At 44.5% G+C, this 72,089-nt stretch overlaps 1 protein-coding gene across 1 annotated transcript; it reads left to right on the top strand.

The window, feature by feature from the left end:
- Positions 1-35,336: 35,336 nt before the first annotated feature.
- Positions 35,337-58,377, top strand: LOC144892753 (uncharacterized). Its single transcript, XM_078781097.1, has 6 exons — positions 35,337-35,457; positions 35,563-35,845; positions 35,968-36,087; positions 36,435-36,522; positions 57,440-58,145; positions 58,235-58,377. The coding sequence occupies exons 1-6, from the start codon at positions 35,337-35,339 to the stop codon at positions 58,273-58,275; spliced, it is 1,359 nt and encodes a 452-aa protein (XP_078637223.1). The 3' UTR covers positions 58,276-58,377.
- The last annotated feature ends 13,712 nt before the right edge of the window (positions 58,378-72,089 follow it).

Genomic DNA, 72,089 nt, shown 5'->3' with positions numbered 1-72,089 from the left:
CTCAATATATTAATACATTCACACACCCAGGTAAACAGCTGTCTTCAGGTTCAAATGACAAATCATAATGAGGGTTCACATTAAGTATTTGAATTCACAGTCAATTTGAAAAAGTAAGCTCAGTGAGACGTATGGCAAAGGGACTAGGAGCCACTTAAGCCCCCAGAAGCTTCACAATAGTCAATGACTTTTCATGCATCTTCTGCCATTTTAGGCAACAAAAAGTAGTTCCAAAAACACAAACACTAGACCTAGGACAGAAAAAGGTTAAAAAAAGAAAAAAGGTTCTTTCAAGTGACAGGCGAACCAACAACATCATATATCTGCTCTTGGTGGAATAATATAAAATAAAATAAAATAGTACATATATAATAAAGGGAGCGGGAGAAAAGATGGGGAGAGAGAGGGAAGCACAACAACAGTAGGGAACAGGGACATCGGTTGAAGAGAGTTGGGTGGGTTACACAGCAGAAACAAGATAGACACTACATGGACTTTCAGGAAAGAAAACAGGGAATTTGAAAGAGGTGGATGTGGGGTGGATTACGTGGGTGGAAAAGATCAAGGTTTTGGATGGGGGAAGATAAGATATGGTGGTGAACAGCTGTTCTGAAGACCAGGAGGGAGGAGTGTGATTGAGGAGAGTGTCGGAGTTTGTTCCAGACACAACACAGGTGAACAGGCATTTTAAGGCTATTTTCCCTGGTAGAGCGGGGGGGTTAGCCTTTTTGTTCCAGAGATGGGGAAAAAGAGGATTGAAAGATTGAAGGTGAGCAGAGAGTCTTGATTTTGGTTGTTTCACTAGAAGAGGGTTGCTGACAGATCTTGTGCGTCCCGCAGTTATATTAGGGGGACAGAGCACAGACAGAGCTGGGGGAGTGAGGCTAGAGAGGCGTTTATAGAAGACAGAGAGACCACCATCTTGTCTGCAGTGAGAGAGTGAAAGGCCCTCAGAATCGGCTTCATCGCAGGAGATACCAAGGCAGGTACACCAGCCCAGAGGGGAGAGCAGTCCTCCATCAAGCTGCGGATGAAAGCTTTGTATGTGGTGATTAGCTCAGCTGTGCCAAGGAAGGACTTTACACGATGGAGGATGCCCAGTCGGCGACTGGCTTTGGAGGCCAGTTTGGAAATGTGTTTTTCCCAGAAAAGATCATGGCTGATAGTGAGACCCAAAATCTTGAGTGACAGAACTTCTTGGAGAGGATCGTTGAGAAATTGGATGGGAGGGTTTTCCAGACGGTCTTTTCGGAGAGACATCGTGAGAGTGTGAGATTTGTCAGGATTAAAAGACATGTTCCACTTGTTTGGCCAGTTTGTGATTTTAACCAGGTCTGCAGACAGTGAGGGGGCTGCAGACTGCCGATCTGAGGGATGAGGAATGGAGCGGCAGATATGTACATCATTTAATTATTTCAAATAATATGTGAAGAAAAATCCATGGGGAAATTAAATATTGAGTAAAACCAAACATGAGTAATAAATATTATATTCCATAGTTAGTCTACATATACACAATTTATTACATACAAAGTTTTTCGATCGAAGTATTGTTTAACTACATAGTTGGAGATGAATAAAGTTTCCTTAAATAAACTTTGTATACATCCCAAAAATAGGAAAAAATATAATTAGACCACGGTTCAATCCCTAACTTCAGTTTTCAGTTGCTGTACTTTCACGAGGTAATATTATAAGTAACTAATTCCCTAGTAGGAAACCCTACCCTTCCTCCTCTCCACCCTCTCTCATTTCCCTGTCCCCACATCGCATCCGACCAGATTCATTCAAAACGGCTATTGGAATGCATTTTCGCCGATTTTCTCACCTTTTGCTGAAACCAAGACTCAAACAATCCTAGTGACGATGAAAAATTAAATCAGATGATCAATTAAAGTCGAGATAAAGTCATGAGGGAGTCTCAGTGGACTTTATTTTGCAGGCCTTAATTTCATTAAAAATGCATTTTGGTCTAAAAACAGCAACTTTCATCCAATTTTCTTCCCATTCCTTGCAACTGAGACTTAAACCATCTTAGTGACTGGAAAATTAAAACAGATATCGAATTAGAGTTTGGATAAAACTGTGATAGATTCAGAAAGCACGAGCCGAACAAAAGTGGCCTCAGAGCGATGCGGTTCAAACAAAATGGTGGTGATTTGATGTTGAAGCCCCTCCCAGAACGGGTGTTACCACTCCCTCAACGGGGAAGCCCCACCCATGAATGGACAGACGCTGGAAGGACAGACTGGAAGAGAGTATTATCATGGTAGATATAGAAAACAATCCTGTATTCACTCGTAAAAAAAATGTATGTAAAAATGGCTAAAATTCCAAATTCGCTCTGGTCCCAAATTGCATTTCCCATTGCCTTACGGCCGGTCCATATTTGCTGAATATGAAAGAAAGGCATCTTGTCATTTTTGAGTAAGGGCTGTGGACGAATGCACAGACACAGTGGACGAATGCACAGTGGACAGAAGAACAGAATGGACGGACAGGACCCAAAATAAAACCCCACCAGCCGGGCCAATGCCTGGTTGTGTGGTAAAAGTACAAAGAGAACAGAAAAAGCTTGCATGAAGGCCTTCTAAAGCATGGAACTGCAGCAGTGAAAGCATGAAATAAACTTTTATGTGTAATTTTCAGCATCTCAAAAGATTTTCAAGGAAATGATGATAAGGAGTTAACTCTGCTTTGATTTTCTGTAATTCTGACACAATTTTGAAGACTTATTTCCTTACTTTGTGTTCACTTCAAAAGACATTAGAACTTTGATGATCACAAAAGCGAACATGAAAGTGACTTTCTCACTTAATTTATCGTATCCGTCCGTCATTGGATAAATGGTTGCACGAATGTGTTCCTCAGCATTTACTTTTGCACACAAATTTCGATGATGATCTCTAAAGCAGTGACATTTTCCAGAAGACTGCTGCCTCGGAGCTTAAATTTGAAGCCCTTTATTTCAGATAGAGATAATAAAAAACCCGGAAATGCTTCAAACCGAAATCTCAATTGCTACAGACCGACAAAATGTCATTGCATAATACCCTTATTACAAATTGTGCATTCATCACGTTGACACCAATAAGCTGAATATGAAATTTATTTTGTGGGAAAAAAAGTTTTGTACAATAATAATGAGGTAATATATTAAATGGAAATCGATCATCTGCTACTTTTATTTAAATGAGCACAGTGTAAATTACTGATTCAAAAGCTTAAATCTAGATAGTTAAGTACAGTAGTAAGTCTGTATATGTGAAAATATACTGAAAGTATCTTATAATCAGAACAAATGTAATATAATATTATATGTAAATGTAAATATTATATATAATATTGTTACGGTTTTTAGAACCTTCACTTTGTAAATATTTGTAATACTTCCCTTATAAATAATCCCCTGTAAATATCCCCATTTCTCTGTAAAGATCAAAGGTCGCACCCTAGCTAGTCCATGTTACAACACGTAGGACACCATAGGACCTCTCTGCAGTTATTCCATTAGAATGTGTTTTAGTTAAGGATCTGTTCCCAATAGTTGAATCTACGTTGCATTAATCAAATAAGAATAGGCCCTACAGCTCCCCCAATGGCAGTAAGAGTGCTTTTCTATCCTGTGCAAGACGCCATAACGCACGAGGTCAGAGCAGAGGAAAAGGGGGAGGAGTTGTCAGAGCGAGGCGTGCCCGTCAATGTCCCATCAAGGGGCGGACCAGTAAACCGGCACCAGCCAATCAGGGCCGAGGCCAGCTCCCAGGTGGGTGTGGCCTATGAGCCGGCGGTTTGATTCGCGGGCGGCCAATAAAAGCGATCGCGGGGGACTGCTTAGGCAGATGAGTCGTGAGGCACCAGGCGAGTTGCGTGAGAGGAGATGAGTCGTGAGGCACCAGGCGAGTTGCGTGAGAAGGAGCGAGTTGAGAGGTCTTGGAGAGAGAGAGAGAGAGAGAGAGAGAGAGAGAGAGGTGGCAGGTGCACCTATTACGTACGCCGCAGTCCCGCCTTCGCGTATGTAACAGCCCGGTCGTGCGCCAACGACACGCGAAGCTGCCGGCCGTTCTTCGCCATGAACCCGGAGCCGGACTCGAGTGGACCTGGAGCGGACCTCGACGCTGTGCCATCTGCCCGGACCTTCCTGCCTGTACCATCTGCCCAGACCCTTCTCTTCCTGCTCATCCTTCCTGCCATTTCCCTATTCGTGTAAGTGTGTTTGTTCTGTCCTGGGCGTGATATTTAAGCCTGTTTAAGCTTGCCCTGTGTCCTTTTGTTTCCTCTACTTGTATATTCTTGCCTTTCGTTTCCTCTTTTAGTATAGTTAATAAACCTGTGTTCTTTCATTACTCTGGCTTCTCTCTCATCCGATCGCTTTCGTCCTGTCCCCTATTGAATACCTGTGGCGCGATTTTTGCAGAACCGCCTATAATCGGGTTTAGTCTTTTTGTTAACGGCCCGAGTCGCAGCTCGCTTCGCTCGGCGTATCCATTAACGCTGCGGCTCGGGTGGGAGTATCTCCTCGCTTACGGCCGGTCCTAGTAAGCAGGTATTTGGGACTTCATTGACCAATGACCCTGGCTACGACCGACCGGAAGTGACGTCATACTTCCAAGGATCGGAGACGGCCAGCTTAACAGGACAAGGGGATTAACTCCCCCCCCCCCCCCTTGATAACGGGAGTGCTGTACTCCGAATCCGCAACAATTGGTGTCAGGAGTGAGATTGGACCCGAACAAAATTTTAACATCGGAAAATTTGGTCAAAATTACGAGCGGCCAAAATTTTTATTTTAAAACCCAAATTAAGGTCGTGCCATGGATAATCAAGGCGATCGGATGCCGGTGGGGGAGGTAGAAGAAGAGTTAGAGGCAACCCAGGACCCCAGGGAAGAAGTGGGAGTAATGGTGGAGGAGAGCAATGAGGATGCGGTAGAGGGGGTTGCAGACATACAAAATGGCGGTGCCTCGCACATGGCAGTGAGGGCCGCGCCTGCCGCGCAAATGGGGATTATGGATGTGCAATCCTATCTGGACACCTTCATGGAAATTGTTATGGACCGCGGATAAGATGTTGGTTTGCCGAGCGGATGGCGCCGCGGCCCTAACAGTTACCCCGACTAACCCGATTCCTGAACGTTGGCCGAATCGCGCCACAGATATTCAATGGGGAAAAGACTAAAGCGAAGGATGTGAAGAAGAAGAAAGACAAAGGGTAAGGAATACAAATATAATTTATTTACTATTTACAAGACCAAAATAACCAAGGAGAAGGAAGGATAATAAAATAATTTACAGAAGAGGCAAGGCGACACAGCGAAACTTAGCTTAACTATACAGGCTTAATTAATACCCAGGGACAGAACAAACAAAGACAGACTCACGCGGGGAATGATGATAGGAATGGCAGGAGGTGGATGGCTGGAGGGAGAGGAAGGTCCACTGGAACTGGGTCACGGTCGGTCGGGCCGGGAGCGGCAGCTCCGTTCCTCCGCGGCCACGGTCGGCACCGCCGTCAACGCCCAAGCTGCGGTCGTGCGAGCTGCCGCGGGACGAGCTCCGCCGGTCGAGTTAAAGCTGCCTGGTGGAGCCAACGCTGCTTGGTGGAGTTTAAAGCTGCTGGTACTGCTCGTGGTACTCCTCTTGCTTGCTCTCAGAACTCCTTCTCTCAATGCTTGCTTGTGTACTGCCAACTCTCTGACGCACCTCTCTTTGCACATCTCTCTTCAAAGGCTTCCGCGCGTGCTCTTTATAGCGCCTCAGGCGATCAAGCCGCTGGTGTCCAGGACACGCCCATCGGTGAGCTCACCTCGGCCCTGGTTGGTCGCGCGACCTCCCGACCCCACCCTTAGAGGAAGCGTTGGCAAGGCCACGCCTTGTTCCCGGCGCTGGGCCGACTCCTCCCACCTTCGGCTCCGAGATCACCTCATGGCTAATGGAGTCTTGGGGTGAAATCAACAACCCACAGCTGTAGCAAACCTGACAAACTGCTCAGTGCAGTTGGCAATTGAGGCTTGGAGGGGATGTAGTTGGCAATTGACTATAGGGGAATGTGAACGGAATCTACTCTTATTTCACCTGGTGCAATGGAGTGTCATCTTAATGGAAGACAAGGCCTTACCCTAATACACATAATAAGGAAATAACTACTGAACAGGGATATTATGGTGTCCTTCATGTATGCTTTATGGAACTAACTACGGGAACGCCCTTTGACCTTTATACAACACTGGAGTAAGGAGGGCGATATTTTAACAACAATTTACACAATAACAACAACAACAACAAAAAACATTCTCATATCCACAACAGATGTGCAATCCTATCTGGACACCTTCATGGCACAAATGAGGGCCTATATAGTAGAATCGGGGAGTAAGATGGATGCAATGAGGGACGAAGCAAGGGGTACCAGTGACCAAATTGGGGGGTTGAGGAATGCATTGCAAAGCCAAATTAGGGGGCTAGAAAGCAAATTGGGAGGATTAGAGGGCAAATTAGGGGGCCAATTGGAGGACGTGGGTAGCCAAATTGGGGAAGTAAATGAGGGACTGGCGAGGGACAAAGCCACGTATGAGGAGAAGGAACTGGAGAGGGAGGTTAACCGCAGGTTGAGCGAGGAGGTCGCGGGGGTACGTGACGAGGTAACGCGGTGTGAGGAGCGCGGGTTGAGCGAGTTGGAGCAAGGCAATGGTGGGTGGACCGGGATAGAAATCGCGACTCAGGGTATGGGAAAGCCGGCGGCCGCCGAAGTAGAAAAAATTGTAAGCGCGCCAGCGGTCGTCGAGAAAAAAGAATTAATTCAAACCGAATCAATAGGAGCAATAATGGAAATTGTAGAGACGCCCGACTTAGAAAAGCACTCGCGGGAGGAAAAGATGGAATGCACCCAAAGTCTGGACTTGCATCATGATGCCGTGCTTATTAATCACCCCAATAAATATTTGCAGCTGCAGGTGTTGGAGCAGCGAAGAAGAGGAAGTGCCCATGTGAGCCGGGTAGTGTATGGTGCGAAAAGGTTTTTCGGGAGAGTGATTGGCGCGAGAGGGTTTTTCGCTCGCTTGGGATCGAGACGGCACCCGGGCGTTTGTGGAAGGTCCGTGGTGAGAGGTGTGAGTGAGAATGGCACGCGTGTGAGGAAGAAAAAGTGTGCGCCGAGGAGTGAGTGTGTTGTCGAGAGTGAGGGAGAATGCACGACGGAGTGTATGTGTGAAACCGAGTGTACAGAGAGTGAGTTGGTTGTGGCGAGTGAGAAGGAAAGCACACCTGAGTTGGTTGTGGAGCACGTGATTGGGTGTGCGACGAGGAATTGCACACCCATGGGTAGGTGTGCGCTGAGCGGGTGTGCAAGAGAGCGCACACCCGTGAGTGATACGGAGTACGTACCGGGGGTGAGTGCACGCGAGGAGTGCAGGGAAGAAAGGTGTGTAACAGAGTGTGCGAATGGTGGAATGGATGCGCGAGAATGTGCGCGAGTAGAATGCGTGAGCTGCATGAGAGGCGCTGAGACGCCGGGATGGGTGAGTGGAAAACAGAATGCGTGGTGTGAGCATGCTAGAAAGGGAGCAGCAACGATGACCGGGGCAGCGTTCAGGCCGACGTTTAGCCGACGCGAGCGCTCGGTGCTCGGTGCTCTTTGTGCTCGGCGGGGACCGGCCGGGACCTTCATCGCATCGCTCCTGCAGGGAGCGTCGTGCACGGTTCGGGCCGGACTCCGCCCTGTATGGTCAGGGCCGCGTCACAGCGGCAAGCGGCACGGTTTCGGGGGAGAAGGGCCGGGTCGGACCTTCGCCCCCTAGCGGGGGCGGTGTTCCCGCCGGGTGAGGTTGAGCCATCGGGCCGGAGACCGAAAGGCCCCGCGCCGGGATGGTGCTTGGAATCTCGGCCCGAGTATGCCTCCTCCCCAGAATCGGATGCCGGACAGACCCAACCACAGGAGTAGACCAACCACCAGGATACATGGCTCGGTTTTTCGAAGCCGAGCTGTGAAAATGTAATGACGCACCGAGGCTCGAGATTAATGGACGATGGTAGTGATAGCAATGATGATTGGCAATTGTTTGAAACCTGAAATTTGATTGGCAAATTTGATTGGGAAGATGATTGGCAAATGGTATACGGTGTAGAGGGATGGTAGATCTACCATCCCTCACATCGTATAGCCCGGGCACATGAGCAATAGTTTATGGGGTTATGGCGGTGAAAACCAAGCCAGGGAGGGTTTGGGTAATTGTTAGGGGGATCGAGCAAAATGACTTTAGGTAACATTAGATTTAAGTAGTGACTTTTGTACAGGTAGGAGGGGACGTAGAGTAGGTTAGAATGGATGATAATGATGTGGGATGTGCCATAGTATAAGGGATGACTGGGGGATGCACTAAGTTAGAAGGGCACCAGGTAGTTTAGATGATGCTGTGTGTGTGAAATTATGGGAACCACCGTGTGAATGATCTCGTTTTTGAAATGAGGAATTGGTATGAAAGTGCACGGTAGTGCTGGTTATGAAATGAGGCAATGCTCGTGAATGATGTGTGTGTGTGTGTAGAAAGTGAATGAGCAGAGCATTGTGGACAGGTGTGATTGAGTAATTGTGCATTGTATGGAGTGAATGGTCCTGGAGGAAAGGAGGGTGCAGGATGCAGGTGGCACCAGGTGTGTGGGCACAAGGTGTGCAAGAGGAGACGTACAGGTGAATGGAATAAATGGAGTATGGAATAAATGGTCTGGAGTGAATGGAGCATGGAACGGATGGTGTGGAGTGAGTTTGATGGAATATGTGGAGTGGAGTGGAGTGCATGGTGCGGAGGAGTGGATGGGGGAAAGATGGACCCCCTTCACGAATACCCGGGGAGAGTAGTTTAAGAGTTAGGTAGAGGGTATAGGTAAATTGTGGTGGATATTGACATCTGTGGTGCGTGTGGCAGAATGAAGTGCTTGGATGGGTGCATTAGTGGAGTAAATTGGCTGGGCGTGTGGCCTGTTAGCGTGTGTGATTGGTTGAGCACTCCGCCACTGTTAGTCTGTCAGCTAGGTGAGGCCCCAGGTAGGCTCTGGGAGCCAGTAGTGTTCAGTGGGACCCGTGGATCCAGGGAAGGACCCGGGTAGCCGAGGGCCAGAGAGGGCACCGAGGGGGTAAGTGCCAGGGAGGGCCTTCCCCAGTTAGATAGGTTAGGGTGAGGAGCTGGGCAAGCTCGGGAGGCAACTGCAGTGGCGGATGTGTGCAGGTGAGCGGACCTGCTGGGTGCGCCACACGACCCAGCCCTGAAATTGTGCGAGGGCACAGGGTGTAGAATCGGGGGAGTGAGACCCCAAATTGGTGAGCACCACAGTATGTGCAATGGGAGTTTGGTTTTTAGAACCGCATAGTTTAAAGATGGCCAATGGTTTTGCAGGAAGACCCCGGGTAGTTTTTTTTTGTTTTTTTTGTATACTGAATCGAGGCTCGTGAAAGAGCTGACATTTACTTCACAAACAAATCAACCAGACAAACAAAATATATAAAAAGAGGGAGCAGAAGACAAGAGAAGGGGAAGCACACCAACACTTGAGAGCACACAACATTTAAGAGCAGGGAGATGTGTCAAAAAGTGTCAAAAAAAGTGTCAAAAAGTGTTAAAGTCATTTAGAAGTTACATAGGATTGGAAGTCTCTTCGCAACATCTGCATCCACTCACCAAGGTGACAGGACTCCACACCATGTTTTTTTTGTAAATGTGTGGATGTAAGACGCATCATGACGTAGGTGAGACATTGTGTTTATATTCCATCTCTTCCTCCTTAGGAGGGATTGATGACAAATATGGTTTAGATTGGAGTAATAAGAAATTGGGATTGGTGACGAATTTGGCATTAAGAGATATGGGGAAGACAGGACGTTAGAGACGAATTTGTAAATTTTGTAAATACGGGGTAGGGGGCAAGGGCAGAGTAGGTGACAGGGGGGGGGGGTGACGTACGGTAGGGACGGGCTTTCTCGGCTCGCTCCCATGCGCACCTCACCTTGCATTACCTTGTTTTGATGTGTACCCTTGCGATCCTGCCTCGATGCTTGCTTGTCCTTCTTTCCCCACTCACGGACTTTTCTTTTGGGCCCGGGGGGAATGCGCAGGTAGCCGCAGTTGTGTGCCTGAACCGCCGCTGCCTGCTACCGACCTACCGACCGGTACACCGCCTTATGGACCGCACGACTTGTGGCCTAGCACCGCCATATGGACCACCTTTCTGTGGCAGAGCACCACACTGATGGAACCCGCGTTTCGGGGCTTGGCACCTCTGCTGGGACCGGCCATTGTGGCCAGAGAAAATCTTGCGTGCGGACCACGGTGAGGTGGCCCCTAAGCCACGCAGGTGGACCACCCTTAGTTGGCCCCTGCTGGCCGTAAATAAAAAGTGGACGCGTTGTGTGCCCTTTTTTATTATTTCCAAATAGGCAGCAAGCAAGAGCAGAAGATCAGAAACATCGGCCCAGCAGCCAAGAACATCGGGCCAGCAGAGAAGACATCAGACACCATTGCTTTATTATTGACATGTGATGACTGTGCACTGGATGGTGTGAACTGTGGTACTTTTTGGTATTTTGGTACTTATTGGTGCTTTTGTTAATTGGTGCTTATGGTGTATCGGTGAGGTGCAGTGCATGCTCTTCCTCTTTTCAAAAGTACTGCTTTTGTCTCCCAAACGACAGGTCCTGGGTTCGCGTTGTAAATACCAAATAGTGTCTCTGTAAATAACATGCTCCCCACCGTAAATGTTTAGTTTCAGAATTAATTCCGCAATTTGGTTATCCTGTGGGCGTGAGTCAGTTAGGTAGGATGCAACGTAGCAGGCGGGACATACATACCTGTTTTAAAAATGTCGCACTCAGGGTGAAGTTAATAGTAGAGGGTTACCACACCTAAGTGTCACGCTAAAGTAAAGTTATCGGGCCGGGACGGCCCGAGGGGAATGAGGGTGCTGTGTTACGGTTTTTAGAACCTTCACTTTGTAAATATTTGTAATAATAATAATAATAATAATAATAATACATTTATTTTATATAGCGCTTTTCAAGAAGCCCAAAGGCGCTTTGACAGAGTACAAAAAACAAGTGCAAAAAGACAAAAATCTTTTTGGTAAATAGGTAAATAGGTAATAATTCCCTTATAAATAATCCCCTGTAAATATCCCCATTTCTCTGTAAAGGTCAAAGGTCGCACCCTAGCTAGTCCATGTTACAACACGTAGGACACCATAGGACCTCTCTGCAGTTATTCCATTAGTATGTGTTTTAGTTAAGGATCTGTTCCCAATAGTTGAATCTACGTTGCATTAATCAAATAAGAATAGGCCCTACAGCTCCCCCAATGGCAGTAAGAGTGCTTTTCTATCCCGTGCAAGACGCCATAACGCACGAGGTCAGAGCAGAGGAAGGGGGGGAGGAGTTGTCGGAGCGAGGCGTGCCCGTCAATGTCCCATCAAGGGGCGGACCAGTAAACCGGCACCGGCCAATCAGGGCCGAGGCCAGCTCCCAGGTGGGTGTGGCCTATGAGCCGGCGGTTTGATTCGCGGGCGGCCAATAAAAGCGATCGCGGGGGACTGCTTAGGCAGATGAGTCGTGAGGCACCAGGCGAGTTGCGTGAGAGGAGATGAGTCGTGAGGCACCAGGCGAGTTGCGTGAGAAGGAGGGAGTTGAGAGGTCTTGGAGAGAGAGAGAGAGAGAGAGAGAGAGGTGGCAGGTGCACCTATTACGTACGCCGCAGTCCTGCCCTCGCGTATGTAACGGCCCGGTCGTGCGCCAACGACACGCGAAGCTGCCGGCCGTTCTTCGCCGCGAACCCGAAGCCGGACTCCAGTGGACCTGGAGCGAACCTCGACGCTGTGCCATCTGCCTGGACCTTCCTGCCTGTACCATCTGCCCGGACCCTTCTCTTCCTGCTCATCCTTCCTGCCATTTCCCTATTCGTGTAAGTGTGTTTGTCCTGTCCTGGGCGTGATATTTAAGCCTGTTTAACCTTGCCCTGTGTCCTTTTGTTTCCTCTACTTGTATATTCTTGACTTTCGTTTCCTCTTTTAGTATAGTTAATAAACCTGTGTTCTTTCGTTACTCTGGCTCCTCTCTCATCCGATCGCTTTCGTCCTGTCCCCTATTGAATACCTGTGGCGCGATTTTGGCAAAACCGCATATAATCGGGTTTAGTCTTTTTGTTAACGGCCCGAGTCGCAGCTCGCTTCGCTCGGCGTATCCATTAACGCTGCGGCTCGGGTGGGAGTATCTCCTCGCTTACGGCCGGTCCTAGTAAGCAAGTATTTGGGACTTCATTGACCAATGACCCTGGCTACGACAGACCGGAAGTGACGTCATACTTCCAAGGATCGGAGATGGCCAGCTTAACAGGACAAGGGGATTAACCCCCCCTTGATAACGGGAGTGCCGTACTCCGAATCCGCAACAATATTGTAACGAATGTGGAAACGTTACAATGTGAACGTTACAAAAGTATGGTAACACCCTGTTAATGTAAATAATGGTCGCAGCCGTCCTCCTAGTTAATTCCATGAAACTTACACGCAGGTCACGATATATCTTTTAAATAGTGTATTTCCTTATTCCATGTAGGCTAAATATGTGTTTCCCACTAGATTGACTTTGCATTGTATCAAACAAAATAAGCGTAGGCCCTTCCAATTTCTCCAAACATCTCCGCTCTCCAAAGTTCCTTTCAAAAGGGGAGTTGTTTTCAATCCCGCAGGCCGCCATTGCCCATGTGCTAATCTCGGAGAAGAAAGGCGTGTCTCCACCTCGTCATAAGAGGGGAGGAGTGAGCCAGCCCTAACAGCCAATCAGCACCGCGGTGAGCGACCCGTTAGGCGTGCCCTCGGAGCCGGCGGCTTAATTCCGCCCGAGGTGATAAAAGCGACTGTAAGGGACTGCTTTACCAGATGACTTGGGAGATGACCTGGGAGATGAGCAAAGAGGCGGCACCAAGAGGAGCGGTGAGATGCAAAACGCTCCAAGCCAAAGAGGAGAGGTACTCGGCAAGGAAACCAGCTTTGGAGAGACGCGCTGAAAGGAGGGAGACGGCTCCACCACAAGAAGAGGAGCAGGTGTGCCGAACCAGCGCGTGACGTCTACCGCAGCGGATACGCGACGGAGGGTTTTCCCGCCAAAACCGCGAGGAATTGAGAGCTGCTGCCTCCGACTTTGCCTCCCTCTCAAGCAATCCACCTCAAGCCCTACCTGCCTGCAATATCCCCTGTGTAAGTGTGAACGTCCTGTCCTGCTCGTTGTCTTGGGGTTAAGTAAAAATGAATAGTGTAAGTTAACGATTCGCTGTGTTACTGCTTCTTCCATCCATTGCTTGTGTGTGTATAATAAATCTGTTCTTCCTCCGTATTCTTCTTCTTCTTCTTTTTCATTCTCTTTCGGTCGCTTTAGAGGTTTCCCGATTGAATATCTGTGGGGCGATCTGGTCAACGTCGGGTGGAATCGGGTTCTAATCGGGGAGTAACTGTTCGGACGCGGTTAAATACACCACCGCTCGGTCAATATAACATCTAAAACCGCGTCTGTAACAATATAATATGTAAATAAATAATAAATAATAAATAAATTATATGTAAATATTATATATAATACAATATTATATGTAAATATTATCTTGTTATGGCCTGAAGCACACCAAGCCAAGCATTCAATCAAACTGGCTTTATTTATAGGTTATAACGATCGAAAATCTATTCCTATACATAAAGATGAAACAAAGAAGGAAGAAGAGAGGGAAAACCAGATTAGGCCAGCACGAAGGTGAAGGAGTAGGCAGCCAGGGCTGGAGGGTGCTGCTCGTGTAAAGGACCGAGGTGACCTGAGGGAACCCCTGGAAATCCGGTCAGTCCCAATGGAGGACCTACAGTCCGGTGGTCCTGAAGATGTCAGAAGAGGAGAGACCCAGACGATGAGGATGTGAGCAGTACTGTATCCTCCCGTATCAACTCAAGGCCAGGTCGGGGATCTGAACTGGAGGAGCCGCAGCGAGAGTTCGAATAAGCACGGCATTCAAGGGTTGTTACATACACGTCAGGTGGGTCGACGACAACCGTTGACTACCTGATGGTGCGTAGGTGAGATAGGGGGCACCTCCGGGACACAAAGGTGATCCCGGGGGAGGAAGCTGTTTCACAGCACCACTTGGTTTTCTGCGACATAAGGGTGAAAGGTGCGAGGAGAGCTCGGCGGGTGAAGTACCAACCGAGAATGGAGGTGTGGAGGTTGAAAGAGGTGACAGTAAGGGAGGCATTAAAAGAGAGGCTGAGTAGGGTAGAGGATGATGTGGTTGAGCTTGAAAGTGATTGGATGTCAATGATAGTGTGTAGGGAGCCGTTGGTGAGGTATGTGGATGGACAAAAGGAACACCAAGGCACTCGGAAACATGGTGGTGGGATGATGAAGTTGGAAAGAGGATTGACGAGAAGAGGAAGAAGTTCAAGGAGTGGCAGAAGGCGAAGGGTACAGGAGCAGAAAAAGCAGAGCATGAAATTTATAAGGCAGCCAAGAAGGCTGCAACGAAAGAGGTAGCAAAGGCGCAGGAGGCATATAGGAAAATGTTCGGAGAACGCTTGGATTCGGAAGAGGGTCAGAGAGCAGTATTCAGGATTGCAAAGCAGATAGCGAAAGAGAGGTGTGATGTGATGGGGGTGAGTCAACCATCGGCGTTTATACCTGTGGGCCGAATCACTTGGTCTAACTCAGGGGAGAGAGGAGGAAGAAGCCGCATCAGAGAGAAAAGAAAGGTCACAGACTGTACCAATATGTAGATAAATAATAAATAATAAATAAATGAATAATAATAAATTATCGATATAATAATAGCGTAAGGACTCGACTTTGTTATCCCTTTTACGCCGCACCCAGTGACCCGATGCCCACGGTACTAATGGATTTACGATCTACGAACCGCGCTCTTTGTTTATCACCTACAGCCATACTCGAAAAATCTGAATTAGCCGACGTTGGGGCCCAAAAGCATCCGATTAACCGCCGACACGACGCCATCTTACGACGCCATCGTATTGGCGTCTGCTGGGCGAAGGCGAAGCAAGCCGTCCGCTGATTGGACAGTCGAAGGCGACAGCAAGCCGTCCACTGAGTGGACAATCCCAGAGTGCTATGCCGATTCCTATTACGAATCTATTCATTTTTCAAAAGTATATCGTAGCATTGTCATTTAAGTAGATTGCAATAAATACGTTGTTCATATATGCACTATTCATTCGCATCTTTCTTCCTAACTCTTACTCGGACAAGCAAATCCCCTATGCCATCCATAATGGTACACTCTATCCATACACCACATCCTCCCTTCCATGGATGTTCCATGGGTTTCGGCTAGTATGTAAATATTACATGTAAATAAATAATAAATAAATAATAAATGATATGCAAATATTATATATAATATAATTATGTGTAAATATTATATGTAAATAAATAATAAATAAATAATAAATAAATAATAAATAATTAATTAATAAATAATAAATAAATAATAAATTATATGTAAATACAACAACAACAGGCATTTTAAAGGCCATTTTCCCTGCAAGAGCGGGGGTTAGCCTTGCGGTCCCCATGACAATCTTCTCCATTTTGCCCTATTTTCTGCATCTCCCCTTGTTAACCCCCTTGCCCGCATTTCTTCTTCGACCATCTTTAGCCAAGTCTTTCTCGGTCTTCCCCGTCCTCTACTTCCTTCCACATTCATTTCCATCACTCTTCTCAACCAGTCACTTTCATCCTTCCTCAACACATGACCAGACCATCTCAAACTGTTTCTCTTCACAGCATCCATCACAGGCTCTATTCCCATCATCTTTCACAATTCATCATTTGGCTTCCTCTCTCTCAACGATACTCCCCACATCCACCGAACCATTCGCATTTCCACCCTTCGTTGCTGCTCTACGTTCATTACCCATTTCTCGCTCCCATAAATCATAACACTTCTCACACATGCAGCATACACCTTTCCCTTCAGCTTCAACGACACTCCCCTCCTCGTCAGCACGCCACTCAGTTCCCGAAACTTCTTCCATGCACATCTCACTCTAGCAAACGTTGCCGAGTCTGATCCACCTTCTCCATTCAGCATGTCTCCTAGGTAACAAAATGTTTCACACCTTCCAGCTTCATGCCGTCTCCAAGATCCAACTCAACATTTCCTCCATTTGCAGCTCCCTCTGTGCACACCTTACACTTGAATGTAGCTGCCACAGTGGTTAATGGCCCTCTCAAACCACTACATTTTTGTCCTTCCTTCGTCCTTACAGCTGTGCACGCTCTTTTGTACATTGCCATCACTACTCTGATCAACCATTCCTCCACTCCATTCCTCAAACAACCATTCCTCAAAAATATGTAAATATTATATATAATAGAGAGCTTCGTAAGCGAACCTCTATGCCAATTGCATGTATATGTAAATCGATTCAATATTTCATTTTCATTTCAAATTTCACAAAAAAAAAAATTCAAATTTTTTCCCATTCCCTTGGCAACAAAATTTCATGTTGTCATTTGAAATGGCCCTTCCATGATCCGCCATTTTGTCCCTTCCATGATCCGCCATCTTGTCCCTTCCATGATCCGCCATCTTGCTCACGTGATCTTGCTTTGGTCTGGCGCGACCGATAAATTATTTTCACCTGTTGATTAAAATTATTTTCACCTGGTGATTAAAATCAATAAATTACAATACAGTACTGTACAGAATGGATTTTGAATTTGAAACCGCTCATCATTTATGCCAGCTACACCGACTTCTTTTTTCCACCAGCTACACCGGCTTCAGTTTTCCGCCAGCTACACTGACTTCATTTAAGCCAGGTACACCGATTTCAATACGTACCTGCCAGTCGGACCTACGTACCTGGTCCAGTCGACTAGAAGTCTAGACTATATAGCCTACAGTAGGTAAGTCCTGCATTCAATCCCAATCTATCCATTCAATAAAATTAATTTGAATTTTAATTCTAAGCCCAAGATCAAACAACCTAGCCTAGCTAGGCCTAGGCCTACAGATGTTTGTGAGGGCTGCGTACTCGATTTTTGTATACTGAATCGAGGCTCGTGAAAGAGCTACCATTTATTTCACAAACAAATCAACCAGACAAGCAAAATATACAAAAAGAGGGAGCGGAAGACAAGATGGGGAGAGAAGGGGAAGCACACAACCACAACATTTGAGAGCAGGGAGAAGTGTGGGAGGGAGAGGGCTTGGGGGCAGGAGGCGTGGGAATGGGAGGGGGGGGGGGGGGGGGGAGAGGTATAAAACACAAGGAGACCGAAATTAGCGGGGGTAGAAAAGATCAAGGTTTTGGATGGGGGAGGATAAGAGATGGTGGTGAACAGCTGTTTTAAAGACCTGGAGGGTGGAGTGGGATTGAAGAGAGTGAGGGAGTTTGTTCCAGAGGCGGGAGAAAAGAGGAATGAAGGAGTGAAGGTGAGCAGAAAGTCTTGATTTTGGCAGTTTAACCATAAGAGGGTTGCAGGCAGATCTTGTGCGACCTGTAGGAATATTTGGGGGACAGAGCCCAGAGAGGAGTCGGTAGAAGACAGAAAGACCACCAACCTGCCTGCGGTGAGTGAGTGAAAGGCCCTTGGAGTTAGCTTCATCGTGGGAGATTCCAATGATTCTGAACGCTTTGGTTTCAACAGCGTGAAGACGGGCTAGGTGTGAGGCAGGAGCACCAGACCAGAGGGGAGAGCAGTATTCCATAGAGCTGCGGATGAAAGCCTTGTATGTGGTGAGGAGCTCAGGTGTGCCAAGGAAGGACTTCGCACGACGGAGGATGCCCAGTCGGCGACTGGCTTTGGAGGCCAGATTTGAAATGTGGTTTTCCCAGGAAAGATCATGGCAAATAGTGAGACCCAAAAGCTTGAGTGACAGAACTTCTTGGAGAGGATTATTCAGAAAGTAGATGGGAGGGTTTTCCAGTCGGTCTTTTCGGAGAGACATCGTAAGAGTGTGAGATTTATCAGGATTGAAAGACATGTTCCATTTGTTTGCCCAGTCTGTGATTTTGTCCAGGTCTGCAGAGAGTGAGGAGGCTGCAGACTGCCGATCTGAGGGATGAGGAATGGAGCGACAGAGAGTAGAGTCGTCAGCAAAGAGATAGAGAGGATTTTCAAGAGAGTCAGAGAGATCATTGATGAAGACCAGAAAAAGCACAGGGCCCAGAACACTACCTTGGGGAACTCCAGCCTGAACAGGAAGTGGAGATGAGAGAAACCCATTCAGGGCCACACGTTGACTATGACCAGAGAGGAAGTCCGCCAGCCATGCGTGGAGATTTCCATGGATACCAAAGGAGGAGAGTTTGGTGAGCAGAGCAGGGTGCCAGACCGTATCGAAGGCACGTGAAATGTCAAGGGAGACGGCTCTAATTTCCTGTTTTGCGTTGAGGACCTCCATCCATTGTTGAGAAAGCAGAAGCAGCATGTCCAGAGTAGAGTGACCAGGTCTGAAACCAAATTGATGATCAGAGATCAAGCCATTGGAGAAGAGGAAAGATTTCATATCTGAAGCAATGATGGATTCCATGACTTTGCTGATAATTGGGAGAAGGCTGATTGGTCTGTAGTTGCTGGGATCTGTTTTTGCACCTTTTTTGTGCAAAGCGGTGATGTTGGCTGATTTCCAAGCAGATGGCAGATGACCTTGAGCAAAAGAGAGGGTGAAGAGAACAGAAAGAGGGAGTGAAAGAGCGGAAGCACATGATTTTAGGACCCATGGTCTGATGCCGTCAGGACCAGTTGCAGAATCAGAGTCGAGGGTTGACAGAAACTTTTCCACCTTGTCAGGAGGAAAGGACACAGAGTCCAGGAGCAGCTGGGTACGACTGGGTATGGTGGGTACAGAGAGGGATGGGTTTGGGACACAAGATTTAGAGGCAAACACAGAGTTGAGGCATTCAGCTTTTTCACGTGCGGAGTCAGCCGTTAAGCCGTTTGAGGTGAGGGAGGGGATGGAGGGGGAACAAACACCAGAAACAGATTTGACCAGACGCCACCAGGATTTGGAAGAGGGAGACAGATAAGCGAGTTCGGTCTTGAGAACGGTGAGATATTGTTTCCTGGCTCTCCTGAGGGTGGACACACACTTGTTTCGGGCTTTGTGAAAGGAAATGAGATTTCCTTCCATTGGATTTGCTTTCCAGGAGACGAAAGCAAGTTGTTTCAGGGCAACAGCCTCACCACAAGATTCCGTGTACCATGGACTGGAGGAAGGGTATGACAACTGAAGACGAGATGGGATAAATCTGTGCATGAGAGAGAGCAATTTACTTTGAAAGAATTCCCAGGATGAGTTGATGTCAGAGGCGGTAGAGATGGGAGACCAGTCCAGATGATTGATGGCTGCTTGAAGACCGTGCCAGTTGGCCTGAGTGAAATGCCAGACTCGTCAACGCTAAGGAGGCTCTCTGAGAATGGTCAGAGAGATGTCCACTTTGACAAGTACATGATCAGATGAGCCGATTGGAGCAGAAGAAGAGCAGCAGACATTTTCAGGGAAGTTTGTCATAACCAAATCCAGAAGAGAAGATGCTCCGTTGACTGAGATCCGGGTCGGGAAATTGACAGATTGTGTCAGTCCCAGTGAGTCGCAGAAGTCCTTTGCTGAAGAGCCATGGCTGGTGAGAGAGGTACCCACACCCAGCCAACTGGCATGGTGACAATTGAAATCACCACATATGAGGAAGAGAGAGTTGGGATGGGTAGATAGAAGTTGGTCCATATTATCAGACAGCGAGATGTAGATGGAGTCATCGCTGTTTGGTGGACGGTACAACACACATATGAACAAAAGGTGGGAGCGAAGGGGAAGCCGTAGCCAAAGGTATTCCTGGGGGTGAGGTGGAGAGAGGGCAGTGGAGGGCGAGTGAGGAAGAGAGTTTTTTATAAAGATAGCAACCCCACCTCCAGGACGAGGCTCAGGTCTATCATGCCGGAGGAGGGAGTAACCTGGGAGAGATACCAAGGCATCAGAGACATCATGAAGGAGGAAAGTTTCTGTTAAGCAGATCACATCTGGTTTGTCAGAAGCAACCTGTATGGAGAGATCAGTCAAGTTTGAGCGAAGGCCCCGGATGTTTGAGGTCCATACCGTTAATGAAGAGGAAGGGGGAGCATCGGGTCCAGAACAGGGGGGGAGGGGTAGGGTAAGATGTGGAAGAGGAGGAAGAGGTAGGGAGAGCTGTTGAAGGTGTGTCAGAGATTTCAGAATAGCTTGGAGAAAGGGAAGAATGGGGCGGACAAAAGGTTGGATGGAGATTGGGTGAGGCACAGTGAGGTGTTATTTGAGGAGGGGGAAGAGCGAGGCAGAAGGTTGGGGGAGATGAAGGTGAAAGTTGGAAGGGGGAAGAAGCAGGGAGGATGCTTTGAGGAGGAGGGGTGAGAGGGGAGTCGAGGAGGGGTGGAGTTCTGGATAGTTTAGGGAATTTAGAAAGGAGGAACTGTAAGAGATGGTATTATATATATTTTTTGGAATGAATAGATTTGGTGAGCAAGACGAAAGCATCCTTTTGTAGGAAAAGAAGAAAAGGGTGTTATAATATATGAGAGAAAATAGTTGTTCGGGGGAGAGATTGTACATTTCTAACCACGTGATCGCGTGATCGCGAACGAAGAACGAACGAACAAAAAAGAGCAGCAAATAAACGAATAAGACCTGGGAAGGAAATATGTTTTTGGGTTGTTTTTTTTTGAGTAGAGATATTAAACAAGGAGGTATGGGGTGAACGACTGGGATGAAACAAAGAACGAAAATAATTGCAGCGCATTCGACGAATCGCTGAGAGAAAAACAAAACCACAAGGTCAGAGACGGTACGGTAGCCAAGCCTACGAGTACTAGGCCTCAGAATACTCGATACGCATTAACCGACGATTGTGTATACATGTACGAAAAATTAGCACCGAAAATTTTCCAAAAGATACGCTATAGGTACATACACCGAAAGATAGATACAGTCTCGACAAAAACACAATTGAGAAAGATCACTTAGCTTCGAAAGCGTGAGCGCATGGAACAGCTTCGAAAAGACGTGACCTCGCCGTGATCTCGTGAGATCTCATCGTGATCGCGAGATCGTGATGATCGACTGACTATTGTCGACGAAGCTCTCACTCTACGCAATGCGTATTCATATTATTATGTCATATGTAAATATTATATGTAATATAATATTATATATAATATTATATGTAAATGCTATAATAATTGCATTGTCAAGTGCCCAGCCATAAAAATAATTTGTTCCGTGATGCAAAATGCCTTACTGGTGTAAAGGTTGTATCAAAATGCCTTCCTCGTATTGAGGGTTTCTTGTATACAAGCAAGGCAATGTCCAGTTTGGTACACATTTACTGCAGGAAGATGGTGCGCCATGTGTGTAGAAACACCTATGTCTCGAAGAGATGGATTGAGCGGCAGAGTCTCCCTTGGGTCTCACAGACTCGAGAAATGAATGCTATCGAACACATCTGTGAACATGGATCATGAACTGCAATAATACAGAATATAAACTCGAATGCATCTCAAAATTTAAAGCCCATCCACGTCTGCTTTATACTCAAGGTATGTTTGATGAAAACAACAGCTGAAAATTTTTTTTGTCAAATTTATGAATTGGTGTTCTCCATATTCGCAAAATGAAGGTTTGTTGAAAATTCAATATCAAAAGCTGAAATGGTAAAAAAAAAAAAGTAAGTTATAACATGGACAGACACACTCAAGCTTAAATGGTAAATAAATAAAGAAACACGAAAGCAATTAAAAACACCGGCCATCTCACACTGCAGAGCAGCAGAAGGCCTCTTTCTGCTCACTGTGACTTTGACCTTTGACATTTTGACTCAATTATTAATAAGTCTACGAAAAAATTCTCAAAAAAAGGCCACACTCAAAAATTGTAAAAGGAGAAGAACCAAATTTTCCACAGCATGGATAGTCCACAAAAAAGCTTTTGATAGCGTCCCATATTCATGGAAGATAAAATGAATGCAATTGTAGAAAATCAACCCCCAAATAATCAAACTTATTGAGAAAACAATGGAGCTTTAAAACACCATAGTTATATGACAGCACTCATCAGGATAAATCGAAATAGAAGGGGTGAAGATATGATGTGGGATCTTCCCAGTAGACAGCTTTTTGCTCCTCCTGGTTGTCTAGTCCTGGACCCACTGAGCAAACTCATCAATGCGCAAGGATACAGATACACCTTAACATCCAATAATAGAACATCCAAAGAAACATGAAAGGTGACACATCTGTTTACATGGATGATTTCAAACTCTTCGCCCCAAACGACGAGAAATTGGCAGTCCAATTGAAATTAGTGAAACGGCAGTACTCTGATGACATTCAAATGTAAGTTGGCCGAGCTAAGTGTGCCAAGAGCACATCAGTACAAGGTAAACCAACAAAAATGGACAACATAAAAATCAACCTAAATACCACAACAATACAGGAGCGAGACATCAAAGCAACAACAACAACAACAACAACAACAACAACAGGCATTTTAAGGCAATTTTCCCTGCTAGAGCGGGGATTAGCCTTGCGGTCCCCATGACAATCTTCTCCATTTGCCCTATTTTCTGCATCTCTCCTTGTTAACCCCCTTGCCCGCATTTCTTCTTCGACCACCTTTAGCTAAGTCTTTCTCGGTCTTCCCAGTCCTCTACTTCCTTCTACATTCATTTCCATCACTCTTCTCAACCAGAGCGAGACATCAAAGCATCATACAAATATCCCGGAGTAGAAGAGATCCACCAAATATGTCTCAAACAAATGCTCAAAACCCATTCCCGAAGAATATCTGCATAGAACGAGGCTGATCTCTCCTTAGGAAACACCATCAAAGCCATAAACCAGGCTTGCGGACTTCCAATACAGCTGCGGAATAATAAACTGGCCACAATTCAGATCATCTCTACAGAATGTCACAGTTTATTGAAGAACAAATGCTGCAAGTGACGGAGTTCCTTGCCTCAAACCTTTGTGTGGCTACACTAAAGATCAAGCTACAGAGGGTACAGAAGGAAGAATATGTTCTGAAACCAGATATTTCAAGACTAAAATAACTGCACATTCAAGAGAAATTACAGCTGAAATGATCAAACAGGCTGATGTAGAAGAGGCTGGAAAGAACATAAATGACATATACACAAAACGTGCTGTTGAAATACTTGGCCAAAACAAGAAGCCACAAGAGAAGTGGATCAGCCCAGATACATGGCAGGCAGTGAAGGAAAGGAAATCCTGCAAACTGAGAATGCTCAATGCAATGGAAAAAAAAACATGCCAGACCAATACAAAGAGGATGACAGACTGTTGGACAAAGCTGTTAAAAGATCAGCCCACAGGGGAAAGTGGGAGTTGCTTGACAAGCAAGCGAAGGAGGCAGAATCAGCGGCACAGTGCAGCAACATGAGTGCTTTGCATCAAATAACTAGAATAGCACTCGGTAGAAGCTCATACCTCCGCAAGGCTGAAGAGATTACGTTTTGTATCCCAATTATAAGCTGGATCTGGATCCGGACCTTAACCAAAATCGAATCGGCTAGTTCTTGATCCCCAAACTATCTCATCCACCAAGTTTTGTCTGAATCGGTCAACAATTTTTTGAGATATTTTGTTATACCGGATATAGTTTTTTTTCCCCCTAGCTCTCAATGGTGAAGAATCACTTTAAAAAATTCCCGGATCCACATCCGGATCCAGATCTTCACCAAATTCTAATCATTTCGTTCTTGTCACACACCTAACGTCACCACCAAATTTCATCCGAATCCTTCCACAACTTTTTGAGATATACTGTTCACAAACAAGCAAACAAACAAACAGGGGTGAAAACATAACCCACATCCACCTTAGAGAGTGGAGGTAATTAAAGACAGGTGGATGGCAATACACAGACTGATGTACCGGTGCAGTACTGTATATCCATACATTTGTCCCTCATGTGATATGAACCCTAAGGTCCTGAAACATGTGACATGTACAACCACCATGGACATTAGATCACGTGAAAAAATAATGTGGAAGTATCCAATACTGATAGTTATGTAATGTACTGCAGATATCATTTGTGATAAACATTTACTGCATAATGGACTTGAGTGTAATCGTTGTCAGTATTGATGTTTAAGTACAAATACTTGTAAATAAATCGAATCTTTAAACGTTTCCTTTCCAAATGTCCGCAAATGTCCTTTCTTACATTGGTCCGCCATTGTCCGCGACCGTAACACTTTTGTTGTTCGGGAGTAATTAGCATCAGCCCGGCGTGTACCAACGGTTGCTCGGCCGTCCAAATTTCCATCCAGGAACAAGAGAAAGTGGTACCCCGCCGGAGGTGTGAGATCAAATAACCAATTGTTACAGACGCGGTTGTGGATGTTGGTTTATCGTACCAACGGGCCCGTTACGAGGCCCGTTACGGTATCCCCGATTGGACCCGTTACGTGGTACAGGAAAGCGACGTCAGACGATTGGACCCTGCCATCGTGCCACGGACCAATTGGCATTCGTAGTTGCTTGTTCGCAACCTGCCAACAACCTGCTGGCCAACAAGCAACCTGCTGGCTATCTTAGGATATTGTTGACTCATGGGGATGAATTATTTATTGTGATTAAATTCGTGCATTTGAAATGGCTCTCAATGTGTCATTTATTAAATTAAGGTTCATAGGTATCTGTTAACGTCTTTGTGATACCTATATGGTGGCCTCTTTGGCATTCCCATCTGATTTTTCATCTGAAGAAAAATAGGTTCTCCTGCTGAGTTGCACATGATAGTTCCTTGGTTCAATTCCATAATTCTGTTGATCTGTTCAACGTTTCCAAATGTCTTTATGACCTCTGCCACTAAAGGTGGATGGAGGTTATGTTTTCACCCCTGTATGTCTGTTTGTCTGTCCGTTTATGAACAAAATATCTCAAAAAGTTGTGGACGGATTCGGACGAAATTTGGCAAAGATGTAGCGTATGTGACACAGACGAAATGATTAGATTTTGGTGAATATCCAGATTCGGATATGAGAATTATTTAATTTTTTCAGTGATTCTTCAACATTGGGCCAAAAGGGCCAAAAGGGCCACATAGGGCCAAAAACGTTACATAGCAGGATATCTCAAAAAGTTATGGATGGATTTGGACGAAACTTGTTGGACCGGGTGGGTGTGTGACAAGGAAGAATCGATTCAATTTTGGTGAAGATCCGGATCTGGATCCAGCCTGTAGAATTTTTGTAAGTGATTCTTCACCATTGATTGATATGGCCAACCAGGTGGAGGTATGGTCTCTACTGACTGCCCTTCTCGTCTTAACTTGCAATATACAAGTGCGAACTGATACAAAAAAATAATCTTAAATTTATAACGGATTAGTGTTCGAAATTGGGTAGAGAAGGGGATATTTTGAAAAGCAATCACAGTCACCTGCTGCTGGCTTACCTCTCACAAACCCACGTGGGCACTTTTAATTTTAAAAGAGAACGTCATGTGCCGCCCATGGAGACTTAATTAGGCGTGGTCTCACCACACAATGATTTCATTGGACGTGTTCTCACACTCAACACTTCAGTGGGCGTAGTCTCCTCCCACGGAGGCTCGTCAGTGGGCGTGGTCTTCCCTCAAAGACACTGTATAGTAGGCGTGGTCATGCGACGCGGGGACTTTTAAAACTAGGGCGGAGACTCCACGTCATTCGAAGCACTATTCCTTCAGGTTTTGTGTTCGCTTTTATTATATTGTATCGATTATGTAGTAAACGCCGTTTCGAATGGAGAAATGAGAAAATGAGGTAACATAACGTGAGGGAACCATTCATCTATTGCGAACCGGCATGAATGGATATTTGGAATTGAAGGAGAGAAGCGTACCCTGCAGGAAATTCCCGAAGCTGACGCCAGGACAAGCTGGAATGGCGATGAAACGCCAGTAGTTGTGACATCTTTCGCTTCCACAAGTCTTTGGGTGTGCGGCGGAACTAAAACTCCTGCCGCAAACACCTTTTTCCAAGCAGCAACAGATTCAGACTGAGGAAACGGCTCACATCCCGGCGTCGCCATTACGGTCACAACCATTCTTTGTCAGTTGTGGGGGGGGAGAGCATGTATGTCAATGCTTTTGATAAATTATTCGAGCAATTTCGTTACATTTAGAATCAAACGAACATTTCAAAATATTTTAAACATAAATTACTTCCTGTGGTTAATTACGTTTTATTTAAGTGTCGATTATTAAGTCGATACGTCTGTTATACAATCGGGTTCCGAAGCCGACACAATGGTATGGTCCGGGCGCCGTTACCCCGACAACGCGCAGTCGCGCACGCTCTTGGTTTTTATTTTTTGGAGAACGCGCATGCGCACATCGCAGTGAATTTTGCAAATTGCTTTGTTCTTGTGTTTTCATTTCCAGCAATATCGAAATAGAGAATGCTCGAACGTAGCAGAAGAGTCCGGCGTACGGAGCCATTTGATTCGAATGCCATTTTTGCCACACAACCGTTGATTGACGTTGATCAGTCAGAATGTAAAATGGTCGCTTTACCAGTCAGATTCACTATGTTAACAAATATAATTTCGTTCAAAATTTTGGGAGATTATCAAACCTGTACATTTTTGGAATCATCAGAGCATGGAGAATCCGAAAATCAATGTTGGCATTTGCACAGACACAGATTTCGGATTTTCAAAATGGCCGCCATAAAATACATATTTTGCGCTATCCCGGCTTCCAGTCAACCTAGAAACTTAATTAAATATGCTAATCCTATGTTTTCTGGGTCAAGGAATCCAATAAAGGCCTCAAAATAGTGCTCAGCATTATAGAAAAGCAACAAAGGTAATTGAAAACCATTGTCTTTATATTTGTGATATTGTGGCGGACACGAAAGCTCACTGGCGTGAGGGCATCATTCCGCACACCAAGTGGGCGGTGGCCACGCCCGAGGGGTAGGTGTGGCCGCGGGATATACACCGGGCGCGCAGCCCGGACCGCTCCAGTGCTACAGTGGAGCTCTTGAAATAAAGACTCTTCTGAACTTACCGCGTTGTCCGCTTCCTCCTTGCTATACAAGTAGTGCGCGTAGCACCGCGCTTCATTGGTAACCCTTTGACGTTCTGGTCAGCCGTCGCTGACCACCCGAACCCGCCACAGCAATGGCAACCAACGCGGTCCAAATCAAACTCCCCGAGTTCTGGGAGGCTCAAGCCGAAGTTTGGTTCCTGCAGGCAGAAGCCCAGTTCCGACTTCGACGCATCACGGTGGACGAGACCAGGTACTGCCACGTGGTCGCCTCCCTCGGGCCCGGCACGGCTGCTCGCGTCGTGTCGGTCCTGAGGAACCCACCGGCCGACGGCAGGTACGAGGCGATCAAGCGTCTCCTCCTCGCCACGTTCGGCCTCACGGTGGACGCATGGGCCGACCGCCTCCTGGACCTCCCCGAGCTCGGTGACACGCGACCGTCGGTCCGCATGGACCATATGCTGTCGTTGATGGGCGACGAAACCCCGAACGCTCTATTCCGGGCGTTATTTGGACGCCAGCTGCCGGCACGAGTCCGCCTCGCGTTGGCCGGTTCTGTGACGACGGAACCCCGAGCTCTCGCTGCCGAGGCCGACAGGTTCTTCGCGGCTTTGGACACGCAGGCGAGTTTTGGCGCGGCCGTCGCGCATCCCGAGGCTGACCCTGATGCTGATGCACCACACCTCGTGGATCTTGAGGCTGATGCACGCCGCCACACCACGCCCACCACCACCGCGAAAACCACAGCCTCCGCCTTCGCCGCAAACCTGGTGCCATTTCCACGCCACGTTTGGCCACAAGGCGAGGAATTGTTGCCCGCCGTGCTCCTTCGGCAAGTCGGGAAACTACAAAGCCGGCGCTCGGTAGCGGCCCTGAGCGTCGGCCATTCCGGCAGCCTTCTTTTTATAACGGACACCTTGTCTGGGCGCCATTTCCTATGTGACACGGGTGCACAGGTGAGCGTTATCCCTGCCTCTACGTCCGACAAGCGAACCGCGGGCCGAGGCCCAGCGTTGCTTGCCGCGAACGGAACACCCATACGCACATTCGGGAAGCGCTGCCTCTCCCTGCGGTTCGGAAGACAACGCTTCACGGTGACGTTCGTAACCACTAGTGTCCCCATGGCACTGCTCGGTGCGGACTTCCTCTGTGCAAACGGGTTGTTGGGAGATGTGAAGAACAGACGCCTTGTCCAGGCTGAAACGTTCAGCTCGCTTGCTTGCGCGCTGAGCAGCTCGTTGAGCGGCTCGCCAAGCGGCTTGCTGAGCGGTTCGGTCCCGGCGAGGTTAGTTTGTACGCTTCCGGCAGCGGACGACTTCACCCGCCTCCTCGCCAGCTTCCCGGCCCTTACGCGGCCCACCTTCTCGGCGGGGGCCGTCAAGCACAGGGTGGAACACCACATCCCCACCGCCGGGCCACCGGTCTACGCCCGGGCACGCCGCCTCGAGCCGACGAAGCTCGCGGTAGCTAAAGCGGAGTTCGCTACGCTGGAGCGGCTCAGCATCGTGCAGCGCTCCGAGAGTGCTTGGGCATCGCCGCTCGACATCGTGCCAAAGCCCGGCGGGGGATGGCGACCGTGCGGGGACTACCGGCACCTCAACGACGCCACCACCCCCGACCGCTACACCGTCCCCGACATCCAGGACTTCTCCGCCCGGTTGGCGGGCATGTCCTTCTTTTCGAAGGTGGACCTCATACACGGCTACCATCAGGTCCCCGTCAGGCCGGGGGACATCCCGAAGACGGCGGTCATCACGCCATTCGGACTTTTCGAATTTCTTCGGATGCCCTTCGGTTTGAAGAATGCGGCTCAGGCGTTCCAGCGACTAATGGACAGCGTCTTGCGCGACTTGGATTTCGTCTACGTCTACCTGGACGACATCCTCGTCGCCAGCGCATCCCGCGAAGAGCACCTCCACCATCTCCACACCCTCTTCGAACCTCTGGGCCAACATGGCCTCATCGTGAACCCCGCCAAGTGCCGGTTCGGCGTCGCCGACATCGACTTTTTGGGGCACCGCGTCACCAGGCACGGGGCCGTCCCCCTACCGGCCAAGGTGGAGGCGGTGAAGGGGTTTCCGCGCCCCCACATGATCAAGGGGCTCCAGGAATTCCTGGGCATGGTAAACTTTTACCATCGGTTCCTGCCCCGCATCGCCCAGCTCCTGCGCCCCTTGCACGAGGCCCTCCGAGGGAAGCCGGGCAAAGGTGACGTTACCTGGACCGAGCAGATGGACGCGGCGTTCGCGGGCGCGAAGCTTGCCTTGGCTAGCGCCACCATGCTCGCGCACCCGGCGCCCGATGCACCGATCGCCCTCACCACCGACGCCTCGAACTACGCGGTGGGCGCGGTGCACGAGCAATGGGTGCGTGGTGCCTGGCAGCCGCTGGCGTTCTTCAGCCGGCAGCTTCGCCCGCCCGAACGCCGCTATAGTACCTTCGACCGCGAGTTGCCCGGGCTTCACCTGGCGGTCAGGCACTTCCGCCATCTGCTCGAGGGCCGTGCGTTCACGGCCTTCGTCGACCACAAGCCACTGGTCTTCGCGATGGGCAAGGTCGCCGAGCCGTGGTCGGCCCGGCAGCAGCGTCACCTCTCGGCCGTGTCCGAATATACAACGGACATCCGGCACGTCGCGGGGAAGGACAACCCGGTGGCGGATTGCCTTTCCCGGTCCGTCGCCCATGCAGTCCACCTTGGCATCGACTATGCCCCGATGGCGGCGGACCAGGCCGCCGACCCCGGCGTCCAGGCCTTGCGGACCGCCGTCACGGGCCTCCGTGTCACCGAGGTGCCGTTCAACGGCGCGGCCCTCTTGTGCGATGTCTCCCTCGGGCGGCCTCGCCCCATCGTGCCCGCGGGCTGGCAGCGCCAGGTTTTTGACGCCATCCACGGCCTGTCCCACCCGGGCACGAAGGCCTCCCAGAGGTTGGTCGCCGACAAGTTTGTCTGGCAGGGCCTCCGGAAGGTCGTCCGCGGCTGGACCAGGACGTGCCTCGCGTGCCAGCGCGCGAAGGTGCACCGGCACACCCAGGCCCCATTGGCCCCGTTCACGGTGCCGGAACGTAGGTTCGACCACGTGCACGTGAACCTGGTGGGACCTCTGCCCCCCTCGCGGGGTTTCACCCATGTCCTGACAATGGTGGACCGCACCACCCGGTGGCCGGAGGCCGTGCCTTTGGCGGCGACGACGGCGCCGGCGGACATCGCGCAGGCGTTCATCGCCACCTGGGTCGCCCGGTTCGGCGCCCCCTCGGACATCTCGTCCGACCGCGGCCCCCAGTTCACCTCGGAGCTCTGGGGGGCGGTCGCGCGGGGGCTCGGGGTCCAGCTGCACCGAGCCACGGCCTACCTCCCCCAGGCCAACGGCCTGTGCGAGTGGTTCCACCGCTCGTTGAAGGCCGCGCTCCGGGCCACCCTCCGCGACGGCGGCTGGGTCGACAGGCTCCCCTGGGTCCTGCTGGGCCTCCGGACGGCGCCCAAGGACGACCTGCGCGCATCCGCGGCAGAGTTGGTCTTCGGACAACCGCTGCGGGTGCCGGGCGAGTTCCTCCCCGACCCCACGGCACCATGGTCCGCGGCGCAGGAGCGCTGCGCGCTGCAGGAGACCGCCCGGAGGTTCGCCCCGGTGCCGACGGCGCAGCATGGACACCCGCCTACGCACGTCGCCCCAGAGCTTCGCACCGCGGAGTACGTCTTCGTCCGGCACGACGCCCACCGGACACCACTGCGGCCCCCGTACGATGGGCCTTTCCATGTCCTGGAGACCGGGGTGAAACATTTCACCTTGGACATTGGCGGTACTCCCGACCGCGTCTCAGATCGCCTCAAGCCGGCCCACCTCGACATGGACCACCCACCGCCGGTGGCTCGGCCCCCACGTCGGGGCCGCCCCCCTGTGGGCGGACCCCCGGCACCGCCCAGGCCCGCCGGCACGCTGCCCCCTGGTCCTGCACGCATCCCGGGTGCATCTGGAGGCATCCCAGCTGGCATCCCTGCACCCCGGACTCCGCCAGTCGCCAGAGGGCGCTTCGGCCAGGTCATCTGTTTGCCCCGCAAACTGGCCCTCCAGGTGCGCGGGAATTCTGGGGGGGCACGTGTGGCGGACACGAAAGCTCACTGGCGTGAGGGCATCATTCCACGCACCAAGTGGGCGGCGGCCACGCCCGAGGGGTAGGCGTGGCCGCGGGATATACACCGGGCGCGCAGCCCGGAGCGCTCCAGTGCTACAGTGGAGCTCTTGAAATAAAGACTCTTCTGAACTTACCACGTTGTCCGCTTCCTCCTTGCTATACAAGTAGCGCGCGTAGCACCGCGCTTCAATATAACACTGGTCGTTGGTTGACGTTTGCGGAGAGTACCGGTACACGAAGAAAAAAAAAAGCAGAAGATATATGTGGGAAAAATAGGAGAAAAACAGAAAAAAACACATACGTAAATATATTTTTATGCCTCCGCCGAGAAAGTTACGTTTTCGGGTTGTCTGTCCACCCATCCATCCGTATAAACCTCGTTTTTCTCAGCAACAATATGTCCGATTTGAGCCGAAACTTTCAGGAAAGGAGTGACACCTGTGCAGAATGTTTTTATGATAATTGTGACGTCATAGATCACGTGGTATGGCAGCCATCTTGGATTAAAAGCAAATAATTAAAAATATATTTATCGGAAACGAACAAAAGCATGATAATGATGATATCATAGGTGAAGTGGTATACCAGCCAAAAATGTTTTAATCGAATTCTTTGTCCTAAAAATCTAAAATTGCATGCACATGATCGATGACCCATTTGTATTGAAATATTAAATTTATGACATCATAGGTCACATGGTTTGGCAGCCATGTTGGATTGAAGGAAAATATTAAATAATTATATCTCTGAAACCGCTCACCCTATCGATGCAAAATTTTACAAATACATATCATCTAACAGCACTGTTGCATATAGTTTGAAAATGATGATGTCATAGGTCACGTGGTTTGGCAGCTATCTTGGATAGAAAAACGAACCTTATCCGATCAACACGAAACTTCACAAACGTGATCCCCTACCCATACATATGCAGAGTGATGGCATCGACCCGATGTGGGACTATGCGGAGGCATATTGGTGACAGTCGCATTGTTCTAGTTTTCCCATTTTTCTGCATGTGAAAAAATGTATTTTAAATAGCCAGTTTTTTAACAGAAAATAGAAGAAAAATGTTTTTAAATAGCGAGTTTTGGAACAAAAAAACCTAGCAAAAAAATAGAAAAATATCTTTTAAATAGGCAGTTTTGGAACAGAAAAACAAGGAAAAAAATAGGAGAAAAGGAACAAAAAAGAAGAAATAAACAGCAACGAATTTGGTGTAAAAAAAGTCCTGGAAAATAGTGAAAAATAGCACTGCAACCATCAAAGTTGTAAAAATTAATAGGAGGGTAACCTATTTTATGCTGTTTTTGGAAAAAAATAGTTTGAAAATAGTGCTGAAATACCAAAAACAGTTAAAAATAGAGAAAATATATATATATATTTGCTTGCTATAAATCCACTAGGGCAGACAACCTGTCACCTGCACTCAGAATCAATTACAAATTCCTGCACAAATCAGCTCCCAAATGGACGTCAGGCCTGGCCAGTTTGTTCATGAAAGACTTGGGCCAAAACAGCTTCCCCCACATCAAAGTGGGTTAACTATTGGAACCATTCTTTGTACAGACAGGTTTCGCCTGTCTGTGCTAATAATGGCCACAGGTAAAGTATAGCCTTATGGACGAGTTCTTAGTATGGACAACGAGAATATTTTCATTTATTTCACCCAATTCGATTTTATCCTTGAAGTATGAGTGTAAGTAATATGAAGGAAACTCCAAGGAGGAAAAACTGGAAAATTAGAAGGAGGAGGGATTTGGTTGGGGTTAATGAGGGTAGAAAAGATCATGGTTTTGGATGGGGGATGATCTGATAAGGCAAGCTGTTTTAAAGACCTGGAGGGAAGGATGAGATTGAAGAGGATGGGGAAGTTGATTCCACAAGTGGGGAAAAAGAGGAACAAATGAGTGGAGGTTTTATCAGTATACAAATCGGTGATCCTGAAGGTTTTAGGGGTCTTTTGGATATTAGGGGTCTTGAAGCTCTTTGGGCTCCCGATATATGCAACACCAGGGTGTCGAGATTAAATCCTAGGAAAAACAGCTTCGAGGTGAGCGCACAAACCTCTCAAATGTGCTGCTAACCCTGAGCTATTACCTAAGATATTCTGAATATGCCCAGCCCAGCAATAACAATACAATTCCATTAAACCATGAGGAGAGGAGGGTTCATTTTTGAGTGGACATGAATTATTTGACTTATTGCTGATGTTCAAGTGGAAGGACACAAGTCTTACCAGACACAAAGATTACATGCTGCCACAGCTCAGATGTAACGATAACGCCTTGTCTCCTCTCTTCATTTCAAATTTTACAAAAAGAAATCCTTGCAATCTTTTCAGAGCAACCTGACATTCATGATGTGATAACCACACTTTGAGATCTCGAATTAGAAATATTAAAACATAATTCCATCAACATTCGAATAAATGTGTCACGAGGCAGCAAATGCCATTCATCGGTGCAGTGACCGTCAACCTAATGATGGAATTATTGGCGTAAGATTCCATGAGGCATCACACAATCATCCTAATGGGAGTGTCCTTGAATTTCGAATGAAGAACCAACAAAGTCGTTTTGCTATTAATGTGACAAATGCTGTTTCTTCTTCATTTGCATAGCAGATGACAATGTCAGACGAGATACGAAAGGCAATTTTGGAAGATGACACAGCTTCCATGGTGGCATCAGAAATTGCTTCTTTTTTTCTCAACATGGAAAAAACACCAATTCTTTCAAACATTTCATCGACTGCATCAACATGGAAAAAGTTCCAAACTTTTCCGAGACGCATTCGAGGCAATAGACACTAACGAGACATGCCATCCTCTAAATATTCCCTTTGAAGGTGATGGCAACATCGGTGTCTAAAACTGACAATAAAAGTTCAGGAAAGTCGGGATTTTCATTGGGTTTTTCTCAGATGTTGAACATTGGGTTCATTGGGTTTTTCATGGTTAGAGAAACTTTCCATCATCTAGATCAAAATAACCGAACTGAGATTAAACTATATATTTACGGTGCCCAAAGAAAGTCTGCACCCCCTTTTAAAACGTTCACCTTGTGTTGCCTTATAGCCTGGAATTAAATTGTATTAAATCAGACTTCGTCGGCGGACGCATTATGTTACCAGGTTAACCGTCTGTCCTTCCGTCCATCCGTGATATGTTTTCATTACCGCGATAACTTGAAAACGGCTGGAGGGATTTTAGTCAAACTTGGTGCAGTTATGTACCATGAGGTAAAGATGGACTGATTAGATGTTGGGGTCAAGAGGTCAAAGGTCAAAGGTCAAAGTCTGTAATAGGTCTATAACTTGAGAACGGCTAAATGGATCTAATTCAAACATGGTACAGATATGTATAATGATGTAGAGATTAACTGGTTAGATTTTGGGGTCCTGAGGTCAAAGGCCAAAGGTCAGAGGTCATGTCAGGTAAAAAATGTGATAACTTGTGAACAGCTGAAGGGATTTAAATTAAAACTTGGTACAGGTACTGTATGTATAATGATGTAAACATGAAATGATTAAATGTTGGGGTTAAAGACCAAAGGTCAGAGGTCATGTCAGGTAAAAAACGGGATAACTGGAGAACAGCTGAAGGGATTTAAATTCAAACTTGGTACAGGTACTGACTGTATGTATAATGATGTAAACATGAACTGATTAAATGTTGGGGTTAAAGACCAAAGGTCAGAGGTCATGTCAGGTAAAAAACGGGATAAATGGAGAACAGCTGAAGGGATTTAAATTCAAACTTGGTACAGGTACTGTATGTATAATGATGTAAACATGAACTGATTAAATTTAGGTGTCAAGAGGTCAAAGGTCAGAGGTCATGTCAGGTAAAAAAACGGGATAACTTTAGAACAGCTGAATGCATTTAAATCAAACTTGGTACAAGTATTAGAATGATGTAATAATGTGGGCGGAGGCATATCGGTCTTCATCGTGACATCGAAGTGTCGTTGTACTTCCACCTTTATTTACACATTGTAACCGACAACTTCCAAGTGAAAAACAAGTTATACAAATATCAGGAAATTAATTTACAATACAAAACTAGAATATATTGGTCACTTTCCGGCAGCAAATAACGAAGGGAAAGTCAAAGCACAATTTACACTGGAAACATGCACAGCACTTACACCAATGGACCTTTCGATGGGATAGGATACCGAGTGACCTTCAATAGATTACCTGGAATTTTAATTTCCATCTCGTCACCTTTCCACTTTCAGCAATTACCACATGGTGGGGTGTTGTGTTGATTTCAGGATCATCTTTACGAGCTTTCTGATACTACAGCAGTTCACTTGGCCATTTATTGAACATTGACCATATTGCTTCATTGGAGAGTTAACTGCGATCAGCAACTGCCATTAGATCTGTTTCAACTCTGTGATTCTACCTCGTCAAGATTGTTGACTTGTTGTGTTACCTATGATGGAACATCTTTGTGGACCGTTTTGGTTCGTGTCCCGAAGCATGCCAGTTTCGTGGCTAAGGTTACAATCCTGGAGGGGTCACCACTGATATGGGATACAGGATTTGGGGGAGCAGGAGTTTGGAATTTTGGCCAGGGTGCTTGCCTCCACTTTGCGAAGGACACTGTGGACTGTTTAACGTCCACCAGCAACAGGTGCTGAAGAAGGGGACCTCCGGCTTAACGTACTTCCAACGAACAGCAGACATTTTGATGCCTTGCCGTGCCTGCGAAGCATCAGGATGACAATTTATTGCTGGACCGACGTTCATTCCCAGGCTAGATAGTTCAGAGACCCCTATGCATGCCTCTAGTCTAGGCTATCCTATCATCCAAAGTTATGTAAATGTGGAACTGCAATTTGAAAATCATGCGGGAAGCAAAAACACCATTTCATGGTAAGACGTATAAATACTGTTTAGGAGTGGACAGAAGTAAAACTTTACAATGATGTCAGACCATGAAATATGTTTACTATAAATGCTATTTTTTTGTTTGCTTTAACGACGCATTTTACTTCTGCTTTGCTTGGTAAATTATGTGATGTAAAGAATTGTAATTTGTGGAGTTTATCATTGCTTTGTTATGCAATCATTTTTTGATGTTTAGCCACGAGATGCTAATTTTTATACAAAACAGTAATTTATAGAAGAGTTGACATAAAATGTACACAACAGGAAAATGTGAATCATCTAGACAATAGGTAATCTCTCATTCATTCACTTAATATTCGTATGCCTCAAAGGTATGAAGACAATGTGAATGATCATTCACATATAGTACAGAGATTTTGCTCAGGATCAAACTTTCAGGCCAATTTTATATCAGGGCTAGTCTGTCACAAGTTACAAGGCACATTACATCTTTTCACCTGTCAGCACCCCATGTCGAAAATCCTGTAGATAACCAATAGGACAAATCCCATAAAATCCTATAGAAAATTGAACCAGCAGGATCTACCGGTTTCAATAGGAAAGTGAAATTCTGGACCAGTAGAAAATAGCAATAAAAAACCCGTAGGTCAATGGGACCAGTAGGATGCCAATAGAATACCAATATATAAATGAACAGGATTGTAAACAAGAAGAAAAAGCCATAAAATTGAATATCTCCCGTGGTTTTAGTAATTTTGATGTACGGAGTTAAATGCTGCCAGTCGGCCATCTTTGGTCAGATTACAAAACAAAATATTCTGCATATGTAAACTCTCGTGTATTGTCTTTGTGCCAAGTTTGAACAAAATTAGTCCATGCATGTCCGAGAAATGGTTGGGGACACGTCTAAGTAACAAAATCGCCGCCAGTCGGCCATCTTGAATCTGATCTAGAAAATAAATGAAGTGCTTATGTAAGCCATCATTCATTATCGGTGTGCAAAGTTTGAACAAGATCGGTAAATGTATGGCCGAGAAATGGTTGAGGACGTGGTCAATATCTGGATTATTACAACTAAAATGGCCGCCAGGTTACCAGTCAGCCATCTTTGATCAGGTCGCAAAATAAAGTGAGGTGCAAGTGTATGCCATCATGCACTGTGCTTTTGTCAAGTTTGAACATAATCGGACAATGCATGTCCGATAAATTGTTGGAGACATGTTTAAGTAACAAAATGGCCGCCAGTCGGCCATATTGAATTTAATATCGAAAAATCGACGTGCATATGTGTATGTCATCGTGCTTTATCTCCTTGCCTTGTTTGAACAACATCGGTAAATGCATGTCTGAGAAATGGTTGAGGACATGTTCAACATTGGTTTTTTTTCAACAAAAATGGCCGCCAGTCGGCCATCTTTGATCGCATCGCAAAACAATATGACGTGCATATGATTATCATCGTGTATTGTCTTTGTGCCAAGTATGAACAAAATCGGTCAATGCAACTCCGAGATATGGTTGCGGACGCTCGGGAGGCAGTTTAAGGGCCACTGCCGTGTCCATGTCGGTAGGTCACCAATGAAGGAGCTCGGGCTCCCACGTCGATCGGAAGAATGGACACGACAAAAAGCTGGAATTCGTCCGAGTTGCTTTATTCAAACAAAACACTCAGGTACTCTGAAAAGCCCGTTTATCGGGCAGCAATATATATACACACATTATCCCGGAGCGTTTGCCCAGGAAAGGCGAGAGGGGGCGTGGCCGAGCGTCCTGGCTGCGGCCTGGCAAGTTGAGCGTGGGCCTGCCCGGGCGTCCTGGACGAGCCCGGCATGGTGATCGCTCCGCGTCCTTGATAGGTGCAAGGCGATTGTGAAAACCCAGCGGTAGCCGCGACAGAGACATGTTTAAGTAACAAAATGGCCGCCAGTCGGCCATATTGAATTTAATATCGAAAAATCGACGTGCATATGTGTATGTCATCGTGCTTTATCTCCTTGCCTTGTTTGAACAACATCGGTAAATGCATGTCCGAGAAATGGTTGAGGACATGTTCAACATTGGTTTTTTTTACAACAAAAATGGCCGCCAGTCGGCCATCTTTGATCGCATCGCAAAACAATATGACGTGCATATGAATATCATCGTGTATTGTCTTTGTGCCAAGTATGAACAAAATCGGTCAATGCAACTCCGAGATATGGTTGCGGACGCACGTACGAGACCCCATCCATAAGCCACCGTTTCGGACGAAGTCCAACAAGAACCACTTGACATATGTGGGAAAAATACATGCCCAGAATGGGAATTGGAACCGTGGTCCTCTGGGGAAATGTACCAGTAGTTTGCCATATTAGCTATCTGGATCCTATGTCCGGTCCATATTAGCTCCGGTCGAATTCATCCCTTCCGGGTTCGGTTGCGAGAGGACGCTGGCGTTGCATATTCGCCGCTTCTCCGACTGGATGGATGTACAGGGTCTGCTTCTACCTTTCTGACCTGACATCTCACACCTGTCCTGCCTTTTCACACCCGCACGTGCCGCGTGTTCTCCGGCTGGATAACGGAATCTGCTTTTGATGGTACGGAATACGGAATTCGAAAGGCCCGCTCCCGTTGATTGTGGCCGTGGCTTGTTTGCCGGTGGCCTTGTGGCCTTGTTTGCCGCTGTGGTCTTGATTAGCGGCTGCAGTCGTTTGCCGCTGCGTTTGCCGCTGCGTTTGCCGCTGCGTTTGCCGCTTTGCCTCCTCGACCTTGGCCTCGTACTCGTCCCTTCGCTCCTGCCTGGCATGGCTCTGAAGTACTCCGCCGCAAGGCTTCTTCTGCTCAATACCCGCTCCACCCCATCATGCATCTCTGCCATCAAATCAAATGGACTCCTCCGACGACCCAGGTACATTCACCGTGGCTCCGGTCGCAAGTTTGTTTATTTGCAATCAGGTCACTCCATCCCCGTCCTCTGGTCGGCTCAGCGCACTCTCACTCTTCGTCCCAGCGCACCTGGTCACAGCAACCCACACGATCGCACCTCTTGCCTACGAACCCTGGCTAAATCACCTGAATTCATCCCTGCTGTTCAAAACAACATCAAGCTCACCCTGTTCAACACCCGGTCCCTCAACAATAAATGCCTCATCCTGAACGAATACATCCTGGATAACAAACTGGACTTTCTCTGTCTCACCGAAACCTGGCAACAACCTCTGGACTACTACACACTCAACCTCACCACACCCAATGGATATTCCTACGTCAATAAACCACGCTCGGAGGGCCGAGGTGGTGGAATTGCCGTTATCCACCGTCAAGACATCAAGACCAACCTCATCTCCATCTCATCTGCTCCATCATTTGAACACCTGGCTTTAAAACTCTCTGGTCACACGCAGTCAGTCATGGCTGTCGTCTACCGCCCTCCCAAACCACACCCATCATTCCTGTCTGACTTCTCCTACTTTCTGACCCAGCTATGTTCCCTCTCCCCCTCAATCCTCCTCCTTGGTGATTTCAATATCCACATGGACTCCACTGACTCCACAATAACCACTGACTTCACTGATTTACTCACCTGCTTTAACCTCACTCAACATGTCGACTTTCCTACCCATATCCGTGGTCACATTTTGGACCTTGTCTGCTCCACTGGATTAAATTTGCACCATCTCTATGGCTCCGACCTCACCCTCTCTGACCACTTAGCCATCACTCTGACCATCAACATCCCCGCCCCAACACCAAGGCATTATCGCACAATCAACTTCCGTAAGCTAAACGCTCTTTCACCTACCTCATTCTCATCCACCCTCTCTGAAAAAATGTCCACTTCTCCCTTCATTGACCTCCACACCCCTTCCGACCTCACTGACTACTACAACCACACTCTCTCCTCCTGCCTTGACCAGCTTGCGCCTGTAAAAACCAAAACAGTTTCTTTCACCCATTCTGCTCCCTGGTTTACCCCTGAACTCCACCTGATGAAAACTCGTGCTCGCCAACTTGAAAGACTCCGCAATAAAACGGGTCTCACAGTTCACTCCCAAGCCTACAAGGACCACATACAACACTACAAAGATGCCCTCTCCCGCGCCCGCTCTGCCTACTACTCTCAAATTATCCACTCTGGCTCCGGAAACCCAAAAGCACTCTTCTCGACAATAAACAAACTCCTCCGCCCCCTGAACACCACCACCCAGTCATTCACAGTAGACAACTGCATCTCCTTCCTCTCTTTCTTCCAACGCAAAATTGACAACATCTACAACAGCTTGACCACCGCCGCACCCGCTCCCCCTCCAACCACCTGCCCCCCCTTGTCCTGCCATCCCCTGTCTCGGTTCTCCCCAATCTCTCCTACTGACCTCTCTGAACTCCTCATAGGAATGAAAACTGCCACCTGCACTCTTGACCCCATCCCCTCCAGCTTTGTCAAAGCCTCCCTCCCTGCTCTCTCTCCACTTATCATTGCAACAATAAACTCCTCCCTGTCTACAGGCATCGTCCCACCTTCCCTCAAAATTGCTGCTGTTACCCCCATTCTAAAAAAACCTGGTCTAAACCCTGACACCCTAAACAACTTCAGACCCATCTCCAACCTACCCTTTCTGTCAAAAGTTTTGGAACGCGCTGTAGCCACTCAACTCAAACATCATCTCTCTGCCAATAACTTGCATGAAACATTCCAATCCGGATTCCGCTCCAACCACAGTACTGAAACTGCTCTCCTCAAAATCACCAACGACCTTCTCCTCTCCTCTGACGCTGGCAACCTCAACATTCTCGTCCTCCTCGACCTCAGCGCTGCCTTTGACACCATCGATCACACTATCCTCCTCACCCGACTTGAATCCACCTTTAACGTCACCGGCACTGCCCTCTCTTGGATTAAATCATACCTCTCTGACAGATGCCAGTTCATCTCCATCAATAACTGCAAATCCCCCACTGCTCCCCTCCCCCAAGGTGTCCCCCAAGGTTCAGTTCTTGGCCCCCTCCTCTTCATCCTTTACCTGTCCCCGCTCGGTCACTTAATCCGCCGTCATGGTCTCCAATTCCACTGCTTCGCCGATGACATCCAGCTTTTCATCTCCACCAAGTCCGTCTCCACCGACACCCACTCTATCCTGACAAACTGCATCACTGAAATAAAATCCTGGCTTCAAATCAACTTCCTCAAGCTTAACTGTGATAAATCTGAAATAATCATCATTGGCCCAAAAACGCTCACAAAATCCACCCATAACTTTGCCCTCAACATCGACGGTATCCCAGTATCCACCTCCCCTCACATCCGGAATCTTGGCGTCATCTTTGACCAAACCCTTTCCTTCGACAAATACACTAAACAGATCACAAAGTCAGCCTTCTTTCACCTGAAAAACATTGCCCGTCTCCGCTCATCCCTCTCCTCCACGGCTGCAGAAACCCTCATCCACGCCTTCATCACATCCCGTCTGGACTACTGCAATAGCCTCCTCTATGGTTCACCCTCAAAAATCACCAATAAACTCCAATACATTCAGAACTCCGCTGCCCGTCTACTCACTCATTCCCGGACCCGTGACCACATCACCCCCGTCCTTTACAAGCTTCACTGGCTCCCCATCCCCCAGAGAATCCAGTACAAAATCCTCCTCTTGACATACAAAGCCCTCCATAACCTGGCCCCATCCTACCTGGCTGACCTCCTCTCCAGACACACTCCCACCCGCAACCTCCGCTCTGCTGGTACCAACCTCCTGACCCCCTCCATCCGGACCAAATTCAGATCCTGGGGGGACAGGGCCTTCTCCATCGCTGCTCCCACCCTCTGGAACTCACTACCTCACACCATCAGAGACTCCTCCTCACTCACCACATTCAAAACATCACTAAAGACCCACCTGTTCAACGCTGCATTCAACATTCAACCCACAGCATTTAACCCCTGACTATCTCTTCTCCTTCTCCCTCCTTTTGCTTTAAATATTTCCCTATTGATTCTTGTCTTGTCTTTTTGATTCTTGTCTTATATATATGCCGTATATCGCTGCTGTTTGTTTTCTTGATTCTTGTCTTTTTGCAATTGTTGTTTTCATGTATTGTTATGCATTATGTTTTCCACTCTGTCAAAGCGCCTTTGGGCTTCTGGAAAAGCGCTATACAAAATAAATGAATTATTATTATTATTATTATTATGTGTCAAACAACTTATATTCACATACATATACAACAAAGACTCTACAGGGATTAACATGGCTATAACTCAATTCAATATGGAACTGTCTGATTTTTGTATGTTTATAACAAAATATAATTGTACACCACTCCTTTCCTGTGCCATCTCCAGGCGCTGCATAACGTCATTGCCGAGCACCGAAGGGGGGCCCGGCAATGACGCGTGCTGAAAGGGAGTACTCAGTTTTCAGTCCGGTTTGTTTGTTACTTGGCAAAAAAAAAAAAAATTTTTTTGCAAGTATGTTGATCACTCCGGTTTGTGTGTTTGTTTATTTGTGTGTTTTTTGTTTGTTTGTGTGTTTGTCTGTCCGCTCACTTATACTTGCCTACAGGTCACAATTTTAAACATATCTTCACGAAACTTCACCTAATGGTAGAGTTCGTGGTCCGAGAGAATCCTATATATTTTTGAGGTCAAAAGGTCAACCACTTTTTTTCAAATTTCTAAAATTCTCAATTTTCATCCCATTGACTTGAAATTTGATTCAGATTTACATATCGGCTAACTGAATTCAACCACCAACTATTTTTGAGATCAGCATAGGCCAAAAGGTCAACATAGGCCACAGGTTAACCACTTTTTTTCGAATTTCTAAAATCCTCAATTTTCATCCGATTGACTTGAAATTTGAATGGGATTTACATATCGGCTAACTGAATTCAACCACCAACTATTTTTGAGATCAACATAGGTCATAAGGTCAACATAGGCAAAAGGTCAACCACTTTTTTTTAATTTTCTAAAATTCTCAATTTTCATCCCATTGACTTAAATTTTGAAAACGATTTTCATGTCAGCTTACTGAAACCAACCACCAACTATTTTTGAGGTCAAGATAGGCCAAAAGGTCAACATAGACCAAATTTCTAAAATTTTCAATTTTCATCCAATTAACTTAAACTTTGAAGACAATTTGCATATGAGGTCACTGAATTCAACCACTAATTATTTTTGAGGTCAAAAGGATGCTCTACTGAGTGCCATTCTACTTTGTTTTGTTTGCCAAGTGTCACCCTATGAGTGATTTTTATCTTGCCAAAACGAAGTTTTTGCAAGATGTATCAGTCAGCTTGTATGTTTGTTTGTTTGTTATCTTGCCAAAACGAAGTTTTTGCTAGATGTATTAGTCAGCTTGTATGTTTGTTTTTTTGTTTGTTTTTTTTTTTGTTTTTTTGTTTGTGGTTAATCATTTTTTTTCCACGTTTAGATCACTCTGTAGACCACAGTTATTATTGGAAACTCCTGTAACTTCGCATATCAGAGTCCTATAGAGATACCCTTCAGCACCCAAAATTTTGAAGGTCAAGGTCAAAGGTCAAGGTCACTTTGTGGTCAATCATGGAGGTCGACGAAACCCTTATTTTTTGAGTAACTTTGATCGGATCGTCTCCAAACTTCATGGGAATCTAGTATATGGTCCGGCGCTCAGCTGATTAGTTTTTGGTGGCGATCGGCCTTGACCTTCATGGTTAGCGCTGGAGGTCGAAAATTATTGACCCCAAGGTCAAATGTTGAAATCGTTATTTTTTGAGTAACTTTGATCGGATCGTCTCCAAACTTCATGGGAATCTAGTATATGGTCCGGCGCTCAGCTGATTAGTTTTTTGTGGCGATCGGCCTTGACCTTCATGGTTAGCGCTGGAGGTCGACCTTGACCTTTGACCTTGACCTTCAGATCACTCTGTAGACCACAGTTATTATTGGAAACTCCTGTAACTTCGCATATCAGAGTCCTATAGAGATACCCTTCAGCACACAAAATTTTGAAGGTCAAGGTCAAAGGTCAAGGTCACTTTGTGGTCAATCATGGAGGTCGACGAAACCCTTATTTTTTGAGTAACTTTGATCGGATCGTCTCCAAACTTCATGGGAATCTAGTATATGGTCCGGCGCTCAGCTGATTAGTTTTTGGTGGCGATCGGCCTTGACCTTCATGGTTAGCGCTGGAGGTCGAAAATTATTGACCCCAAGGTCAAATGTTGAAATCGTTATTTTTTGAGTAACTTTGATCGGATCGTCTCCAAACTTCATGGGAATCTAGTATATGGTCCGGCGCTCAGCTGATTAGTTTTTGGTGGCGATCGGCCTTGACCTTCATGGTTAGCGCTGGAGGTCGAAAATTATTGACCCCAAGGTCAAATGTTGAAATCGTAGGTACCATATCTTCGCATATCTTCGCATGTAACTTGGCATATCAGAGTCCTATAGAGATACCCTTCAGCACACAAAATTTTGAAGGTCAAGGTCAAAGGTCAAGGTAACTTTGTGGTCAATCATGGAGGTCGACGAAACCCTTATTTTTTGAGTAACTTTGATCGGATCGTCTCCAAACTTCATGGGAATCTAGTATATGGTCCGGCGCTCAGCTGATTAGTTTTTGGTGGCGATCGGCCTTGACCTTCATGGTTAGCGCTGGAGGTCGAAAATTATTGACCCCAAGGTCAAATGTTGAAACCCTTATTTTTTGAGTAACTTTGATCGGATCGTCTCCAAACTTCATGGGAATCTAGTATATGGTCCGGCGCTCAGCTGATTAGTTTTTGGTGGCGATCGGCCTTGACCTTCATGGTTAGCGCTGGAGGTCGAAAATTATTGACCCCAAGGTCAAATGTTGAAATCGTAGGTACCATATCTTCGCATATCTTCGCATGTAACTTCGCATATCAGAGTCCTATAGAGATACCCTTCAGCACACAAAATTTTGAAGGTCAAGGTCAAAGGTCAAGGTCACTTTGTGGTCAATCATGGAGGTCGACGAAACCCTTATTTTTTGAGTAACTTTGATCGGATCGTCTCCAAACTTCATGGGAATCTAGTATATGGTCCGGCGCTCAGCTGATTAGTTTTTGGTGGCGATCGGCCTTGACCTTCATGGTTAGCGCTGGAGGTCGAAAATTATTGACCCCAAGGTCAAATGTTGAAATCGTTATTTTTTGAGTAACTTTGATCGGATCGTCTCCAAACTTCATGGGAATCTAGTATATGGTCCGGCGCTCAGCTGATTAGTTTTTGGTGGCGATCGGCCTTGACCTTCATGGTTAGCGCTGGAGTTCGAAAATTATTGACCCCAAGGTCAAATGTTAAAATCGTTATTTTTTGAGTAACTTTGATCGGATCGTCTCCAAACTTCATGGGAATCTAGTATATGGTCCGGCGCTCAGCTGATTAGTTTTTGGTGGCGATCGGCCTTGACCTTCATGGTTAGCGCTGGAGGTCGAAAATTATTGACCCCAAGGTCAAATTTTGAAATCGTAGGTACCATATCGAGTAATACCTCATATGAATGCCCTTGATGAGTGCTTCCCAGATCTGTAAACAGTTTGACGCTATGACGTCATTTGATGACGTCATGACGAAAAAACGGAATTTTCATGAAAAAATTATTTCCTCAGTTCTCATCAAAATCTTTCAATATCTCGTGGGCAGACATTCCTCAAAGAGTCGCTTCTAGTGGATAGCAGTTCTGTTCACCTCAGTGTGACCTGAAGCAAGTCACTCATGTTCACATTTTGGCAAGATACGGTTCACCCTGTGGGTGACATAGGTTTATTTTGTTTGTTTTTTTGTTTGTGGTTAATCTTTTTTTTTTCACGTTTAGATCACTCTGTAGACCACAGTTATTATTGGAAACTCCTGTAACTTCGCATATCAGAGTCCTATAGAGATACCCTTCAGCACACAAAAATTTGAAGGTCAAGGTCAAAGGTCAAGGTCACTTTGCGGTCAATCATGGAGGTCAACGAAACCCTTATTTTTTGAGTAACTTTGATCTTATGATCTCCAAACTTGGTGGGTATATAGGGTGTGGTATGGCGCTCAGCTGATTAGTTTTTGGTGTCGATCGGCCTTGACCTTCAAGGTCATTTTGAAGGTCATTCATTTGTTTGTGGTTAATCATTTTTTTTCACGTTTAGATCACTCTGTAGACCACAGTTATTATTGGAAACTCCTGTAACTTCGCATATCAGAGTCCTATAGAGATACCCTTCAGCACACAAAATTTTGAAGGTCAAGGTCAAAGGTCAAGGTCACTTTGTGGTCAATCATGGAGGTCGACGAAACACTAATTTTTTGAGTAACTTTGATCGGATCGTCTCCAAACTTCATGGGAATCTAGTATATGGTCCGGCGCTCAGCTGATTAGTTTTTGGTGGCGATCGGCCTTGACCTTCATGGTTAGTGCTGGAGGTCGAAAATTATTGACCCCAAGGTCAAATGTTGAAATCGTAGGTACCATATCTTCGCATATCTTCGCATGTAACTTCGCATATCAGAGTCCTATAGAGATACCCTTCAGCACACAAAATTTTGAAGGTCAAGGTCAAAGGTCAAGGTCACTTTGTGGTCAATCATGGAGGTCGACGAAACCCTTATTTTTTGAGTAACTTTGATCGGATCGTCTCCAAACTTCATGGGAATCTAGTATATGGTCCGGCGCTCAGCTGATTAGTTTTTGGTGGCGATCGACCTTGACCTTCATGGTTAGCGCTGGAGGTCGAAAATTATTGACCCCAAGGTCAAATGTTGAAACCCTTATTTTTTGAGTAACTTTGATCGGATCGTCTCCAAACTTCATGGGAATCTAGTATATGGTCCGGCGCTCAGCTGATTAGTTTTTGGTGGCGATCGGTCTTGACCTTCATGGTTAGCGCTGGAGGTCGAAAATTATTGACCCCAAGGTCAAATGTTGAAATCGTAGGTACCATATCGAGTAATACCTCATATGAATGCCCTTGATGAGTGCTTCCCAGATCTGTAAACAGTTTGACGCTATGACGTCATTTGATGACGTCATGACGAAAAAACGGAATTTTCATGAAAAAATTATTTCCTCAGTTCTCATCAAAATCTTTCAATATTTCATGTGCGTTGGTCATGAAGACATACTATTCACCATACGAAATTATTAAGGTCAAGGTCAAAGGTCAAGGTCACTTTGCGGTCAATCATGGAGGTCAACGAAACCCTGGCAAGATACGGTTCACCCTGTGGGTGATGTTTTATTTTTTTGTTTTTTTGTTTTTTTGTTTGTGGTTAATCATTTTTTTTTCACGTTTAGATCACTCTGTAGACCACAGTTATTATTGGAAACTCCTGTAACTTCGCATATCAGAGTCCTATAGAGATACCCTTCAGCACACAAAATTTTGAAGGTCAAGGTCAAAGGTCAAGGTCACTTTGCGGTCAATCATGGAGGTCAACGAAACCCTTATTTTTTGAGTAACTTTGATCGGATCGTCTCCAAACTTCATGGGAATCTAGTATATGGTCCGGCGCTCAGCTGATTAGTTTTTGGTGGCGATCGGCCTTGACCTTCATGGTTAGCGCTGGAGGTCGAAAATTATTGACCCCAAGGTCAAATTACGAAACCCTTATTTTTTGAGTAACTTTGATCTTATGATCTCCAAACTTGGTGGGTATATAGGGTGTGGTATGGCGCTCAGTTGATTAGTTTTTGGTGTCGATCGGCCTTGACCTTCAAGGTCATTTTGAAGGTCATTCAATTTTGACCAAAAGGTAAAATTTTCAAGTTTCAGTTACCATATCGAGTAGTACCTCAAATTGAAGCCCTTGTTGAGTGCTTTCCAAACATATAACTAGTTTGACAATGTGACGTCATTTGACGGCGTTATGACGAAAAAACTGCACTTTTCATGTATATTGTATTGCTTTAGTTCGCATTGTTTAGGTCACTCTGTAGAGCACAGTTCCCTTTGGAAACTCTTGTAAGTTCGCATATCAGAGTCTTTTAGAGATACCCTTTAGCACACAAAATTATGAAGGTCAAGGTCAAAGGTCAAGGTCACTTTGCGGCCAATCATGGAGGTCGACGAAACACTAATTTTTTGAGTAACTTTGATCGCATCGTCTCCAAACTTCATGGGAATCTAGTATATGGTCCGGCGCTCAGCTGATTAGTTTTTGGTGGCGATCGGCCTTGACCTTCATGGTTAGCGCTGGAGGTCAAAAATTATTGACCCCATGGTCAAATTTTGAAATCGTAGGTACCATATCGAGTAATACCTCATATGAATGCCCTTGATGAGTGCTTCCCAGATCTGTAAACAGTTTGACGCTATGACGTCATTTGATGACGTCATGATGAAAAAACGGAATTTTCATGAAAAAATTATTTCCTCAGTTCTCATCAAAATCTTTCAATATTTCATGTGCGTTGGTCATGAAGACATACTATTCACCATACGAAATTATTAAGGTCAAGGTCAAATGGCAAGATACGGTTCACCCTGTGGGTGACATATGTTCTTTGTTTGTTTTTTTGTTTGTGGTTAATCATTTTTTTTTCACGTTTAGATCACTCTGTAGACCACAGTTATTATTGGAAACTCCTGTAACTTCGCATATCAGAGTCCTATAGAGATACCCTTCAGCACACAAAATTTTGAAGGTCAAGGTCAAAGGTCAAGGTCACTTTGCGGTCAATCATGGAGGTCAACGAAACCCTTATTTTTTGAGTAACTTTGATCTTATGATCTCCAAACTTGGTGGGTATATAGGGTGTGGTATGGCGCTCAGCTGATTAGTTTTTGGTGTCGATCGGCCTTGACCTTCAAGGTCATTTTGAAGGTCATTCAATTTTGACCAAAAGGTAAAATTTTCAAGTTTCAGTTACCATATCGAGTAGTACCTCAAATTGAAGCCCTTGTTGAGTGCTTTCCAAACATATAACTAGTTTGACAATGTGACGTCATTTGACGGCGTTATGACGAAAAAACTGCACTTTTCATGTATATTGTATTGCTTTAGTTCGCATTGTTTAGGTCACTCTGTAGAGCACAGTTCCCTTTGGAAACTCTTGTAAGTTCGCATATCAGAGTCTTTTAGAGATACCCTTTAGCACACAAAATTATGAAGGTCAAGGTCAGAGGTCAAGGTCACTTTGCGGCCAATCATGGAGGTCGACGAAACACTAATTTTTTGAGTAACTTTGATCGGATCGTCTCCAAACTTCATGGGAATCTAGTATATGGTCCGGCGCTCAGCTGATTAGTTTTTGGTGGCGATCGGCCTTGACCTTCATGGTTAGCGCTGGAGGTCGAAAATTATTGACCCCAAGGTCAAATTTTGAAATCGTAGGTACCATATCGAGTAATACCTCATATGAATGCCCTTGATGAGTGCTTCCCAGATCTGTAAACAGTTTGACGCTATGACGTCATTTGATGACGTCATGACGAAAAAACGGAATTTTCACATTTTGGCAAGATACGGTTCACCCTGTGGGTGACATATGTTTTATTTGTTTTTTATCTTGCCAAAACGAAGTTTTTGCAAGATGTATTAGTCAGCTTGTATGTTTGTTTGTGGTTAATCATTTTTTTTTTCACGTTTAGATCACTCTGTAGACCACAGTTATTATTGGAAACTCCTGTAACTTCGCATATCAGAGTCCTATAGAGATACCCTTCAGCACACAAAATTTTGAAGGTCAAGGTCAAAGGTCAAGGTCACTTTGCGGTCAATCATGGAGGTCAACGAAACCCTTATTTTTTGAGTAACTTTGATCTTATGATCTCCAAACTTCATGGGAATCTAGTATATGGTCCGGCGCTCAGCTGATTAGTTTTTGGTGGCGATCGGCCTTGACCTTCATGGTTAGCGCTGGAGGTCGAAAATTATTGACCCCAAGGTCAAATTTTGAAATCGTAGGTACCATATCGAGTAATACCTCATATGAATGCCCTTGATGAGTGCTTCCCAGATCTGTAAACAGTTTGACGCTATGACGTCATTTGATGACGTCATGACGAAAAAACTGAATTTTCACATTTTGGCAAGATACGGTTCACCCTGTGGGTGACATATGTTTTTATTCAATTGTTATCTTGCCAAAACGAAGTTTTTGCAAGATGTATTAGTCTGCTTGTTATCTTGCCAAAACGAAGTTTTTGCAAGATGTATTAGTCTGCTTGTATGTTTGTTTGTTTGTTTTTTTGTTTTTTTGTTTGTGGTTAATCTTTTTTTTTTCACGTTTAGATCACTCTGTAGACCACAGTTATTATTGGAAACTCCTGTAACTTCGCATATCAGAGTCCTATAGAGATGCCCTTCAGCACACAAAATTTTGAAGGTCAAGGTCAAAGGTCAAGGTCACTTTGCGGTCAATCATGGAGGTCAACGAAACCCTTATTTTTTGAGTAACTTTGATCTTATGATCTCCAAACTTGGTGGGTATATAGGGTGTGGTATGGCGCTCAGCTGATTAGTTTTTGGTGTCGATCGGCCTTGACCTTCAAGGTCATTTTGAAGGTCATTCAATTTTGACCAAAAGGTAAAATTTTCAAGTTTCAGTTACCATATCGAGTAGTACCTCAAATTGAAGCCCTTGTTGAGTGCTTTCCAAACATATAACTAGTTTGACAATGTGACGTCATTTGACGGCGTTATGACGAAAAAACTGCACTTTTCATGTATATTGTATTGCTTTAGTTCGCATTGTTTAGGTCACTCTGTAGAGCACAGTTCCCTTTGGAAACTCTTGTAAGTTCGCATATCAGAGTCTTTTAGAGATACCCTTTAGCACACAAAATTATGAAGGTCAAGGTCAAGGTCAAGGTCACTTTGCGGCCAATCATGGAGGTCGACGAAGCACTAATTTTTTGAGTAACTTTGATCGGATCGTCTCCAAACTTCATGGGAATCTAGTATATGGTCCGGCGCTCAGCTGATTAGTTTTTGGTGGCGATCGGCCTTGACCTTCATGGTTAGCGCTGGAGGTCGAAAATTATTGACACCAAGGTCAAATTTTGAAATCGTAGGTACCATATCGAGTAAAACCTCATATGAATGCCCTTGATGAGTGCTTCCCAGATCTGTAAACAGTTTGACGCTATGACGTCATTTGATGACGTCATGACGAAAAAACGGAATTTTCACATTTTGGCAAGATACGGTTCACCCTGTGGGTGATTTTTTTTAATTATTTTGTTTTTTATCTTGCCAAAACGAAGTTTTTGCAAGATGTATTAGTCAGCTTGTATGTTTGTTTTTTTGTTTGTTATCTTGCCAAAACGAAGTTTTTGCAAGATGTATTAGTCAGCTTGTATGTTTGTTTTTTTGTTTGTTTTTTTGTTTTTTTGTTTTTTTGTTTGTGGTTAATCATTTTTTTTCCACGTTTAGATCACTCTGTAGACCACAGTTATTATTGGAAACTCCTGTAACTTCGCATATCAGAGTCCTATAGAGATACACTTCAGCACACAAAATTTTGAAGGTCAAGGTCAAAGGTCAAGGTCACTTTGTGGTCAATCATGGAGGTGGACGAAACCCTTATTTTTTGAGTAACTTTGATCGGATCGTCTCCAAACTTCATGGGAATCTAGTATATGGTCCGGCGCTCAGCTGATTAGTTTTTGGTGGCGATCGGCCTTGACCTTCATGGTTAGCGCTGGAGGTCGAAAATTATTGACCCCAAGGTCAAATGTTGAAACCCTTATTTTTTGAGTAACTTTGATCGGATCGTCTCCAAACTTCATGGGAATCTAGTATATGGTCCGGCGCTCAGCTGATTAGTTTTTGGTGGCGATCGGCCTTGACCTTCATGGTTAGCGCTGGAGGTCGAAAATTATTGACCCCAAGGTCAAATGTTGAAATCGTAGGTACCATATCTTCGCATATCTTCGCATGTAACTTCGCATATCAGAGTCCTATAGAGATACCCTTCAGCACACAAAATTTTGAAGGTCAAGGTCAAAGGTCAAGGTCACTTTGTGGTCAATCATGGAGGTCGACGAAACCCTTATTTTTTGAGTAACTTTGATCGGATCGTCTCCAAACTTCATGGGAATCTAGTATATGGTCCGGCGCTCAGCTGATTAGTTTTTGGTGGCGATCGGCCTTGACTTTCATGGTTAGCGCTGGAGGTCGAAAATTATTGACCCCAAGGTCAAATGTTGAAATCGTTATTTTTTGAGTAACTTTGATCGGATCGTCTCCGAACTTCATGGGAATCTAGTATATGGTCCGGCGCTCAGCTGATTAGTTTTTGGTGGCGATCGGCCTTGACCTTCATGGTTAGCGCTGGAGGTCGAAAATTATTGACCCCAAGGTCAAATGTTGAAATCGTTATTTTTTGAGTAACTTTGATCGGATCGTCTCCAAACTTCATGGGAATCTAGTATATGGTCCGGCGCTCAGCTGATTAGTTTTTGGTGGCGATCGGCCTTGACCTTCATGGTTAGCGCTGGAGGTCGAAAATTATTGACCCCAAGGTCAAATTTTGAAATCGTAGGTACCATATCGAGTAATACCTCATATGAATGCCCTTGATGAGTGCTTCCCAGATCTGTAAACAGTTTGACGCTATGACGTCATTTGATGACGTCATGACGAAAAAACGGAATTTTCATGAAAAAATTATTTCCTCAGTTCTCATCAAAATCTTTCAATATTTCATGTGCGTTGGTCATGAAGACATACTATTCACCATACGAAATTATTAAGGTCAAGGTCAAAGGTCAAGGTCACTTGGCAAGATACGGTTCACCCTGTGGGTGACATATGTTCATTTTTTTGTTTTTTTGTTTTTTTGTTTGTGGTTAATCATTTTTTTTCCACGTTTAGATCACTCTGTAGACCACAGTTATTATTGGAAACTCCTGTAACTTTGCATATCAGAGTCCTATAGAGATACCCTTCAGCACACAAAATTTTGAAGGTCAAGGTCAAAGGTCAAGGTCACTTTGTGGTCAATCATGGAGGTCGACGAAACCCTTATTTTTTGAGTAACTTTGATCGGATCGTCTCCAAACTTCATGGGAATCTAGTATATGGTCCGGCGCTCAGCTGATTAGTTTTTGGTGGCGATCGGCCTTGACCTTCATGGTTAGCGCTGGAGGTCGAAAATTATTGACCCCAAGGTCAAATGTTGAAACCCTTATTTTTTGAGTAACTTTGATCGGATCGTCTCCAAACTTCATGGGAATCTAGTATATGGTCCGGCGCTCAGCTGATTAGTTTTTGGTGGCGATCGGCCTTGACCTTCATGGTTAGCGCTGGAGGTCGAAAATTATTGACCCCAAGGTCAAATGTTGAAATCGTAGGTACCATATCTTCGCATATCTTCGCATGTAACTTCGCATATCAGAGTCCTATAGAGATACCCTTCAGCACACAAAATTTTGAAGGTCAAGGTCAAAGGTCAAGGTCACTTTGTGGTCAATCATGGAGGTCGACGAAACCCTTATTTTTTGAGTAACTTTGATCGGATCGTCTCCAAACTTCATGGGAATCTAGTATATGGTCCGGCGCTCAGCTGATTAGTTTTTGGTGGCGATCGGCCTTGACCTTCATGGTTAGCGCTGGAGGTCGAAAATTATTGACCCCAAGGTCAAATGTTGAAACCCTTATTTTTTGAGTAACTTTGATCGGATCGTTTCCAAACTTCATGGGAATCTAGTATATGGTCCGGCGCTCAGCTGATTAGTTTTTGGTGGCGATCGGCCTTGACCTTCATGGTTAGCGCTGGAGGTCGAAAATTATTGACCCCAAGGTCAAATGTTGAAATCGTAGGTACCATATCGAGTAATACCTCATATGAATGCCCTTGATGAGTGCTTCCCAGATCTGTAAACAGTTTGACGCTATGACGTCATTTGATGACGTCATGACGAAAAAACGGAATTTTCATGAAACAATTATTTCCTCAGTTCTCATCAAAATCTTTCAATATTTCATGTGCGTTGGTCATGAAGACATACTATTCACCATACGAAATTATTAAGGTCAAGGTCAAAGGTCAAGGTCACTTTGCGGTCAATCATGGAGGTCAACGAAACCCTGGCAAGATACGGTTCACCCTGTGGGTGATGTTTTATTTGTTTGTTTTTTTGTTTTTTTGTTTGTGGTTAATCATTTTTTTTCATGTTTAGATCACTCTGTAGACCACAGTTATTATTGGAAACTCCTGTAACTTCGCATATCAGAGTCCTATAGAGATACCCTTCAGCACACAAAATTTTGAAGGTCAAGGTCAAAGGTCAAGGTCACTTTGTGGTCAATCATGGAGGTCGACGAAACACTAATTTTTTGAGTAACTTTGATCGGATCGTCTCCAAACTTCATGGGAATCTAGTATATGGTCCGGCGCTCAGCTGATTAGTTTTTGGTGGCGATTGGCCTTGACCTTCATGGTTAGCGCTGGAGGTCGAAAATTATTGACCCCAAGGTCAAATTACGAAACCCTTATTTTTTGAGTAACTTTGATCTTATGATCTCCAAACTTGGTGGGTATATAGGGTGTGGTATGGCGCTCAGTTGATTAGTTTTTGGTGTCGATCGGCCTTGACCTTCAAGGTCATTTTGAAGGTCATTCAATTTTGACCAAAAGGTAAAATTTTCAAGTTTCAGTTACCATATCGAGTAGTACCTCAAATTGAAGCCCTTGTTGAGTGCTTTCCAAACATATAACTAGTTTGACAATGTGACGTCATTTGACGGCGTTATGACGAAAAAACTGCACTTTTCATGTATATTGTATTGCTTTAGTTCGCATTGTTTAGGTCACTCTGTAGAGCACAGTTCCCTTTGGAAACTCTTGTAAGTTCGCATATCAGAGTCTTTTAGAGATACCCTTTAGCACACAAAATTATGAAGGTCAAGGTCAAAGGTCAAGGTCACTTTGCGGCCAATCATGGAGGTCGACGAAACCCTTATTTTTTGAGTAACTTTGATCGGATCGTCTCCAAACTTCATGGGAATCTAGTATATGGTCCGGCGCTCAGCTGATTAGTTTTTGGTGGCGATCGGCCTTGACCTTCATGGTTAGCGCTGGAGGTCGAAAATTATTGACCCCAAGGTCAAATTTTGAAATCGTAGGTACCATATCGAGTAATACCTCATATGAATGCCCTTGATGAGTGCTTCCCAGATCTGTAAACAGTTTGACGCTATGACGTCATTTGATGACGTCATGACGAAAAAACGGAATTTTCATGAAAAAATTATTTCCTCAGTTCTCATCAAAATCTTTCAATATTTCATGTGCGTTGGTCATGAAGACATACTATTCACCATACGAAATTATTAAGGTCAAGGTCAAATGGCAAGATACGGTTCACCCTGTGGGTGACATATGTTTATTTTGTTTGTTTTTTTGTTTGTGGTTAATCATTTTTTTTTCACGTTTAGATCACTCTGTAGACCACAGTTATTATTGGAAACTCCTGTAACTTCGCATATCAGAGTCCTATAGAGATACCCTTCAGCACACAAAATTTTGAAGGTCAAGGTCAAAGGTCAAGGTCACTTTGCGGTCAATCATGGAGGTCAACGAAACCCTTATTTTTTGAGTAACTTTGATCTTATGATCTCCAAACTTGGTGGGTATATAGGGTGTGGTATGGCGCTCAGCTGATTAGTTTTTGGTGTCGATCGGCCTTGACCTTCAAGGTCATTTTGAAGGTCATTCAATTTTGACCAAAAGGTAAAATTTTCAAGTTTCAGTTACCATATCGAGTAGTACCTCAAATTGAAGCCCTTGTTGAGTGCTTTCCAAACATATAACTAGTTTGACAATGTGACGTCATTTGACGGCGTTATGACGAAAAAACTGCACTTTTCATGTATATTGTATTGCTTTAGTTCGCATTGTTTAGGTCACTCTGTAGAGCACAGTTCCCTTTGGAAACTCTTGTAAGTTCGCATATCAGAGTCTTTTAGAGATACCCTTTAGCACACAAAATTATGAAGGTCAAGGTCAAAGGTCAAGGTCACTTTGCGGCCAATCATGGAGGTCGACGAAACACTAATTTTTTGAGTAACTTTGATCGGATCGTCTCCAAACTTCATGGGAATCTAGTATATGGTCCGGCGCTCAGCTGATTAGTTTTTGGTGGCGATCGGCCTTGACCTTCATGGTTAGCGCTGGAGGTCGAAAATTATTGACCCCAAGGTCAAATTTTGAAATCGTAGGTACCATATCGAGTAATACCTCATATGAATGCCCTTGATGAGTGCTTCCCAGATCTGTAAACAGTTTGACGCTATGACGTCATTTGATGACGTCGAAAAAACGGAATTTTCACATTTTGGCAAGATACGGTTCACCCTGTGGGTGACATATGTTTTATTTGTTTTTTATCTTGCCAAAACGAAGTTTTTGCAAGATGTATTAGTCAGCTTGTATGTTTGTTTGTGGTTAATCATTTTTTTTTTCACGTTTAGATCACTCTGTAGACCACAGTTATTATTGGAAACTCCTGTAACTTCGCATATCAGAGTCCTATAGAGATACCCTTCAGCACACAAAATTTTGAAGGTCAAGGTCAAAGGTCAAGGTCACTTTGCGGTCAATCATGGAGGTCAACGAAACCCTTATTTTTTGAGTAACTTTGATCTTATGATCTCCAAACTTCATGGGAATCTAGTATATGGTCCGGCGCTCAGCTGATTAGTTTTTGGTGGCGATCGTCCTTGACCTTCATGGTTAGCGCTGGAGGTCGAAAATTATTGACCCCAAGGTCAAATTTTGAAATCGTAGGTACCATATCGAGTAATACCTCATATGAATGCCCTTGATGAGTGCTTCCCAGATCTGTAAACAGTTTGATGCTATGACGTCATTTGATGACGTCATGACGAAAAAACGGAATTTTCACATTTTGGCAAGATACGGTTCACCCTGTGGGTGACATATGTTTTTATTTTGTTTGTTTTTTTGGTTGTGGTTAATCATTTTTTTTTCACGTTTAGATCACTCTGTAGACCACAGTTATTATTGGAAACTCCTGTAACTTCGCATATCAGAGTCCTATAGAGATACCCTTCAGTAGGGTGCATCAAACGCCCTTAGGTTCTTGGATTTTAATGTCTATTCTCTCAAATGTTACACTTGTTGGTAGAAGTATGTATGCAAAAAATAAATGAAATCAGAGGTGGTCCTGGGTGGCCACCGGCCACTTTTATATATTTAGGGCCATTTTCGGGGCCGCACTATGTAAAAATGTTTGATTTTGTTAATTTACACCCAAACCTAGTCATGTTTGGTATCAAATTGAAGGTCTTGATGAGAGGAATACAAATATAACAATTTTATGCAAAAAACGATGGTTTGATAATTAGTTTGTATTTTTACATGAATGAAATCGGAGGTCTAATCGTGGGTCCCATACTAGTAGTCTAATAATATCCTTTATTTTCTTTCAGATGGCAGATAAGAAGACCAGATTAGCAAGTGCCATTTTTGGTCTTGGCAATGCTTTTACAGAAGCAGATGGTACATTGACAGGAGTCCGCCTCCCAACTTGCCGGCAGGTTCTTCGATGCGTGATGTGGTACATCCAGAAAGAAATATGTGAAGGCAAACAAACTCAGCCACTGAAATGGAAATCTGCCAGCATCGTCCTTATCCAGCTGAAAAAATTCTACACTAAAGCAAATATTCCTATGCTTTCAGACCATCAATGCTGCAAACTAATACTTGACCTTCTTAATGACAATAACAAATTGCGTCAAATACCTGTTTCTCGCCGAGAATCTCCAAGCACTTTGGCTAAGTTGCAAACCATGAATGAACGTCTTGATAAGACCTTTGGTGTATGGACAAAAGATGCAATGACAAACATTAAGAATGAGGAAGATAGAGTATTTTTAGAGTCAATGAAATCTGACAGAGTAGCCTCATTTGGTGGTGTTGACAAGAAGAAAGTTGATAAAGATCATAGAAAAGAAAAACGCCTCTTAGCGGAAGCTTCAAGACGAGAACGTCATGAATCATCCAGTGTACAAGAGATGACAATTAGTTCTGTATGCTCTGATGATAGTGACTCTGCAGATAGCTTGGAAGAAACTGAAGAAGAGGCGATTCCAGAGTTTCAAAGGAAGCGTAGTCACCACAGATCAACATATGCAGGTACATCTGCCTTTATTCCTCATGATATTCTGAAAAGACATTCAGTTGTGTCTGTTGCTACTCGACTAAACATAACTCCTGTTCAACAGGTTGCGCTCACCAAAGCTGTAATTCAAGAGGCAGGAGGTGATCCACGTCGTGTGGCCAAGTCGTACTCAACTGCTGATAAGGCTCGACGATCAATAACAAGTGCTATCGCCAAAGATATTCAAGAAAATTGGATCGCCCCAACAGCTGCAACACTTCACTGGGATGGCAAGCAGATACCAACGCTCACAAACAAGAATGTCAAGGAAGAAAGATTGCCAGTGTTGGTTGGGAATGCCACTGATGTAAAGCTACTGGGGGTGGCTAGATATCCTCCTGGAAGTGATAGGTCATCAGGTGACATCATTGCCGAGCACACTTACACGTATCTACATTCATGGAAGTGCAAACAATCAGTTGTCAACTTATGTTTTGACACAACAGCATCAAACACTGGACACGTTACAGCTGCCTGTGTTACCATTCAATCAAAACTGGACCGTGCTCTTCTGTGGTGTGCATGTCGCCATCATGTTGGAGAGGTAATCCTGGATCATGTGTTTGACGTTCTCAAAATTGAGGCATCAAAGTCTCCAGAAGTATCTTTGTTCCAAAAATTCCAGAAGAATTGGGAACGCATATCGCATGCAAAGAATGAAAGTTTAACCAAAATTGACATTTCCATGTACAATGACTATGCACAACAGCTGCTTTTATCCTGCAAAAACAAGGTTTTAAGCACAATCCGCACAAGCGCTTCATACTGTAGGGAAGACTACAAGGAAATGGCACAACTCTGCCAGGTAGTCCTCGATGATGATGTCACAAAACAAGGAACACTCCACAGACCAGGGGCCATGCATAAAGCAAGGTGGATGTCAAAGATTCTTTATTCCATCAAAATATGCCTACTTGAAGAGCAAATTTCTCTACTACCTCGAGGAACTGTAACAACACAACATCAACAGAAAAAACTGAAGGAGTTTGTTGTTTTTGTTGTTTATATTTATTGTGATTGGTGGCTCATATGTCAGTCTGCTTCAAATGCCCCATGGTTTGATTTGTGCTTTTACAAGACTCTGCTCAACTATAAAGCTGTCAACTCAACCATTTCAGTCAGCGCTGTGAAAGCCTTTGATAGACATTTGTGGTATTTAACCCCAGAACTGGTTGTTTTGGCACTGTTCAGCAATGCAATTCCTCAAAAGGATCGTCGTGCCCTTGCAGATGTGTTACTGGCCATACAACCAGATGAAATGCCAAGCACTCCAAAACACCGCTATGGTTCTGGATATGGCAAACCGTCATTTCCAAAAATTACAGAAGCGACAACCCTGGCTGATCTTGTGAACGAGGACTCGTGGTTTACAGTAAACCTTCTTCACCTAGATATGACCTTCCTAACAGAGGATGTTGACACTTGGCAGAACAATGAGCACTTCAAGGCAGCCAAGTCCATTGTGGATGGGCTTAATGTTGTGAATGACCCTGCGGAGAGAGCAGTAAAGCTCGCAACTGATTTTGTCTCAACTGCAAGAAGAGAAGACCACTTCCAAAATCTTCTTCAAGTGGTTGAATGTGACCGCAAAGCGAGGCCAAATTTGCGGAAACGAGCAAAGTTGGAGTAGTGACATTGGCGTTGTGCTTAATACATTTTCAAACTTTTAATCAATGAAAGTACAATACTACAACACTGTACTACAACTTTGTAATATGAAGAACGATTTTGGTTAATTTTACATTGACATGTAAGGTTGTTTTAACTGTTTGATATTAGGCATTTAGTAAAAGTAGGACTTTACTTTTGTATATAGGTATAATGGTTAATTTTACATTATCTTGTAGTTAATTTTACATTATCTTGTAAAGTAGTTTAGCTGTGGCCCTAAATGGCCCTAAATATATAAAAGTGGCCGGTGGCCACCCAGGACCACCTCTGATTTCATCTATTTTTTGCATACATACTTCTACCAACAAGTGTAACATTTGAGGGAATAGACATTAAAATACAACAACTTTTTGAAAATCATGGGGCGTTTGATGCACCCTACCCTTCAGCACACAAAATTTTGAAGGTCAAGGTCAAAGGTCAAGGTCACTTTGCGGTCAATCATGGAGGTCAACGAAACCCTTATTTTTTGAGTAACTTTGATCTTATGATCTCCAAACTTGGTGGGTATATAGGGTGTGGTATGGCGCTCAGCTGATTAGTTTTTGGTGTCGATCGGCCTTGACCTTCAAGGTCATTTTGAAGGTCATTCATTTGTTTGTGGTTAATCATTTTTTTTCACGTTTAGCTCACTCTGGAGACCACAGTTATTATTGGAAACTCCTGTAACTTCGCATATCAGAGTCCTATAGAGATACCCTTCAGCACACAAAATTTTGAAGGTCAAGGTCAAAGGTCAAGGTCACTTTGTGGTCAATCATGGAGGTCGACGAAACACTAATTTTTTGAGTAACTTTGATCGGATCGTCTCCAAACTTCATGGGAATCTAGTATATGGTCCGGCGCTCAGCTGATTAGTTTTTGGTGGCGATTGGCCTTGACCTTCATGGTTAGCGCTGGAGGTCGAAAATTATTGACCCCAAGGTCAAATTTTGAAATCGTAGGTACCATATCGAGTAATACCTCATATGAATGCCCTTGATGAGTGCTTCCCAGATCTGTAAACAGTTTGACGCTATGACGTCATTTGATGACGTCATGACGAAAAAACGGAATTTTCATGAAAAATTTATTTCCTCAGTTCTCATCAAAATCTTTCAATATTTCATGTGCGTTGGTCATGAAGACATACTATTCACCATACGAAATTATTAAGGTCAAGGTCAAATGGCAAGATACGGTTCACCCTGTGGGTGACATATGTTCATTTGTTTGTGGTTAATCATTTTTTTTTCACGTTTAGATCACTCTGTAGACCACAGTTATTATTGGAAACTCCTGTAACTTCGCATATCAGAGTCCTATAGAGATACCCTTCAGCACACAAAATTTTGAAGGTCAAGGTCAAAGGTCAAGGTCACTTTGCGGTCAATCATGGAGGTCAACGAAACCCTTATTTTTTGAGTAACTTTGTTCGGATCGTCTCCAAACTTCATGGGAATCTAGTATATGGTCCGGCGCTCAGCTGATTAGTTTTTGGTGGCGATCGGCCTTGACCTTCATGGTTAGCGCTGGAGGTCGAAAATTATTGACCCCAAGGTCAAATTTTGAAATCGTAGGTACCATATCGAGTAATACCTCATATGAATGCCCTTGATGAGTGCTTCCCAGATCTGTAAACAGTTTGACGCTATGACGTCATTTGATGACGTCATGACGAAAAAACGGAATTTTCATGAAAAAATTATTTCCTCAGTTCTCATCAAAATCTTTCAATATTTCATGTGCGTTGGTCATGAAGACATACTATTCACCATACGAAATTATTAAGGTCAAGGTCAAATGGCAAGATACGGTTCACCCTGTGGGTGACATATGTTCATTATCTTGCCAAAACGAAGTTTTTGCAAGATGTATCAGTCAGCTTGTATGTTTGTTTGTTTGTTTGTTTGTTTTTATCTTGCCAAAACGAAGTTTTTGCAAGATGTATCAGTCAGCTTGTATGTTTGTTTGTTTGTTTTTTTGTTTTTTATCTTGCCAAAACGAAGTTTTTGCAAGATGTATTAGTCAGCTTGTATGTTTGTTTGTTATCTTGCCAAAACGAAGTTTTTGCAAGATGTATTAGTCAGCTTGTATGTTTGTTTTTTTGTTTGTTTTTTTGTTTTTTTGTTTTTTTGTTTTTTTGTTTGTGGTTAATCATTTTTTTTCCACGTTTAGATCACTCTGTAGACCACAGTTATTATTGGAAACTCCTGTAACTTCGCATATCAGAGTCCTATAGAGATACCCTTCAGCACACAAAATTTTGAAGGTCAAGGTCAAAGGTCAAGGTCACTTTGTGGTCAATCATGGAGGTCGACGAAACCCTTATTTTTTGAGTAACTTTGATCGGATCGTCTCCAAACTTCATGGGAATCTAGTATATGGTCCGGCGCTCAGCTGATTAGTTTTTGGTGGCGATCGGCCTTGACCTTCATGGTTAGCGCTGGAGGTCGAAAATTATTGACCCCAAGGTCAAATGTTGAAACCCTTATTTTTTGAGTAACTTTGATCGGATCGTCTCCAAACTTCATGGGAATCTAGTATATGGTCCGGCGCTCAGCTGATTAGTTTTTGGTGGCGATCGGCCTTGACCTTCATGGTTAGCGCTGGAGGTCGAAAATTATTGACCCCAAGGTCAAATTTTGAAATCGTAGGTACCATATCGAGTAATACCTCATATGAATGCCCTTGATGAGTGCTTCCCAGATCTGTAAACAGTTTGACGCTATGACGTCATTTGATGACGTCATGACGAAAAAACGGAATTTTCATGAAAAAATTATTTCCTCAGTTCTCATCAAAATCTTTCAATATTTCATGTGCGTTGGTCATGAAGACATACTATTCACCATACGAAATTATTAAGGTCAAGGTCAAAGGTCAAGGTCACTTTGCGGTCAATCATGGAGGTCAACGAAACCCTGGCAAGATACGGTTCACCCTGTGGGTGATGTTTTATTATCTTGCCAAAACGAAGTTTTTGCAAGATGTATTAGTCAGCTTGTATGTTTGTTTGTTTGTTTGTTTTTTTGTTTTTTTGTTTGTGGTTAATCATTTTTTTTCATGTTTAGATCACTCTGTAGACCACAGTTATTATTGGAAACTCCTGTAACTTCGCATATCAGAGTCCTATAGAGATAACCTTCAGCACACAAAATTTTGAAGGTCAAGGTCAAAGGTCAAGGTCACTTTGTGGTCAATCATGGAGGTCGACGAAACACTAATTTTTTGAGTAACTTTGATCGGATCGTCTCCAAACTTCATGGGAATCTAGTATATGGTCCGGCGCTCAGCTGATTAGTTTTTGGTGGCGATCGGCCTTGACCTTCATGGTTAGCGCTGGAGGTCGAAAATTATTGACCCCAAGGTCAAATTACGAAACCCTTATTTTTTGAGTAACTTTGATCTTATGATCTCCAAACTTGGTGGGTATATAGGGTGTGGTATGGCGCTCAGTTGATTAGTTTTTGGTGTCGATCGGCCTTGACCTTCAAGGTCATTTTGAAGGTCATTCAATTTTGACCAAAAGGTAAAATTTTCAAGTTTCAGTTACCATATCGAGTAGTACCTCAAATTGAAGCCCTTGTTGAGTGCTTTCCAAACATATAACTAGTTTGACAATGTGACGTCATTTGACGGCGTTATGACGAAAAAACTGCACTTTTCATGTATATTGTATTGCTTTAGTTCGCATTGTTTAGGTCACTCTGTAGAGCACAGTTCCCTTTGGAAACTCTTGTAAGTTCGCATATCAGAGTCTTTTAGAGATACCCTTTAGCACACAAAATTATGAAGGTCAAGGTCAAAGGTCAAGGTCACTTTGCGGCCAATCATGGAGGTCGACGAAACCCTTATTTTTTGAGTAACTTTGATCGGATCGTCTCCAAACTTCATGGGAATCTAGTATATGGTCCGGCGCTCAGCTGATTAGTTTTTGGTGGCGATCGGCCTTGACCTTCATGGTTAGCGCTGGAGGTCGAAAATTATTGACCCCAAGGTCAAATTTTGAAATCGTAGGTACCATATCGAGTAATACCTCATATGAATGCCCTTGATGAGTGCTTCCCAGATCTGTAAACAGTTTGACGCTATGACGTCATTTGATGACGTCATGATGAAAAAACGGAATTTTCATGAAAAAATTATTTCCTCAGTTCTCATCAAAATCTTTCAATATTTCATGTGCGTTGGTCATGAAGACATACTATTCACCATACGAAATTATTAAGGTCAAGGTCAAATGGCAAGATACGGTTCACCCTGTGGGTGACATATGTTTATTTGTTTTTTTGTTTGTGGTTAATCATTTTTTTTTCACGTTTAGATCACTCTGTAGACCACAGTTATTATTGGAAACTCCTGTAACTTCGCATATCAGAGTCCTATAGAGATACCCTTCAGCACACAAAATTTTGAAGGTCAAGGTCAAAGGTCAAGGTCACTTTGCGGTCAATCATGGAGGTCAACGAAACCCTTATTTTTTGAGTAACTTTGATCGGATCGTCTCCAAACTTCATGGGAATCTAGTATATGGTCCGGCGCTCAGCTGATTAGTTTTTGGTGGCGATCGGCCTTGACCTTCATGGTTAGCGCTGGAGGTCGAAAATTATTGACCCCAAGGTCAAATTACGAAACCCTTATTTTTTGAGTAACTTTGATCTTATGATCTCCAAACTTGGTGGGTATATAGGGTGTGGTATGGCGCTCAGTTGATTAGTTTTTGGTGTCGATCGGCCTTGACCTTCAAGGTCATTTTGAAGGTCATTCAATTTTGACCAAAAGGTAAAATTTTCAAGTTTCAGTTACCATATCGAGTAGTACCTCAAATTGAAGCCCTTGTTGAGTGCTTTCCAAACATATAACTAGTTTGACAATGTGACGTCATTTGACGGCGTTATGACGAAAAAACTGCACTTTTCATGTATATTGTATTGCTTTAGTTCGCATTGTTTAGGTCACTCTGTAGAGCACAGTTCCCTTTGGAAACTCTTGTAAGTTCGCATATCAGAGTCTTTTAGAGATACCCTTTAGCACACAAAATTATGAAGGTCAAGGTCAAAGGTCAAGGTCACTTTGCGGCCAATCATGGAGGTCGACGAAACACTAATTTTTTGAGTAACTTTGATCGGATCGTCTCCAAACTTCATGGGAATCTAGTATATGGTCCGGCGCTCAGCTGATTAGTTTTTGGTGGCGATCGGCCTTGACCTTCATGGTTAGCGCTGGAGGTCGAAAATTATTGACCCCAAGGTCAAATTTTGAAATCGTAGGTACCATATCGAGTAATACCTCATATGAATGCCCTTGATGAGTGCTTCCCAGATCTGTAAACAGTTTGACGCTATGACGTCATTTGATGACGTCATGACGAAAAAACGGAATTTTCACATTTTGGCAAGATACGGTTCACCCTGTGGGTGACATATGTTTTATTTGTTTTTTATCTTGCCAAAACGAAGTTTTTGCAAGATGTATTAGTCAGCTTGTATGTTTGTTTGTGGTTAATCATTTTTTTTTTCACGTTTAGATCACTCTGTAGACCACAGTTATTATTGGAAACTCCTGTAACTTCGCATATCAGAGTCCTATAGAGATACCCTTCAGCACACAAAATTTTGAAGGTCAAGGTCAAAGGTCAAGGTCACTTTGCGGTCAATCATGGAGGTCAACGAAACCCTTATTTTTTGAGTAACTTTGATCTTATGATCTCCAAACTTCATGGGAATCTAGTATATGGTCCGGCGCTCAGCTGATTAGTTTTTGGTGGCGATCGGCCTTGACCTTCATGGTTAGCGCTGGAGGTCGAAAATTATTGACCCCAAGGTCAAATTTTGAAATCGTAGGTACCATATCGAGTAATACCTCATATGAATGCCCTTGATGAGTGCTTCCCAGATCTGTAAACAGTTTGACGCTATGACGTCATTTGATGACGTCATGACGAAAAAACGGAATTTTCACATTTTGGCAAGATACGGTTCACCCTGTGGGTGACATATGTTTTTATTATCTTGCCAAAACGAAGTTTTTGCAAGATGTATTAGTCAGCTTGTATGTTTGTTTGTTTTTTTGTTTGTGGTTAATCATTTTTTTTCACGTTTAGATCACTCTGTAGACCACAGTTATTATTGGAAACTCCTGTAACTTCGCATATCAGAGTCCTATAGAGATACCCTTCAGCACACAAAATTTTGAAGGTCAAGGTCAAAGGTCAAGGTCACTTTGTGGTCAATCATGGAGGTCGACGAAACACTAATTTTTTGAGTAACTTTGATCGGATCGTCTCCAAACTTCATGGGAATCTAGTATATGGTCCGGCGCTCAGCTGATTAGTTTTTGGTGGCGATCGGCCTTGACCTTCATGGTTAGCGCTGGAGGTCGAAAATTATTGACCCCAAGGTCAAATTTTGAAATCGTAGGTACCATATCGAGTAATACCTCATATGAATGCCCTTGATGAGTGCTTCCCAGATCTGTAAACAGTTTGACGCTATGACGTCATTTGATGACGTCATGACGAAAAAACGGAATTTTCATGAAAAAATTATTTCCTCAGTTCTCATCAAAATCTTTCAATATTTCATGTGCGTTGGTCATGAAGACATACTATTCACCATACGAAATTATTAAGGTCAAGGTCAAAGGTCAAGGTCACTTTGCGGTCAATCATGGAGGTCAACGAAACCCTTATTTTTTGAGTAACTTTGATCTTATGATCTCCAAACTTGGTGGGTATATAGGGTGTGGTATGGCGCTCAGCTGATTAGTTTTTGGTGTCGATCGGCCTTGACCTTCAAGGTCATTTTGAAGGTCATTCAATTTTGACCAAAAGGTAAAATTTTCAAGTTTCAGTTACCATATCGAGTAGTACCTCAAATTGAAGCCCTTGTTGAGTGCTTTCCAAACATATAACTAGTTTGACAATGTGACGTCATTTGACGGCGTTATGACGAAAAAACTGCACTTTTCATGTATATTGTATTGCTTTAGTTCGCATTGTTTAGGTCACTCTGTAGAGCACAGTTCCCTTTGGAAACTCTTGTAAGTTCGCATATCAGAGTCTTTTAGAGATACCCTTTAGCACACAAAATTATGAAGGTCAAGGTCAAAGGTTAAGGTCACTTTGCGGCCAATCATGGAGGTCAACTAAACCCTTATGTTTGGAGTATTGTTAGTCGAATCAGCTCGAAATCAGCTCGAAGGTAAAATTTTCAACTTTTAGGAAACATATCGTGTAGTACCTCAAATTGAGGCCGTTGATGAGTGTTTCGTATAAATGTCAAGCTTTAGACATTATATAAATGACGTCATTTGGTGACGTTATAAGGCAAACACGTATTTTTCAAGGTCACTCTCTAGAACGATTATCATCGGAATATCTCGTGGGCAGACATTCCTCAAAGAGTCGCTTCTAGTGGATAGCAGTTCTGTTCACCTCAGTGTGACCTGAAGCAAGTCACTCATGTTCACATTTTGGCAAGATACGGTTCACCCTGTGGGTGACATATGTTCATTTTGTTTGTTTTTTTGTTTGTGGTTAATCTTTTTTTTTTCACGTTTAGATCACTCTGTAGACCACAGTTATTATTGGAAACTCCTGTAACTTCGCATATCAGAGTCCTATAGAGATACCCTTCAGCACACAAAATTTTGAAGGTCAAGGTCAAAGGTCAAGGTCACTTTGCGGTCAATCATGGAGGTCAACGAAACCCTTATTTTTTGAGTAACTTTGATCTTATGATCTCCAAACTTGGTGGGTATATAGGGTGTGGTATGGCGCTCAGCTGATTAGTTTTTGGTGTCGATCGGCCTTGACCTTCAAGGTCATTTTGAAGGTCATTCATTTGTTTGTGTTTAATCATTTTTTTTCACGTTTAGATCACTCTGTAGACCACAGTTATTATTGGAAACTCCTGTAACTTCGCATATCAGAGTCCTATAGAGATACCCTTCAGCACACAAAATTCTGAAGGTCAAGGTCAAAGGTCAAGGTCACTTTGTGGTCAATCATGGAGGTCGACGAAACACTAATTTTTTGAGTAACTTTGATCGGATCGTCTCCAAACTTCATGGGAATCTAGTATATGGTCCGGCGCTCAGCTGATTAGTTTTTGGTGGCGATCGGCCTTGACCTTCATGGTTAGCGCTGGAGGTCGAAAATTATTGACCCCAAGGTCAAATTTTGAAATCGTAGGTACCATATCGAGTAATACCTCATATGAATGCCCTTGATGAGTGCTTCCCAGATCTGTAAACAGTTTGACGCTATGACGTCATTTGATGACGTCATGACGAAAAAACGGAATTTTCATGAAAAAATTATTTCCTCAGTTCTCATCAAAATCTTTCAATATTTCATGTGCGTTGGTCATGAAGACATACTATTCACCATACGAAATTATTAAGGTCAAGGTCAAATGGCAAGATACGGTTCACCCTGTGGGTGACATATGTTCTTTGTTTGTTATCTTGCCAAAACGAAGTTTTTGCAAGATGTATTAGTCAGCTTGTATGTTTGTTTTTTTGTTTTTATCTTGCCAAAACGAAGTTTTTGCAAGATGTATTAGTCAGCTTGTATGTTTGTTTTTTTGTTTTTTTTTTGTTATCTTGCCAAAACGAAGTTTTTGCTAGATGTATTAGTCAGCTTGTATGTTTGTTTTTTTGTTTGTTTTTTTTTTTGTTTTTTTGTTTGTGGTTAATCATTTTTTTTCCACGTTTAGATCACTCTGTAGACCACAGTTATTATTGGAAACTCCTGTAACTTCGCATATCAGAGTCCTATAGAGATACCCTTCAGCACCCAAAATTTTGAAGGTCAAGGTCAAAGGTCAAGGTCACTTTGTGGTCAATCATGGAGGTCGACGAAACCCTTATTTTTTGAGTAACTTTGATCGGATCGTCTCCAAACTTCATGGGAATCTAGTATATGGTCCGGCGCTCAGCTGATTAGTTTTTGGTGGCGATCGGCCTTGACCTTCATGGTTAGCGCTGGAGGTCGAAAATTATTGACCCCAAGGTCAAATGTTGAAATCGTTATTTTTTGAGTAACTTTGATCGGATCGTCTCCAAACTTCATGGGAATCTAGTATATGGTCCGGCGCTCAGCTGATTAGTTTTTTGTGGCGATCGGCCTTGACCTTCATGGTTAGCGCTGGAGGTCGACCTTGACCTTTGACCTTGACCTTCAGATCACTCTGTAGACCACAGTTATTATTGGAAACTCCTGTAACTTCGCATATCAGAGTCCTATAGAGATACCCTTCAGCACACAAAATTTTGAAGGTCAAGGTCAAAGGTCAAGGTCACTTTGTGGTCAATCATGGAGGTCGACGAAACCCTTATTTTTTGAGTAACTTTGATCGGATCGTCTCCAAACTTCATGGGAATCTAGTATATGGTCCGGCGCTCAGCTGATTAGTTTTTGGTGGCGATCGGCCTTGACCTTCATGGTTAGCGCTGGAGGTCGAAAATTATTGACCCCAAGGTCAAATGTTGAAATCGTTATTTTTTGAGTAACTTTGATCGGATCGTCTCCAAACTTCATGGGAATCTAGTGTATGGTCCGGCGCTCAGCTGATTAGTTTTTGGTGGCGATCGGCCTTGACCTTCATGGTTAGCGCTGGAGGTCGAAAATTATTGACCCCAAGGTCAAATGTTGAAATCGTAGGTACCATATCTTCGCATATCTTCGCATGTAACTTGGCATATCAGAGTCCTATAGAGATACCCTTCAGCACACAAAATTTTGAAGGTCAAGGTCAAAGGTCAAGGTAACTTTGTGGTCAATCATGGAGGTCGACGAAACCCTTATTTTTTGAGTAACTTTGATCGGATCGTCTCCAAACTTCATGGGAATCTAGTATATGGTCCGGCGCTCAGCTGATTAGTTTTTGGTGGCGATCGGCCTTGACCTTCATGGTTAGCGCTGGAGGTCGAAAATTATTGACCCCAAGGTCAAATGTTGAAACCCTTATTTTTTGAGTAACTTTGATCGGATCGTCTCCAAACTTCATGGGAATCTAGTATATGGTCCGGCGCTCAGCTGATTAGTTTTTGGTGGCGATCGGCCTTGACCTTCATGGTTAGCGCTGGAGGTCGAAAATTATTGACCCCAAGGTCAAATGTTGAAATCGTAGGTACCATATCTTCGCATATCTTCGCATGTAACTTCGCATATCAGAGTCCTATAGAGATACCCTTCAGCACACAAAATTTTGAAGGTCAAGGTCAAAGGTCAAGGTCACTTTGTGGTCAATCATGGAGGTCGACGAAACCCTTATTTTTTGAGTAACTTTGATCGGATCGTCTCCAAACTTCATGGGAATCTAGTATATGGTCCGGCGCTCAGCTGATTAGTTTTTGGTGGCGATCGGCCTTGACCTTCATGGTTAGCGCTGGAGGTCGAAAATTATTGACCCCAAGGTCAAATGTTGAAATCGTTATTTTTTGAGTAACTTTGATCGGATCGTCTCCAAACTTCATGGGAATCTAGTATATGGTCCGGCGCTCAGCTGATTAGTTTTTGGTGGCGATCGGCCTTGACCTTCATGGTTAGCGCTGGAGTTCGAAAATTATTGACCCCAAGGTCAAATGTTAAAATCGTTATTTTTTGAGTAACTTTGATCGGATCGTCTCCAAACTTCATGGGAATCTAGTATATGGTCCGGCGCTCAGCTGATTAGTTTTTGGTGGCGATCGGCCTTGACCTTCATGGTTAGCGCTGGAGGTCGAAAATTATTGACCCCAAGGTCAAATTTTGAAATCGTAGGTACCATATCGAGTAATACCTCATATGAATGCCCTTGATGAGTGCTTCCCAGATCTGTAAACAGTTTGACGCTATGACGTCATTTGATGACGTCATGACGAAAAAACGGAATTTTCATGAAAAAATTATTTCCTCAGTTCTCATCAAAATCTTTCAATATCTCGTGGGCAGACATTCCTCAAAGAGTCGCTTCTAGTGGATAGCAGTTCTGTTCACCTCAGTGTGACCTGAAGCAAGTCACTCATGTTCACATTTTGGCAAGATACGGTTCACCCTGTGGGTGACATAGGTTTATTTTGTTTGTTTTTTTGTTTGTGGTTAATCATTTTTTTTTCACGTTTAGATCACTCTGTAGACCACAGTTATTATTGGAAACTCCTGTAACTTCGCATATCAGAGTCCTATAGAGATACCCTTCAGCACACAAAATTTTGAAGGTCAAGGTCAAAGGTCAAGGTCACTTTGTGGTCAATCATGGAGGTGGACGAAACCCTTATTTTTTGAGTAACTTTGATCGGATCGTCTCCAAACTTCATGGGAATCTAGTATATGGTCCGGCGCTCAGCTGATTAGTTTTTGGTGGCGATCGGCCTTGACCTTCATGGTTAGCGCTGGAGGTCGAAAATTATTGACCCCAAGGTCAAATGTTGAAACCCTTATTTTTTGAGTAACTTTGATCGGATCGTCTCCAAACTTCATGGGAATCTAGTATATGGTCCGGCGCTCAGCTGATTAGTTTTTGGTGGCGATCGGCCTTGACCTTCATGGTTAGCGCTGGAGGTCGAAAATTATTGACCCCAAGGTCAAATGTTGAAATCGTAGGTACCATATCTTCGCATATCTTCGCATGTAACTTCGCATATCAGAGTCCTATAGAGATACCCTTCAGCACACAAAATTTTGAAGGTCAAGGTCAAAGGTCAAGGTCACTTTGTGGTCAATCATGGAGGTCGACGAAACCCTTATTTTTTGAGTAACTTTGATCGGATCGTCTCCAAACTTCATGGGAATCTAGTATATGGTCCGGCGCTCAGCTGATTAGTTTTTGGTGGCGATCGGCCTTGACCTTCATGGTTAGCGCTGGAGGTCGAAAATTATTGACCCCAAGGTCAAATGTTGAAACCCTTATTTTTTGAGTAACTTTGATCGGATCGTCTCCAAACTTCATGGGAATCTAGTATATGGTCCGGCGCTCAGCTGATTAGTTTTTGGTGGCGATCGGCCTTGACCTTCATGGTTAGTGCTGGAGGTCGAAAATTATTGACCCCAAGGTCAAATGTTGAAATCGTAGGTACCATATCTTCGCATATCTTCGCATGTAACTTCGCATATCAGAGTCCTATAGAGATACCCTTCAGCACACAAAATTTTGAAGGCCAAGGTCAAAGGTCAAGGTCACTTTGTGGTCAATCATGGAGGTCGACGAAACCCTTATTTTTTGAGTAACTTTGATCGGATCGTCTCCAAACTTCATGGGAATCTAGTATATGGTCCGGCG

Source organism: Myxine glutinosa, chromosome 6, assembly GCF_964187855.1.
Source record: "Myxine glutinosa chromosome 6, kmMyxGlut1.1, whole genome shotgun sequence".
Lineage (NCBI taxonomy): Eukaryota > Metazoa > Chordata > Myxini > Myxiniformes > Myxinidae > Myxine > Myxine glutinosa.
This window is presented reverse-complemented; position numbering and strand designations above follow the sequence as displayed.

What these genes read in the sequence shown, in the direction of transcription:
- LOC144892753 (XM_078781097.1), top strand. Translation starts at nt 35,337, where the DNA reads ATGCACAGCACTTACACCAATGGACCTTTCGATGGGATAGGATACCGA. An exon ending in CCAATTTTATATCAGGGCTA is followed by an intron (nt 36,523 to 57,439) that starts GTCTGTCACAAG and finishes ATTTTCTTTCAG; the next exon opens with ATGGCAGATAAGAAGACCAG. An exon ending in CCACAGATCAACATATGCAG is followed by an intron (nt 58,146 to 58,234) that starts GTACATCTGCCT and finishes CCTGTTCAACAG; the next exon opens with GTTGCGCTCACCAAAGCTGT.